At 45.0% G+C, this 69,168-nt stretch overlaps 3 protein-coding genes across 3 annotated transcripts; all 3 read left to right on the top strand.

Annotated features, from left to right (window-relative positions):
- The first annotated feature begins 18,737 nt into the window (after positions 1–18,737).
- Positions 18,738–35,821, top strand: DYRK4 (dual specificity tyrosine phosphorylation regulated kinase 4). Its single transcript, XM_009094123.4, has 14 exons — positions 18,738–18,761; positions 22,464–22,547; positions 23,897–24,046; positions 25,134–25,269; positions 26,419–26,582; positions 26,941–27,077; positions 27,913–28,053; positions 29,673–29,811; positions 31,963–32,044; positions 32,765–32,937; positions 33,528–33,588; positions 34,120–34,249; positions 34,961–35,106; positions 35,535–35,821. The coding sequence occupies exons 1-14, from the start codon at positions 18,738–18,740 to the stop codon at positions 35,759–35,761; spliced, it is 1,794 nt and encodes a 597-aa protein (XP_009092371.1). The 3' UTR covers positions 35,762–35,821.
- Positions 35,822–46,766: 10,945 nt separating this feature from the next.
- Positions 46,767–54,762, top strand: LOC103819694 (C-type lectin domain family 5 member A-like). Its single transcript, XM_009094234.4, has 7 exons — positions 46,767–46,977; positions 48,995–49,069; positions 49,614–49,700; positions 51,127–51,186; positions 51,737–51,879; positions 52,534–52,643; positions 53,193–54,762. Exons 1-7 carry the CDS (start codon positions 46,896–46,898, stop codon positions 53,341–53,343), a joined length of 708 nt encoding a protein of 235 aa, XP_009092482.2. The 5' UTR covers positions 46,767–46,895; the 3' UTR covers positions 53,344–54,762.
- On the top strand, positions 54,707–67,526 carry LOC108964029 (mucin-17-like). The gene is made up of 7 exons (XM_050969923.1): positions 54,707–54,788; positions 56,119–56,289; positions 58,997–59,380; positions 60,852–60,941; positions 63,059–63,151; positions 64,482–64,580; positions 65,473–67,526. The coding sequence occupies exons 1-7, from the start codon at positions 54,707–54,709 to the stop codon at positions 65,481–65,483; spliced, it is 930 nt and encodes a 309-aa protein (XP_050825880.1). The 3' UTR covers positions 65,484–67,526.
- Positions 67,527–69,168: the final 1,642 nt, after the last annotated feature.

Genomic DNA, 69,168 nt, shown 5'->3' with positions numbered 1-69,168 from the left:
AGAATCTCCCCCCTGCCCTGCTGCCCTGGGGCTCTGGGTCCCAGTGCACATGGCCAGGGCAGGGCCAGCTGTCACCCACAGCACCCCCAGAGGGCTGCTCCCTCTGCTCATCCCCAGCCTGAGTTGATCCCAGATACAGCACCAGCACTTGGTCCTGTTAAGCCCCATGAGATTCCCATGGGCCACTTCTGCAGTGTCCAGGTACCTCTGGACAATGTCTCATCCTTCAGGTGTAATCCATGCATTTGCAAAGCTTTCTGTTAATGGTTTCCCTGATTCCTTGCAGGTTATCATAAGTCAAAGATCACCGTTCCAGCTTTCATTATTTCTGAAGAAAACAGAGTTTAGTTTTGATTCAGAACCTCTTAAATGTGTGACTGTTACCTTCTGTAATTCAAAAGATCCAAAACATTAATTTCCCAGGTCTATATTGGTTATTCTCAGATGTTCTGTTAATATGAAAATCTATATCTTTAAAGTGGCTAAATAATAAAGATGCATCTTAGTTCTTATTTAGAGACATGGGATTTAATAAGGGAAACAAATCTTTTCCCATTATTTTCCTTATATTAAAAAAAAAAAGCCCAAATGCCATTTCTTGAGATTGAGATCAGTTGCATCAGGAATTCCATAAGCTGCTCCTTAATTTTTAGTAGAGGGGTTGGGTGTAATTTGCTCTAAGCAGATAAATTTATTCTGCCTTTTATGTCTCATCACTTTTGTTCCAACTTTCGTTAACCCAACAGACTCGAAGTGTATCAGTGCAAACCACAAAAATGAAAACAGGATGTTACCACTTCTGGTGACCCTCTGAACAAAACCCTGCTCTTTGCATTTGAAACACTTTGTCCTGCTGCTTACAAAGAATTTCTGTTCTGTCTCCACTCAGGTGTGACATTGTTCTCTTGAGAAGAAGCCAAAAAACTGTTATGAAAAAAAGAAAAAAACCCAACTTTTTTGGTTCGAGGCTGTTTCTGCTCTGCTGAATCTGTCCTCACACCCCCAATATTTATAACACTTGTTTACATTTAAATGAAGACTTGGACCATGAGTTTTTCCTGTACATTTGGGATATTAAAAAACTGAAATTTCTTTTTCTTGCATTTTGTATTTTCCCCCATTGTTTGGTTTTTTAAAGATTGTTTTTGAATGTAACTCAAAATTTAAAGGTTAACTTTTTCTAACCTCAGCTGAATAAGAGGATGGAAGGACTTAACTGGCCTCGAGTGTAAAAGATTCTACATGGTCTTTAGTGTACTATGTTGAGATAAGGCATGAAATGGTGACACAGACACTGCTGCTCTCGAGGGGAACAAAAAAAGAGGACCTTTATTTTCTGACTCCAACATTTATAGTTTTCCAAAGGTGACAGTGGATTGGAGGGTGACAGTGCCACCTCTCCAATGCCACTGGACAGACCAAGGGTCCATCAATTCTCTCCACCTCCATGAAAGAATGCAAAACATAGGTTATTTACAGAATTGTGTGTGAGAAAGTTTGTTGAAAGAATATAAACATCAGAAGGCTTTACAAAGTTTTACAAAATCAGGGCGACATCTCACCCTTTTCTGTCTAAAAAAGAAAAAACGAAAAAGAAAATGAACAATGTGAAAAACAAACATGAACAATGTTCAGTGTCCATTTGCGGAGGAGTCATCAGAGCGATCACTCGCGTCGTCTGCATCCGAGTCATCACTCGATGAGTCACCCGCTTGATGCCTTTCAGGTTGGTCACGGTCTCCATGTTGCCCGTCGGCCGGATTCTGTCTCTGCGGTCGCAGGTCAGGGCGAACACACTTCGAAGGTACCCAGCGTACCCCAGTATCTGTGGATACACAAGCATACCCGCGCCCCGAAGCGATAAGGTCATAGGGACCTTCCCACTGTTTGGTGACTAAATTCCGCACCTGAACCTTCGCTCGAGGCTGAAGTGCCTCATCCGCAGCCTGCAACGAGAGATGATGGTTCAAAATGACAGGATTATTTGAGTTCTGCGGCACAGTGAGATGATTGATTGTGTACAAAGCTTTTGCCAACCGACTGTGCGGGGTTTCACCCTGCATTCCCCGTTTTTGTTTTTGAAGAACCCGCTTCAGAGTACCATGAGCGCGTTCTACAATAGCTTGACCGGTTGGAGAATGAGGGATACCAAACTTGTGTGAGACACCCCACAACTGCAGGAACTGCCGCACCTTCTGTGATGCGTAAGCAGGACCATTGTCGGTCTTCACAGCAGAAGGTATGCCCAGAACGGCAAAGGCCTGCCTCCAGTGGGCAATGACATCACGGGCCTTTTCTCCAGTGTGAGCAGAAGCCCACATCGCAGAGGAGAACGTGTCCACCGTGACATGCACATACTTGAGCCGGCCAAACTCGGCAATCTGGGTGACATCGGTCTGCCAAAGCTCCAAGGCCCTAAGGCCTCTGGGGTTTACCCCTGCCGGCAAAGGCGGAGCAAGCGCGTGGCAGTCGTCACACGACTCAACAATGTCACGAGCCTCAGTTGGCGTCAGCTGAAACTGCTTCTGCAGGGTATGTGCGTTTTGGTGGAAAAACCCATGTGATGCCTTGGCCTGCGCGAGTGTATCAGGCTGAGGTGCCACCCACGCTGGGTTAGCCAACTTGTCAGCCCTCGCGTTACCTTCCACTATAAAGCCTGGCAAAGAGGTGTGACTCCTCACATGCAGAACATAGAAGGGATGAACCCGAGCCTGAATGGCACGCCACAAGGTCTTCAGCAAATGAAACAAGGCAGGATTACTGACCTCCTTCAAAACCGAATGACCCAATCGCTGCGCGATGTCGGCCACATAGGCGGAATCCGTGACCAAGTTGAAAGGCTCCTGGGAAAATTTCTCAAATGCCATGACAGCAGCCCTCAGTTCAACCAATTGGGCTGATCCATCCTCATGACCTTCCAAAACCTGCCACTCAGATCCATCCTTCCAGGTAACAATGGCCTTTCCGGTCCTCCCGGAACCGTCAGTGAAGACGGTGGGTCCTTGCACGGGTTCCTGACTATTTTTGGGCCGCAAAGACATTTGTGTGAATTTCGCCACATGCAACAGCTTATGGCTGGGCAGATGATAAGTGATCTGCCCTGAAAAGTTTTCCAGAGCACTCTGCAGGGACACACTGTTTGCAAAGCTCCAGTCAAAATCCTCCCGTTGCACCGGGAGTACAATCTTTGCGGGATCCGCACCCATCAATTGCAAACACCGTTGCCGGCATTTGATTATCAAGCGAGCGATTAGCTCAAACAATGCAGTTGCCGTCTTCTGCGGCTGATGGGGCAGGAAAACCCATTCCAAGATGTGCAAGGAATCGGACCATTTGTCACTCCACTGGCCAATGATACCTGTGGGATGCGAATCTGGAGTGGTGATGAACACAGTGACATCAACGGAGGGATCAATGCGATGAACTTGGCAAGCCGAAACAGCTTGCTGAACCACCTCCAGCGCCTTTTGCGCCTCAGGGGTCAACGTGCGAGGTGACTTTAGATCATTGTCTCCTTTCAACAAATCATACAGCGGAGACAGCTGTGCATTGGTCAGTCCCAAATATGGACGCAACCAAGTGATGACACCTACCAATTTCTGAGCATCATTCAGTGTCTTCACAGAATGCACAAATTGCACCTCTTGGTGACAAATTGTCTGTTCCAGAATTTTGACCCCCAAATACTTCCAAGGTGGTTGTTGTTGAACCTTTTCTGGAGCCACTTGCAGCCCATGAGCATGCAAAGCATCCAGCAACCGAGGCTGAATCCTCAGCAGCTCATCCTGGGTGGACGCAGCCACCAAAATGTCGTCCATATAATGATACAGACGTGCATCAGGAAACTGCTTGCGAACTCCAGACAAGGCCTGGGCCACATACCATTGGCATATGGCTGGGGAATTGCGCATGCCCTGGGGCAGCGTCCTCCATTGATATCTCTGTGCCGGCTCAGCGTTGTTAATTGCTGGCACCGTGAAGGCAAATTTCGGCCTGTCATTGGGATGCAAAGGAATTGTAAAGAAACAATCCTTCAGATCCACAATGAGGATCGGCCAGTCCGCGGGAAGCATGGTAGGCGATGGCATGCCCACCTGCAATGTTCCCATGCCTTCCATCACGGCATTGACCTTTCGGAGGTCTTGCAACAACCTCCATTTCCCAGATTTCTTTTTGATGCAGAAGACAGGAGTGTTCCAGGGACTGGTAGAAGGCTCCAGATGACCCTGGTCCAACTGCTCCTGCACCAGATTTCGAAGGGCGACCAATTTTTCATGAGGGAGGGGCCACTGGTTCTCCCAAACAGGTTTGTCTACCAGCCACCGTATAGGAGGCGTAGAACAGTCTGCGCCCTTCGTCGCAGTGGCCCCCATCAAAAACCCGTCCCGATGCGCACCCCCCAGGCGGACAGAACATCCCTCCCCCAGAGGTTAGCAGGGGTAGAGGTAACATGAGGCCTAACCCAGGCCGTCTGTCCCTCCGGGTTTGCGACCAGCACGGGCCGCTGGCTCACGAAACATTGCGCCGTCCCTCCCAGTCCTGTGACAGGCGTCTCCACCGGATCCAGGGGCCACTCCGGGGGCCAGGCAGCAAGGGAGAGAATCGTGACATCAGCCCCACTGTCAAGAAGTCCGCGGAGGCGGATGTCCGACGGCGTCGCACCAGGGTTGGACAGGGTGCACAGCATCTCGGGACGGTCCTTGGACAGGACGGTGGTCCAGTGAACTTGAGGCGACCCAGTGGATCCAAAGCCGCCCACACCACGTGACCGGTCAGCCGTCCTGCGAACAGAGGACTTAAAAGGCACAAGTTGAGCAATGCGCGTCCCTTTTGGGATTGTGACGGGGGGGTGGGTGTGGAAACCATGGCACAAATCTGCCCTGTGAAGTCTGCATCAATGAGCCCCAGGTGCACAATGATGCCCTGAATGGTGGCGCTAGACCTCCCCATCAGGAGAGCACTCATGCCTCCACCCAAGGGACCAAAAGCATCCAGGGGAATCTTGTGTATCCGACAAGATTCTAAGACAACAGTTGCTGCGGTGCAGACATCCACACCTGCTGATCCGCGGGTGCTGGCCGCAAGCCGGCAGAGCAGACCTCCATCGGCTCCGGGGTCTGGAGAGAGACTTGTGTCGGAGCGCATCTCTCCGGGGCGCTCCGCTTCCAGTTTCCCGAACCCGGCAAAGCCTGGCCATTAACATGAGCCGTCGCCTTGCAAGCATTGGACATGTGACCAGGCCGTCCACACCGACCACATAAAAACATGGGATATTTGGCCTTCTGCGCCTTCTTCCCCCGCTTCTTGCCATTCCGCGCATTCCCCTGCTGCGGCCACTGGCTCTGCGGCGCCGCCCAGACTGGCTGCACAGCAGTAGCCACGGCACCCAACTTTGGCCTCACAAGGTTGAAATTCGAACAGGCCTCTGCTATGTCTGCGATAGTAGCAGTCGCAGGCAGAGCCGCTATGACCCTCCTACAAGCCTCATTGCTGTTAAGTTTTAACATGTTCGAAAGGAGGCGATCCCTTGTCATAGCATCAGACACCTGCCTCTCCAGAGCTGCAGACAGCCGCGTTGCATAGTCCATGAACGGCTCATCAGCCCTTTGGCGAATGGTCTCATACGGCGCCTGCGGAGCAGCCACCTCCACAGCCTGAACCAGTGCCGCCACGCCCAGCTCGTGGGCCTGTTGAAGCACAAGAGGATCATAGCCAACCTGCCCCTGAACATCACTAAAATGCCCCGTGCCCAACAGCATGTCAGCGACAACCGCACGCCGAGGGTCCTGCGCCCCCAGCGCAGCATTCTGCTGCACCGCTTCAGCTGCCAGGCGAGTCCACTTGGCGTCAAAAACCACAAATTGCACAGGGTTAAAAAGAGCATGGCCCAGCTTGCGGATGTCGTGAGGTGTCAGCACGTCCGCGGTAATTCTCCGGAGAATGTGCATAACTTCCACAGACCCCAGACCATGCTTAGCAACCGCATCGCAAAGTTCCTGCTCTACCTTAAACAAAATAGGTTGATGGGTGTTATGAGTAACACCCCTGATCACAGGGAAGGCCTGGAGACTCTCTGACGAAGCTGCAGCACCTGCCACATCTTGTCCTGTGGGCATCACAGGGACAAAAGCAGATGCTGGGCTGGGAGCCAGCCCGACAGCGCCAGGCCCTGCATCTCCGGCAGCATCAGCAGAGCCAGAGGAGACTCCCCCTCAATCCTACAGCTGCCTTGGGGATGCAGGATCACATATCTCGTCAGTCTTAGCTTTAACTTTCCGCCAGAAACGGCTAGGTTCTTTCGGACGCACTGTCACCTGACATGAAGGCAGCGTCCACAAAGCCAACGAGGATTGACCACGGCCCCGAGGAGTCACTGGCCTCCCGCCGGCAGCGTCGGTAGACGCGCTAAATCGAAACACCTCAGCGCCCTGCCGCGCCGCAGCCCCAGCAGAGGGCTCCGCGGGGGGGGCAGGCGCGGGCGCCAGCATGGATCGGGAAACCGGCGCGGGGTCCCCCTCCCCCGACACGGGGGCGGGGCCGGGTGCCGAGAGGGGCACGGCCCATGGAGTCACGTCAGAGCGGGCCGGCACAAGGGGGGCGGGCAAAGCCCCGATGAGCGCCGGGCCCGTGCCGCGAGAGGCGGCAGCCGGTACCACCTCCGCCGGGTGGGGTGGGGCGGGCTGCCCGGCCGCGGGGGCTGGGCCCGCCGGAGGAGCGACGGACGGCCCGCCCCAGGCTGCGGCCACGGACTGCACTTGCCCATGGACGGGAGAAACCGCCTCCCCCTCCGAGAAGCCGGACCCAGGGGGAGGCGAGTGCGGACACAGAGCCGGCACGGAAGCAGAGTCAAACAGAGGCGGCAGCGGCCCCCGTGACTGCCCGCCGTCCCCAAGCGCCGGGAAGGCACACAGGGAGGGAGGGTCCCCCCCCGTCCCGCCGGCCGTGCGGGGCGGGGCGGGGCGAGGGCGGCCCCCCGGCTCCACCGAGCCCCCAGATGCCCACGGGGCACCCCCCGCCGGGCTCGGGACCAGCTGGCCAGGAGCCAAATCCACCCCGGGGGAACAGACATCGCCCTCCGAGGCGGAGCTGCCCCCCAGCTCTCCCTCTCGGGGTGGGGGAGAGGGTCCTGCGTCATACAGAAAATCAGACTCCCCCTCCTCCACATCCGAGACAGAAGGGGTCCCTAGGGAACCCCGAGAGCTATAACGAGGAGACCCCTGCCAAACGTCACTCAACTTTTGCCAGTGCACCATCAGCGATCTCACATCCACCGAACAATCGGCAAAGAGAGCAACCATGAGACGATTCCCCACGCGAGACCACGCCTCCCTAGAGAGCGCCTCCAAAGGGTCCGAAAAAAACCCTTGCTCTCTGGCCCACAGAAACAGACTCTCAAACTCACTCCAGGAAAGGGAAACTCCCCTCCGGTCGAGGATAACTTTCCAGAGGTCTAAAAGAACAGAATCATCCGAGGAACTCACAGAGGCTGCCATCTCTCACAAGAGCAGCAGGCAACGCCAAGCAAACAAGGGGGGGGAAGGAGACAACCTCACCCAGCAAGGCCGCACGACACTCGAGGTCTCAAATTCACACAAAGGGGTTCACCAGATGTTGAGATAAGGCACGAAATGATGACACAGACACTGCTGCTCTCGAGGGGAACAAAAAAAGAGAGCCTTTATTTTCTGACTCCAACATTTATAGTTTTCCAAAGGTGACAGTGGATTGGAGGGTGACAATGCCACCTCTCCAATGCCACTGGACAGACCAAGGGTCCATCGATTCTCTCCACCTCCATGAAAGAATGCAAAACATAGGTTATTTAGAGAATTGTGTGTGAGAAAGTTTGTTGAAAGAATATAAACATCAGAAGGCTTTACAAAGTTTTACAAAATCAGGGCGACAGTACTAAAGCTCTGTTTAATGCTCCGGCATCTCAATTCCTGCACCAAATTCTTTTTCATACTGACAACCCTTGGGGACATTTACAATACTCCAATGTACAAAGAAATAATGAGAAATAGAACTGATTGAAACCCAGATGATATTTATCTGCTTGGTGATAGACCATCTTGTAGAGCCAAAGATGACAGATTCTCTTTCTGTTTGCCTCCTTGAACAGATGAGAGATTTGTTACACATATTTTTTACTTCCAGTAAATCTGTGTAAGTCTTGCTTTCATTTTATTATCTTTGCAGGACTCATTAAGGTGAAGATCCTAAAGAGTTATAATCAGGCAGTTCTTATAATCAGAAATACCTTGTGAACCCCATCCCAGCATAAAGGTTAGTAGATAGGTGCATATTTTTAGAATGTTAAAAGTCTGTAACTATGTAGGAACTCAACATTAGAGGGCATAATAACATCAAGTTATCATTCCAGTGCAGAGGACCTATGTGGCTAACAATTGTATTTGCAGTCTTTGCATGTCAGAGGGTCAGATGACAAGTGTGAGCAAAAAAACAAGAACAGAAAAACAGATTTTGGAATTTAATAAGCCTTAACCATCTTAACTTTTGCCAAGTATTATCAATAACACAGCCTCACTCTAATACATTTTCACAGATCAGTGACTTATAATGTTAGTAGGTATTTCTTGCATTATTTAATTCAGTTATAAGCTTTAACATACAGTTCTTCTCCAGGTGTTTGCTATAATTTTTCTTGAGCATAAGTTAGCCCCTCCCTGGGTAAAAGTCGTGGTTATGCAATTTGTGAGTGGGGTTCACAGCTGTTTCTGAGTCTCTGTCACGATTTCATAAGGAACAGAGTTGCCTGTAAGTCAAAAATGTAAGAATGGGCAAATCTTACTCAGCCCTGGGAGGCACATCTGCAGTGCTGTGTCCAGTCCTGGGCTCCTCAGCACAGCAGGGACAGGGAATTCCTGGATTGGGGTCAGTGGAGGCTGCAGAGATGATTTAGGGCCTGGAGCATCTCTGGCAGGGAAAGGCTGAGGGAGCTGGGGCTGTCCAGCCTCGAGAGGAGCCCCAGCTGAGAGGGGCCCTCAGCCCTGGGTGTCCCTGTCTGCAGGGAGGGCTCTGAGCAGGGCCCAGGCTCTGCTCCAGGGGCCCAGCAATGGCACCAGAGGAACGGGCAGGGACTGAGACCAGGAGGTTCCACCTGGGCAGGAGGCAGAACTTCTGTCCTGTGTAGGACTGAGCTCTGAACAGATTGTCCAGAGTGGGTGTGGAGTCTTCTTCACTGAGAACATTCCAGAACCATCTGGACACAATCTGGTGCCCTGTGCTCTGGGATGGCCCTGCTGGAGCAGGGAGGTGGGACAAGATGACTCACTGGTCCCTTCCAGCCTTATGCTTTTTTCTGGGATTCCTTGATCTTCCCCAGCATATCTAAGTCAGGAAAAAGGACAACAAAGTTAGGAGAGCTGCACAGAACCCAGAAGACAGAGGCAGAAATGGAACCCCCAGGAACTTAGAATGCTATAGTGCTTTCCTGTATTGAAAATAGACAGCAATTGGCCAGTTTTCTAGAAGAATTTATTCACAAAAAGGATGATTGGACATTGGAATGGGCTGCACAGGAAGGTGGTGGAGTCACTATCCCTGTGAGGGTGGTGAGGCACAGGTTGTCACAGTTTCAAGAGAAGCTGTGGTTGACAATTCCTGGAAGTGTCCAAGGCCAGGCTGGACGAGGCTCTGAGCAAGCTGGGACAGTGAAAGGTGTCCCTGCCCATGGCTGGGGAGTGGAACTGGATGGGCTTTAAGGACCCTTCCAACCCCATCCATTCCATGATTCTGTGATTCTTTGAGTATTATGATGAGCCTGCTGTGTCCTCACACACATGGATACAGAGTTTTAATACACATCACCATCCTCAGGAGGAAGAAGTTCTTCACAATATGCAATCTAAACCTACTCTCTTTCAATTTTAAGCTTTTCCCCCATGTCCTGTCACTCCGTGCCCTTGTAAATAATCTCTGATAACATCTAGAAGTCCTGCAGTGATTTTAGGTAGAACTCAATTCTCTTGTAAAAAATGTTCCCTTTGGCTGTGTTCATGTGGCTGGGGAGATATAACCATGAAGCTTCTGCCAGGTTTTGGGAAGGCAGGCCAGCTGTTTTGCTTGAGAGAAAGGTCATTAACTGAAACTCTTTTAAGCTCATTTTCCTGCCACGTGGATGGGTTCTGGTGCTCCCACCCATTCCACCTGCATTTCCACCTGCACAAAGCCTGTTCTAGGAAGGCTGAATCTTGCCCATAAATCAAAGGCTGATGATATATTTAACCAGAGTTGGCTGCAGTTAGGCTACCTGCAGAGGAACTGCAAATGTGGAGAGCTGCCAAAGATCCTGGGAACACTCAAACCAGCAAGAGAGATATGTAGCACTGAATAGTTTGGAAGTGATCGTTTTAAGAAGAATCATGGCCAGTAGGAGATTTATTTTCCACCTCTGATTTAGGTGGGGGGTTGTGTATGGAATAAAGCCTGATTCTCCTCATCCATCACCTTTGTGCTCTGTACCTTCACTAGCCCCGATGAGGTTGCAATAATAAGTGGTAATGGAGAACACATTCCCTACTGAGCTATATCCCCTTTGGAGCTTGTCTGAGATCAGCTCCTCTTTCCCCTTTCCTCATTTGCTTTGATTCATCTTTCTTGCCAAAGAAATTTGGAGGCAGATTTTTCCAGCTGCTCCCAAAAGAGTGGGAAAGCGTGTTATTGAAGTTGATGGGAAGCATTCTGTCCTCCACACATTACAGCCTGTTCCTAAGTGGGAACACTGCCTAACTCCCAAATTTTCATCCATATATTCCTGAAACATGTTACCCAGCACATACTGCCAGTAGCTCCCCTGTAGACTCTTCATTTCTTCTGTGCAAAGGAAAAAATGGATTTATGAGCAAATTCTGCAGTTGTTAAGATGTGATATCATTTATTACTGTCCTGATGAAGACATTAGTTTGCACTCTGTAGTTGAACAAGCAGGGAGGTCTTACAAAGGGTGTAAAGTGAGTGTTGTTGTGCAAAGAGTGAGACAAGGCTGGGGTAACACTCCTGAAAACACAGGGCTGGTGTGGTGAGAGTGACACTGCAATATCACTGTCAAAGACTTGTTTAGATTTGAAGGCACTGCTTGAGATCCTTTACTTTAATTCTAATTATTCTTTGTACAGTAATGTGTATGAAACAGTCCTCCTTTGAAATCTCCCTAATATTCTGAGAATTTATAATGCACATTAGCAGAGTACTATTAAAATGTTTTCAACAAATAATAGGAAAGCTCTTTTAATAAATACATATTTCTCCTGAAACACCACTCGTGGATGATTTCTGACAAATTCCTCCTCCCCAGAGAGAAACTGAGGCAAAATACATACTTGAAATCTACTGTTTAATTAAGGACAGCAATACACATGTGCCAGGCATGGACTTTTTGGCCCATTTATTGTCAATGTATTGAGATTACTGTATTAAAATTCAGTGTATGTAGATACTGAGATAGATACCTAAAGAGTGAGTCCTGTCAGGAGTGTCTGGGGGTTCAGCCTGGAGAAAAGGAAGCCGTAGTGCAAGACATATCTGACTACACAGCATGTGAAATGCAGTCAGCAGCCTGAATCCCAGGGGTTTCCAGTGCTCTCCACTGCCTGAGGTTTGGGAAGAAGTGGACAGCAGTAAGCCACTGCACCAGGCATGCACCTGCATTCCTGATATGCCCAAGTGCCTGCAGCACTCCTGAAAACTGGCTTTTGGCCTGTGCAGTTAAATGTAGACATCCTGCAAGAGCTAAAAATGGATTACAGCAGAAGGCTGTCCAGCCTCCCTGAACAAGATCCCTGGGCTTCACATAGAGCCCTTGCAAGAAGACAGAGCCATCCAAAACATTCAGAGCTGGTCTAGAGGAAAATGTAGGCACAGGGATGTCCTGGGAAGTTGCATCCTGCCTTTGCATATTTCCATGTAATCAATAGATCTGTTTTTATTTCTGTTCAAAAACCTATGGATAGTACTTACATTTTTTTTTTAGTAGGAGCCATGTAATTGCAGTTGTTATGACTGAGGTTATAACTTAAGTGAGGTTTGGAGAGAGAAGTGATTTCTTTTATGAGCCCAATTCAAAATGTTGGGAAGCCACAGACTTAGTTCTTTTTTTTTTTAGTTGTTGCTATTGTTTGTGTTTGGTTGATTTTTTTCCTTTTTCTGGTAACAATTAGGCAGTTCACTTACAGAGCTGAAGTTCATTCCTGTATTTATCCCCTTGTTCTGATTACATTTGTCATATGCCTTTTCTTTTAAATGGTTCGCTGGCACTTGCATGTCAATAGAAAGTTTTCCTCTGGTTTTCCATCTGTGAGGAAAGGCTGAGGGAATTGGGATTGTTCAGCCTGGAGAAGAGAAGGCTTTGGGGTGACCTCATTGTGGCCTTCCAGTGCCTGCAGGGAGCCCACAGGAAAGATGGAGAGAGACTCTTGACAAGGGCCTGGAGTGACAGGACAAGGGAGAATGGATTCCCACTGACAGAAAGCAGGTTTAGATTGGATATTGGGAAAAATTGTTCCCTCTGAGGGTGGTGAGACCCTGGCACAGGTTGCCCAGAGAAGCTGTGGCTGCCCCATCCCTGGAAGTGTCCAAGGCCAGGCTGGATGGATGGGGCTCTGAGGAACCTGGGATAGTGGAAGGTGCCCCTGCCCATGGCAGTGGTGTGGAACAAGATGATCTTTTAGGTGCCTTCCAACCCAGGTCAATCTATGATGCCATGATTAAAAAAGAAAAGCTGATTTAAAGATCTCTTTTATCTTTTTTAAATTCCAAACCCACTGTGGCTTTATTGTTTTATGGCTGGCATTGCTCCTCTGTTTTCAAAACATTTTTCTTTCACTTTAATAAAATTTGTGTCTGCGTTTTTTCTGCGTTTTTTAAAAAATATGAATTGCTTTATTGTTCTCACAAGAAAGTAAAGAAAATATGGAATTGAGACTAAGCATTAGATATTTCCCCATGGAGTCTGCCAGGAATACTTGACTAAAAGACCACTGAGGTCCATTCTTTTAATGTTCCAAGCTGAGGCTGCTCCAGCTGCAGGCATTTTGCTGATGGAATATCTAAGGAGTCCATAGAGGATTGGCGTGTAAACAGAGACAGGACTACCTAGAAACTCTCATTCCAAAATTGTCAAGAGTTCTGAGTGCTAAGGGGGAGCTGTGAGTGTGGTGCTCAGGGGCACTGCTGGGATTCTCAGTAACACTGGGAATTGCCTTGGATTTACCCTCGTTAGACAGTTCCTGTTCAGAGCAGGTGAGCTAAAGCTGCAGCTCTGTCTTTGAAAAAGAATTAAAAAAACAGAAGGAAGGAAAGCAAAGCAAATGAGGCAACCCAAGGGATAGGTTTGCAGTGCTGTTGAGCCTAATTGACAAACATGTTGTGCTGGTGTAAAGTCCTCAAAGATTTCATAGAACATCAGCTTCCCAGTTCAGCTCAGTTTGGTTTGTGCCATTGCTGGGGAACATGATAAAACAACCTGGGACTTGATTCCAGCCAGCTCACCCTAAAAATCATCAGTCAGGCCAAGCTTTTGGCACAGGGGCACAGGTTGGCCCTTTCAGATTATCTTCAGTGTCAGGTTTAAATCACAAAGAGAACAATTTAATGGAGACTAATTTAAAACATGGAGCTTTGTCATTATGGGAAAAGCAAGAAAGGAGCAGTGAGAGCTGCTGTGATTTCAGCTTCTTCAGTAACTCTTGTTTACAAGTAAGAAGAAATAAAAGAGTCCAGCCTAAGGTAATCATGGTTGGCAATTTTTTTTTTGTTTGATGTACAAATGTTTGTATTAGGTTGTGACATACCTGTTGTGAAGAACTGAAAATAAAAAGAAAGAAGATAGTTCATTCCGTTGTACCATCTGCCATCAGTTTTGTATGATATTTTTATTGCATTAACTGTTATTTAAATTTCGTAGGAGAAGTAGAATTAAGATGTGTGATTCTTGAGACTGTTCTGTGCAGAGCTTCAGTGATCCTTGTGTGTCCCTTCCAGCTCAGGATACTCTATGAATCTATGATTTTATGATGGCAATTTTTAATGAAAGCAGTATCATTAGTATTGCTGCAAAGATAAGAAATTAACATTTTTAAATAACAGGAGTGTCTTACATGTTTCTGCACAAATGTAAGCAAATAATTAATTTATAGAATCTCAGAGTACCTAGGGTTCTGCAAAAGATTTCAGATTGACCTTTAGGTTTAAGTAAAAGGCTTTGTGGTATCTTAAAATTATTTGTATATTGTAGACAGCTGGTCTATTTTTTATTTTAGAGGGAAAAAATTGCTCTATAGAAATACTTACAGTAAGTTGCATTGCTCTGAAATCAAAAGTCCTACATTGTGTATTTCTAACTTTAAAACTGACACTTGATGCTTTTGTTTAAAGTGACTTTCTGGAGAAAAATTACTGTGAGAGGTCACTTGTTGCTGAGGTACTGATTTCATACCCCCTCTGAAGTGATGAGGCTGGAAAATGATCTCCCTAGTTTTCCTCCTTAGAGGGCATTATTTAGGAAACATATCTGAATCCACAGGTGAATGTGTGATGTCAGTAGGGTTTGGGAAGGTATTTAGTAACTGTAATTATGAAGTACACAGGTTCTGAGAGGCCTTCGTTCTCCTGGATTGGCCTCCAGCTTCCACTTGAGGCAGCACAGGGATAACATAGACACTCCCCACACTTCACTTGCAAATGGGTAGAAACAGATGGAGCTCTTTCTTGAAGGAAAGTTCTTGCAAAGCTTTAAGAGCTTGACAAGTAAGCCAAAAATCCTTTTCCATCATGATCTTACCAGGCCCAGCATTGCTGGCAGAGCCAGTGAGGGGATTGTCCCACTCTGCTCTAGGCTGGGTTGGCCTCACGTTGAATATTGTGTGTGGTTTTGGGTGCCACAATATAAGAAAGATCTAAAGCTATTAGAGAGCATCCAAAGAAGGGACATGAAGATGGTGAAGGGCCTGAAGAGAAAGCCACACAAGGAGCATCTGAGGGCACTTGATCTGTTCAGCTGGAGAAGAGCAGACTGAGGTCAGAGCTCACAGCAGTTCTGCAGCTTCCTCACGAGGGGAAGAGGAGGGGCAGGCCCTGAGCGCTGCTCTGTGTGACAGGGACAGGATCCAAGGGAATGGCTGGAGCTGTGTCAGGGGAGAGTCAGGGTGGATATCAGGGACAGGTTCTTCCCCCAGAGGGTGCTGGGGCACTGAACAGGCTCCCCAGGGAATGGTCACAGCCCCAAGGCTGCCAGAGCTCCAGGAGCGTTTGGACAGCGCTCTCAGGGATGCACAGGGTGGGATTGTTGGGGTGTCTGTGCAGGGCCAGGGGTTGGACTGGATGTTCTATGATTCTATGATATTTTTGCCTATCAAATTTTGGGGGTTTTTTTTCCTTTTCAACATATCTAGACCTACATTTTTTCTGTGCACCCCACTTGATTTAAATCAGTTTATCTGGTTCATGTCCAATTCCTGCTTCTCATGTGATTCTTCTTCAGTTTGTGAGTCCAGGAATAACCATATTTTCTGTTCTTGGAATAGTCCTGAGAACAGATTGATGCATTAGAAAAATCAGTTGGAGCACTGATTTCTGGGCTGTCATTTCTTTGCCCAGTCTGTTTTCTAGAAATGATGATGTCACTGAGGTCCTTTTGGCTTTATACAGTCACAGAGCTGTTTGGAAAATCCCAATGTCCCCAGATTCTATTTGAATTCAGTCATGGACACTTACTCAGATGTTAGGAATTATCTCAAAAGGTTCTGGCAATTATATCCTTAGCAACACAGCTCCTTAATTCCCTCCTATGTAAAACTGCATTCATGATTCTCACCCAGCTTTTGAGCACATTTGGAACAAACAGCATTGCTTTTTTTTTTTTTTTTTTTGTTTGCTGGGAGAAAGAGCAGATCTTAAGTGTGATAGGAATTGTTAATAAACTTTAAAGAGCCAATTTACTAGCAACTAACTTAACTGTTAGAATCTTGACATTATCATATCCCAAGCTTTTGCCCTCTTCTGTGGAAGAAGCATTCTAAAGGAGCCAGAGCCCATGGCTGGCTTTTCTATTTGCCTTGGACTGATTGGTTCATCTGGTGGGTTCTTTGCCCAAGTAAATGTATGCAAAACCTTATATCACCCATTCCTTTTGCACTGATTTTGCAAAAGGCAAAAAGCATGCTTCTTATGTTTTATTAGAACAAATAGAACAGGAATGGTTTAAGAAGTTTTCTGTCAACACCACTCACTTTGGGAATTTGGTATTTATCTTCCCAGGTTCAGCCTGCAGTGGCAGCATTGGATGTTCCCTGTGGCACTGCTCAAGCATGGATTGGTGCCACAGCGCAGCACTGAGACAGCTCAGTTCATTGTTCCTCTGTGCTTTTTTGCCCTCACTCAGATCAGGAAGACTGGAGTGCAGGAGTAGCAGAGTAAATGCTATAAAGAGTAGAATTAATCTAATCTAATTCTAGGGATTTAAAAGTTTGGGATATCTAGTCTACATTATTGGAACAGCCTCCTTCTCAAGACAAGCCAATAAAAAGACAGGGTTGCTTCCACAGGGAAATTTATTTACTTTGAATGTTTAGCTAAGATGGAATGAATCCTCTTCCTACTCCATGATGCCGGGGGTTTTCTTTGCAGGGAAAGCTCTTTAATTTCCTTTACTACTAATACTATTCTACTTCACAGAGATGTTGCCAAACGTAGAAATTTAGTAAAGATATTTTCTGTGTGATGATCACAAGCAGTGATCACATCCATAAGGAATTTATGTACTATTGCACTTAGCTCCTTTAATTAAAAGCCTTTGTGAAATGGGTAATTAAAAAAAAATTAGTTACAAAGATAAATCTTTCCTTCAGATTTAAAAAAAAAACCAAAAAACTGCTTTAAATGTATAGCTGAAACATTTTATGTACTGCTTTTTACTTCATTGTTGCATGACTGAAACTTAATAAGAATCCTGGTAAGTTTCTCTTGCTTTGAGAATATTGTTGAGAAATAAAGGGATTATGTAATCAAAAATTAGTTGGTCCTCTTCAGGTAATATAAAAGAATGTCCCTGAAGGTTGTTTTTATTCCTGCATGACTTATCACAGCAAATTTGAGTATGGTTACAAGAATGTAATAAAATGAAGAGGAGAGAAAACATTGCAAAGAAAAGAAATAAAGAAAATAAAATAGAGGATGTTCTTCTAAATGAGGGATGGCTAAAACATGGGCAGATCTGTATTTCAGTCCTTTCTATGGAGGCTATCCTGGGACTGCTAATGGGGAGAGACTATTGACAAGGGCCTGGAGTGACAGGACAGGGGGAAATGGATTCCCACTGAGGATTTAGAAGGGATTTTGGGAAGAAATTCTTTGCTGTGAGGGTGGTGAGGCCCTGGCACAGATTGTCCAGGGAAGCTGTGGCTGCCCCATCCCTGGCAGTGTCCAAGGCCAGGCTGGATGGGGCTCTGAGCAACCTGGGATAGTGGCAGGTGTCCCTGCCTGTGGCAGGAGGGTGGAACAGGGTGATCTTTTAGGTATCTTCCAACCTCAGCCATTCCAGGAGATCTGCATGCCTCCCCTCCTGGCATGACAGCATGAGTGGTTATTTGGTGGGAAAATAAGAAGATTCTCTTGCACGTGAGGTTTATAATCCCAGGGAGGATTTGTTGCTTAGAGGGTTGCCTAGCTTGGATGAATGGAAAAGTGGGAGTGATGGAAGTGGGAGCAATATGCCTTTTAGGAAGGTGCAGCCCAGCAATTACATTAGGAGAGGCTTTGCAGAGACCACGATGGGTGCAAAGGAATAACTGTTTGTCCTTTGTCTATTCCAGCAGCATCTGTAAAAGCAGCAGCCTTCAGTGGGTGAGCATGTATTTCCTCCTTGAAAACCTTGGTTTCTGAGTGAAAGTAGAACTATTCTGGGCTGTTGACAGATTTCAGACCATCAGGGAACATGTCATTCTTTGGCTGTATCAAGGAGGAGACCACGCTGTATTTTTGCTTTAGATATTCCCCTAAGACAGCTGGGGAATAAGGACGCCTCCATCAGTGCCCCATCATACATGCACAGCATCCAAAGGAGGAAAAGACAGGAGGGCAGCTAAGTTCTGTCTCATTATCCACACCAAAATAATCCACACAATCATTATCCCACAGGGCAGAGCAGCTCTGCACTAATGCCCTCAAGAACCACAGACCAAGGTGCCACAGTTTGACACATAATGCCCAACGAGAAACCAACCCTTAAGGAATTAATTAATTTTAATTTTCCAGTCTGTCAGTCTTGTTGAAGAGATTTTGCTCACTGTATAGCAAGGTCGCTGTGACAGATTTTGACAAAATCCAAGTTCAAGTGTTTTTTGGTTTCGCAAGCACATGAGCTCAGTGAGAAAGAACAGACTGAGATGACAAGGAGAACAGCCAATCCTGTTATATTTGTCTTTCTTATTACTGACTTGCCATGATAAATATGGAAAATTATATTTGGCTAGAAGGAGGCTGAGAAAGGGAACAGATGGCCACCAAAAGAATACTAGAGCAGCTAATAGTCACTGGCATATTTCCGGGAGAAAAATTTAAATCTGAAGCCAAGCAGAAGCATTATCCACTTTTTTCTGCTCAGGGCACTGTGCATGGAACTGCTCCTGCTATGCTCTGACTAGATGAAGGTGGGCTTCCTGAAATGCCTTCGCTGAATGGAATAAACAGTTCCTGTCCTGCACTTAACACCTCTCGCAGTAATGCTGACAGAAATAGTTGACAAGGTGGGGAAAATGTTTGTTCCTATTGTGTTTTGAGTGAGAGTGTGTATTTGCTATGGCTTTTTAATGTATTGCATGATTTAGCACCTGTGTTGTATTCTCTCCATGTATTCTACAGGCTTCATTCAGTTTTGAGAACAGGGGGAAGAGTGAATGAGGGGGTCTTTATGAGCCTGTGTGAATGAGGGGGTCTTTATTTCATGTAGTTGTGTATTTAAAAATTTCCAAAATTTTAATACATTTTTGATTTCTATGGTTAACATGGTACTGAAAAAATACTCAGATATTTTGAGAATTATGGAAGTGTGTCATGATGCCTGATTTTACAGAATGCTGTAAACCTAAAACTTTGTGACTGTGGGCTAGGTGGTGGATGAGGACGTTGTTCTGTTTCTTTGGTGGTAACTGGAATGAGCAAGGTGGTCCAGGATTTGAAGGGCTGGAATAGCAGGAGATGATAGTCTGGGATTGCAGCATTGGAGCTGTAGGACACGGCTGAGTGCCACAGGAGCAGGGAAACCAGGAGTGAAATGGAGTAGAATAGTAACAGTTGCTGCAGTTTTTCTTTGGAGTGCATCTGCCAGAATGAACCCAGCTACAACAGCTCAGCTGCAGAGCCCATAGGGCAACTCCAGGGTTTTGCTAGAGCAGTTCTGCTGGGTCACCTGGATCAAGACTATCAAATAAAACCACTGTGTCCAATAAATCCACCTGCTCCCCATTCAGCCACCAGCAGGACTGGTGTAGGTACAGATCAGTTTTTCTACAAATAGAAGTTTATGTTATTTACGCATTTGGGGGAATTTTATGAAGGTCAGTCACTTACTGATTTTATTGAATAAATTGCCTAAAGAGCAATAAAGCCTTAGTAAGTAGATTTTGAGAAAAAGGGACAAAGAGGATCACAGATTTCCATGGTTAAAAAAGGCATGGACTGATTTTGTTTTTACGCTGTGAAAGGAGAAATGTCTAACTCAAAATCTTAGTAATCTTCCCCCACTGAATCGAAATTAAATGGATTCCAAATTCTGGCAGCACATCTTGGAGCCCATTCACATTCTTCCTTAGCTCTTGCTTAATTTTAGATATGTTTTTTAAATTTTTCAAGCTCTGTTGTTAGTAAATCTACTTAAAAAAATTTTAGGAACATAGACATATCTGCCTAGCTTTTTAAAAGAATTGCTAAGAAATAAAATGCCATTTTGGAGTGAAGATTCTGCAGTCTGCACAGGTATGTGAAGTCATTGTTTCTTTGGTTTTCAATGATAGCTTTTTCTCCATAAAATCCTGGCTTTGTATTGACTTGTAGCTAGAAGCAGTTAAGAAACTACCTTGAAATGAAATGTACCATTTTCATCAGCTCCAGAAACTGAAAATCATTGCTTGCTAGGAATGAAGTATGGATGAAAAAGTACATGCGAGAAAAAAGTATAGCATACACTAAAACTAATAGTCTTACTAAGAGCTGGGCTGATATAATTAGTTGAGTTTTGAGTGTGTATCCCAGACTCACCTTCATAACTAATGTGATTGTCCCTTGGAATGCAAGATATGTAGATTACATGAGAAGATTGTCTGTAGTTTGTCTTGAAAAATACTGGGGCACTGAGTTTTCCATGGAATCATCATCTAAAGAAATTCATACAAGGATATTTGGTGCTCTGGGCAAACTGTGTCATGCTCTGGGACACTCCTGTTTAGGATGCAGTAGTCTAGTGACCCTCTTCTGTGGCATTTGCTGTGTTGGCACTGGTAATATTTTGGATCCACAGCATAATATCCTTTATCTCTGGCTGGGTGATCTCCAGTTCCCAAGATGGAAATTACTGTGTCCAGGTTTTAGTATTTACCCCTTTCCTGCCATTCTCCTGTGCTTCACAGCCACCCTTTGTCTCATGCCAGAGCTGTTCTCAGTTTGTTCTAGATCTGAAGTTTGCCCTTGCAGAAGGGCTTGTTTATTCATTTGTGAACAGGGAGAGCACACACAGAGCACAGTTATCTCAGGGGCAATTTCCAGCTGGTCTGCCCAGCTTGAGTGGTGTCTTCCTGGCTGATGGTGAGACAGCTGAACCTGTCAAAAGGCAGCATTTCCTCCATGTGGTCAGGTAGATCTGTACACAGAGTTTTAACTCCATATTTAGTTTGGAAAAGTCTTTTAGAGTCTCTAATTTAAGTGCATATGTAAGGGTGGATATGCCACAGGCTCTGGAGTCAGTTGAGAGGAGGCCATCAAGATCATCAGAAGGATGGAGCAGCTCTGCTGGGAGGAAAGACTGAGGGAAATGGGATTGGTCATCCTGGAGAAGAGAAGGTTTTGGGGTGACCTCATTGTGGCCTTGCAGTGCTTGAAGGGAGCCTACAGGAAAGATGGAAAGAGACTCTTGACAAGGGCCTGGAGTGACAGGACAAGGGGGAATGGCTTCACACTGACAGAGAGCAGGTTTAGATGGGATATTTTCCCATGGGAAAGGAGAAAGAAATGGGAGGTGGGAGATGGGAAGAAGAAATTGTTCCCTGTGAGGGTGGTGAGACCCTGGCACAGGTTGTCCAAGAGATGCTGTGGATGCCTGGAGCCTGGGGCTCTGAGCAGCCAAGTCTGGTGGAAGGTGTCCCTGCCCATTGCAGGGGTTGGAACTGCTTGGTTTTTAAAGTCCCTTCCAACCCAAACCAGTCTGTGATTCTGTTCAGGGCAGGATGTGCCAGAGCCATTGCTGGGGTGTGTTCAGTTTGATCTCCCTGTTTGCAGCAATGCTAATGTGCCCTGCATATATCAAGGTCACAGTGTATGTGTGTGTGGATCAGTTTGCATGCAAGCATCCTTCATCCACTACAGCTTTTATATATATATATATATACTTATGTTTATCTATGTCTATATCTATGTCTATATATGGATATCTGCAGTGTATTGGCACTGGTGCAGCATCTAATCTGAGTTGTCCCTGCCTCTTCCAGGCTCAGACAGATTCTTTCAGGAGCCCTTTTGACCAAACCCAGTGGGGTTCACTCTAGCCTATAGAGCAGAGCTCCAATCTGCTTTAGCCATGGAGTTTTCTTGGTCTAAATTATCTTGAAGATTTCTTTATTTCATTGCAGTTTGTTATTGGGCAGAAGTGTACAATGCTATTTAGCATGTTTATTGAAAAACTGCTGAAAGCACCAGCAAACTGTAAAATGGTGAGCGGCTTAGCACTTTTCCCATGGGGTTTTTTTGTACTTATTGCTAATACTGTCTGCCCATTGGAGCCAATGGGGTTTTTCTACATTTCAGTAAACTTAAACCCTGATTTTATTTTTACAAAAGCTGAATCAGTTTAATGCTGTGTTTAGCAATCTGTGGGCTCACAATCTACCTCGTGAGGCAGTTTAAAGTTGTTCTTCCAGGCAGACTCACTACCAGCTTCCAAGTACATATTTAGGGATGGCACAGGGCCCCTTTCCCCTTGGCTGAGCACAGGGGCACACCAAGCATCTGAGAGGCATAATAACAAAATAAACTGTCTCTGCCCCAGCCCACAAAACAGCTGCTCAATTGAGAGAGGCCTTGCCAGAATGTAACTTTTTCAGCGGTTTTTGTGGCCCTCTCTCACACCTTGTGTAGGCACAGGCATTGCCACAAAGGAGGGAAATGCAGAAATCAGGCAGGGGTTCCATAACTTTTTCCTCCAGAATAATTTTTATTAAAGCCTTGCTTTATGTTTGCAGTCTTCCCATGTGGATGCTTTTTCTCAGTCTCAGCTGACTGTTCAAGAGAGAGATCATCTGGGCTCTAACAGAGTCTTCCATCAGGTATGTAACTCTTCAGCTGACTTCAAAAATACCTGAATGCTTGTTTTTTAAGTGATCTCTTACAATAAATGAATATGGGCAGAGGCAAGTCTTCTATTCCCTGTCCTCTTCCATTTTTTCTGTGGCTGTATGACTGTCCCAAATGCCTACAAGTATTTTGGTTTTGCTGTGTTGAATAGCATTTGAGGCATTTCTTCTGCCAAATCACTTTTGTTTCTTGAAGCTTTTGGGAAAAGTCCACTGGAGTTCTAAGCTTTTAAAGGCTATTCCACAGTAGTGGAATAAAAAATTTACTCATTAAAGTTAATTGGCTTGAGATCATTGCTTCTTTGCTTTTTAAGAAAATATCAAACCTCACCTTTTCTGTCAAAAGCTTGCCAAATATGTTTCTATGCTTCCCCGAGGAGAAAAATTTCACAGGTTTATGTGGGCTGTAGCTTTAGCTCTCTAGACCTTATTCTGCATTTCACAGTGCATAGTTGATCTATTTCAGATTTATTTTAAATAATTGTTTTATTATTTACCAAAGAAATAGTCTACCTGAAAGAGTTTTCTTTGATGCTAAGAGTTTGACTTCTCTGACTTGAGATATTCAAGACATTGATAAGACATACAAGACATTCATAAAACGGTGCCCTTTAGTGACTGACTGTAATTAACAAATTATATAGAAGTGTTTTGCAAATAATAAATATGAGAAGTCAGGAAGGACTAGTAATCCTGGATTATTTAAATAAGCATTAGCATTTATTTTTGAGCAAAGTTTGCTGAGAGCTTGGCTTTTCCTCACTAATAAGGACTGCAGCAAATGGGCCCAGTCAAATTGAGCTCCATAGGAAATGAGGGGGAAGGAAATATGGAGAAACCAGTGCAGGGAAGACTTCCCACTGTGTCCACCCCTGGTGTTTGGCAGCAGTTCAGTCCCAGTTTCTCTTCTGCCACTGGGAACAGTTAATGCTATTTTCTGCCATTGACACTTCATGCCTACTTATTACCTTGTGTGGGCTTTATTTTCCCCACTCACAGGAGTCCTGCTGCCTGGAATGGCTGCTGGGCTTCCAAACCCAGCCACCCTTTGCAGCTGAAGCAGTCACTGCTCTGATGCTGGATGGAAGTGTTCTTGTGAGGAGTCTCAATCCCTAAATTGTGCTGCATTGTCTGGACAACCTTGTGCTGCCTGTTGTACAGCTGGAGCTGCCTTAGCATCTGCTCATTTCCCCTTTGCCTTTAGGTGTCAGAAATGAACCACACACATTTTCCAAGGAGTTATGTCCCTCTGCTGTTTACAGGTGTGGCACAGAACTGCTTGCTAGCTCGTTATGTGACATTTCCTTGTGCTTTCTATTTAGAGAGTCAGTCGCGGTGTCCTTTCCCTCCCACATCTGGAAGGTCAAGTGAAGCATGGTCTGGCTGCAGATGCTGCAAACCCTCCCCCCTTGGAGAGCAGCCTGCCTCAAATAGCAAATAAGAGCTTGCAGAGTGTCCTCCCCTCTTTTCAGGTGAGTTATAAAGCTCCTGGACATCTCGTTTGCCTGGTGAACCAGCCTCTCTCTAAGTACTGAGAGAGTGTCAGTGGCAAAGTGTCACAAGTGTGTAAGTGTGGGGGAAGAGAGAAAAAGGGTCAGAATTAGAGACAAGTATGGAAAAATGCTTCATTTTGAAAAGAACCCATTTTTATTTGCACACATCCTTAACTCAAACCCCACTAGCACCAAGATGCTTTTATTGAAGTGGTACCAGTCAGGACTTATCGCAAGGATGTGGTGGACCAAGCTTGCCCACTTGTTAGTCCATATCCCATCACCTGGGTTCTCCTTGTCTTGGCAACTATGTGCTGGTTTTTAAATATGGCTTTGGTACCCTTCTAACACGGACAGACACTGAACTGGAATTTGTCTCCATCCAGCCCCACTTCTATGAGGACTTTCTCAAAGGACGAGAAGTAAATAAAGGAATCGTTTAGCTTGGAAGAAACCTCTGAAGGACATCTGGCCCAACCTCTCACTACAAGCAGAACAGACTTGGAGCAGGCTGCTCACATTATGATCCATTATCCAGTTCATCTCCCACTCACTGGGCTCCAGTGTCACAGGCCCTGCTCAAGGCAAAGTTCGTGATGTTCACTGCTTTTCTCCCACTGGCCAAGCCAATCACTTCATCAGAGAAGACAACAAAGTCATTCAGACACCATTTATTGCCATATCCATACTGGTTATTCCAAATCAACTTCCTGTCTTTCGGTTGGTTTGGCATGGTTTCCAAGAGGGATTGTTCCACAGCCCTCCAAGGCTGACCAGCATTGGTATAGGTAGCATTTCTAGAGAGTCCATATACTGCATGAATCTGGAAGATGAACTTCCTTCTCTCATTGATAGATTTATCTTTCCATGGTCCAACAGCCTTTAGTACTTTTGGCAGACTTTGGAGTCTGAATAAGCAGGGTGTTCTAGTGCCCAAGCTTGCTTGTTCTGTCTCAGCACAAAATTGACATAGAGATTACTCAACTAATCCAAAATAAATATATTGCAGCTTTGTCTCTATGAGTATAGCAGGTTTTAATTTTTAAATTTTTTTTCTGCTTGGCAGGAAAATGGAACTCAAGGCAATTTTCCTCAATTTAACCTTCCAGACAGTCTTCCTGAGGGTGATACCAGAGTCCATACAAAACCATCCGAACTGGAGAGCACCAGCATCGGGGTCAAACTGCCTATGACAGCTTCAGGTAGAATATCACTGGATAAAGTGAAAGGACTGGAGTGACAGGCTGCCTGCACAGATGAGGAGTGTGTACAGTCAGGACACTCAGGGACCAGGGGTGCCACGTTAAATGGCTGCTGAAATATTTAACAATCTAGAGCACAGCAATTTGAATGGAACTAAGTGATTTCTAATTATCTAGCTTGGGGAAGTACCCAGTAGGGGAATGATTTGACTAACACAAATACAGAGGAAAAACATGCAGTATCAAAAGAATGTATATTTATCTAAGACTTAGGTGGGGTAGGTGAGAGCAATATTCCATTACAGGGATAAAACCCTTTCCCACTTCCTTGTGGCTGTGTCCCATTTTATTGATGTGGGCTAAATTGCATTTTGGGAGTTCTCGGAGCTAGAAAGTTTCTGACTGAGTTAATCTATTTCTAGAAGGACTCTAGGAAAAAAAATAGTGGCCTTTTGCTTTGAAATGATTTAGCATCCCTGCATTGCTGGATGAAGATCTGCCACTGCTTAACAAAACACCCACACATGCATGCAACACATAGATTTATAATGCTCCTGTCTGAATATATAGCCACATTTAAATGATGGAAGTGGAGGTGTTAGGGCAGCTGAAATTCTATGCAGGAAGAATCAGAACTAGGAGAAAAGCAGATTTGGGCTCCATTTAATTCCTAACCTTAAGCATCTGACTGATGATTTTTATCAGAAAAACAAGTACTTGAAAGCTTTGGTTAACTAGACATTACTGACATTTTATAAATACAATAAAAATGTAACTTTTCGTGTAAGTTATGGAGCCTGAGGGAGCAGATAGACAACAGACGGGATTTTTGATAAAATCTATATACATAACTTCCCTCAAAATGAAATAATTTTTACCTAAACTCTCTTAAAAGTCTTGCTGACAGATGATGAGTGCTTTATTGAACTTAATACTGCAAGCCAGAAAAAATAAAAAAATTTAAAAAAATTGGTATGAAATTGTATAAAAAGAGATATCTTAGTTGGAAGGGAACTCTATCAGCTTTTCTCAGCATCCTGCTCAAAGTGGTGGGTTCTACTGTGAAATGTTCCATTGTAAAAGCACTTTGCCAACAGGTTTCTGACATTTTATTGATTTTTGGTTTTACGTTCTTGTTTTTTGATTTAGAAGCCTTGAAAAATTTTAGGAACCAGTTAACAGTCTATGAGCAAAAAGAAATTTTCAATTATACAGAGCTCTGGTTTCTTGGCCTGGAAGCTAAAAAGATTGAAGGTTTGCCTGAAACCCAGAATAATAATTGTTATGATGATGAGCATGGTTCCTACTTAAAGGTAAGTGGAAAAATTATGGTATTCGTTTTGAGCTCAGTAAGTTTGTAGTGATTTTATGCAAACTCTTAAATGATGTCTGTGAGATAAATGTTGTTTCTAGAAGATAAATATTCACAGTCAAAACATGCCTTTTAAAGTTCAGGGGAGAATTCACTTTGCATGTCATGCAGGGTTGAAGCAAGGTAGCTGGGCTATGGAAGCATCACTTGGGATTTTTCTTGTTACTTTTTTGATGTAGACTTCACCTGCAGCTAGCCCACCATTGGTCATGGAGAGCAGATTCAAACACACATGAGCTACTGGGAAGCCTGGTCTTTGTTGTACTCCTTGAATCTGAACCCTTTGTGTTCTCTTGAAGGTTTTACATGATCACATTGCCTACCGATACGAAGTCTTGGAGGTCATTGGGAAAGGGTCATTTGGGCAGGTGGCCAAATGCCTGGATCACAAAACCAATGAGTTAGTGGCATTGAAAATAATAAGAAATAAGAAAAGGTGAGATATCTGCTGACTTTAAACAAGTAAAATCACCCCTCTTATATACAGGTAAACTGTGACAACATGAACAAATCAAAATCAAACCTCCTGTACATTCATGAAGTACAGTGAGGGCAGAGTGAGGAAAGAGAATGTCAGGAACTGGCCTGGACCTGGAGGAGAGAGAGCCTAGGAAAGCAAGCACAGTTTCTCCAGGCTCACAAGGTTTCTCTATCTGTTGCACAGTGAATACACAACGCAGGTAACCAGCTGTGCAGGACTGAGAGCAGGGAGCATCCCCAAAAGCTTCCAAAACTACAGGAATATGCTGGAAGGCACCCATCACTTGCTTGAACATAAAAAATTATACACTGTGGTCCTAAGCAACCTGTTCCTGTTAAGTGGCTGGTTACAGTTTGTGAGCTTGAAGCAGAATCAGTGAAACAGAAGTTCAGCTGTTCCATTTTCCCCCTCAGTGAACACTAAGTATAAAGATGCTTTTCAAAATCCACTGTCTGACTGTGGTAGGTGTGAAACATGGCCCTGTTCAAGGGAAGTGAAGCATTCCTTTAGACTTGAGAGCGCCAGGATTTTAGTCTGGATGCTCACTGGAAACATTTTCATTTAAAGGTTTTTGAGACAAGTCAAATTAGGTACCCTGAAGTGTTATGTAAGGCCAGTGTATTTAGACTAGGAATCAACAGTAAGAAATCCAAATTACGGTGGTTAACGGGGTTGAATGAAACATTTTAATAATTGTCCTACCTGCTGAGCTCATGGTGTTTGTAGCATTTGCAGAAATACAAATGCTACCCTGAGTTGATGTCACCATTCCCGTGTCGTGATATTTCAGATTTCACAGCCAGGCTTTGGTAGAAGTGAAGATCCTTGATGCACTGCTGAAGAAAGACAAAGATGATACTCACAATATCATCCATATGAAGGAATACTTCTACTTTCGCAATCACTTCTGTATCTCCTTTGAACTGCTAGGGTAAAGTACATTTTCCTTTACACACACCTTGAGGAGAATTGTAGCTTTTGTGCCTTACAAGATTTAATTTTTATGTCTTCTTCAGAAGAATTGGCAGCTAGAAAGCAACACTGTCTAAATACAGACTGCATAACTGAGCCTTTGATCACCCAAGGTGAACTGAAAAAGGCCACGTTCAGACTTCACACGGGCAATGACATGATTCATCCCTTATTTTCTGTGCTGGGTATTGAAGGCTTCTTCCCCGAAAGACCTGTGAGGAAAAGAGTTATTTCAGGACTGGTAAACTTCAGGGTATATAAATATGAATAATATCAAATAATTTAAAAATAAAACTGCATCTTACTTTTTATGAATCTTTGCTGCAGGGCATCTTAGGAGGAGTTCTGGAGGAATTTTGGAGAAGTCAGATCATTTTATTCATCAGCCTACTTGTAATCAGTGAATCGAACTGGAGTTATCCAGGCTACCCACACTTCTCCAGCCCTTAGAGTAAAGCCCCCATTGGTGCATGTGCTGCAGTACCTGCTGAAGGTTCAGCATGACATGGACAGCTTGATCCCAAAGAAACCTAAATCCCTTGTGTTGCTGCATGTGAGTCTGTCACAGGCACACGGGGTGAGAGGTAACTCCTCTCCAGGGAAGACACAGACCAGTCTTTTCTGAAAGCTGCTATGGAAACACACAGGGAAATCAGAGAGCCACTATCTTTAGCTCTCCACAGAGGAGTTGACGAATTGTTGTCATAGAAAAATGCTTGTCTGGTAAAATTTTCGTTGCCTTTAAAATACCGTGAAAAGCCTTTGATTTGTGATCTTTTCCATTAAGTCTGGGCAACTTTAATTCCAAAGGAATGGGCCGTGCCTGCTACCAGTGGACACTCCAGTGGGGAAGGCAGAAAGTTCCAGTTGGTCTTGTCCTTGCAGACACGTGCTAGTGCTGAGGACACCTCTCAAAGGGAAGAATTTATTCCTAATATCCAATCTAAACCTACTCCTTTTTTAGTTTGAAATCATTACCCCTTGTCCTGTTACTATCACTATAAAAAAATATCTCTCCCTTTTTTTCATAAGCCCCTTAAGGCACTGGAAAGCTGCAATGAGATCTTCCAGAGCCTTCTCTTCTCCAGGCTACTGGGCAGGGCTACTGGAAGTTGCTAAGATGTGTGGTCACCAGAGGGATATAAAAACCTACTGAGACCTGAATTGATGGGATGGTTATCTAGAAATATTTACTGCTGCTTAAAAACCTTTAGACAGAAATTATTTACTCAAGATGCCAAAGCAAAGAGAAATGATAGCAAAAGGAGACAAAAGAATTTTTTTTTTTGGTTCCTGAATGATTATTGTTCTTGGTAAAAATCAGCACAGCTGCTTAACAGCAGAGAGTTTAGCAAGGAGGTTCACTGATTTTACATCTGCTTTAGATCTGGGAGGTGTTTGTGCATATCATATGCAGAGCAGCATTTGCAGGAAGGAAAATAGCTGTCATTTTCCTCTGCATGAGTCCTCCATGTGGGAAGACAAGCTCTTAATGCACTGGAAACTAATCATGCCTTTAAAAATAAATTATCCAATCTCTTATCTGCTCTCTGTCTGCTGCTTCTTCCTCCCCCACAGAATAAATTTGTATGAGCTGATCAAAAAGAACAATTTCCAAGGCTTCAGCCTGTCATTGATTCGCCACTTCACTCGCTGTGTGCTGAGGTGCTTGCAAGTGCTCTACCAGGAAAGAATCATTCACTGTGATCTGAAGCCTGTAAGTACAATCATTTCATCCGCTGGTATTCTGTACAGAATAAATGAGTTTATCCTATTCTTTGATTGAGAGGAACTGTCAAGAGAAACCCTAAAAACCCAGTATGAAGTTTGTACAGAACCTGTAATTTATTTATTATGTTCATGCTACAGTCAACTGATAATTACCATTGATTCAGTTCATTCACCAAAGCATTAAATGAGATTATTTATTTGCCAAAACGTATGCAAATATGAATCAAATTCAGGTAATGACTTTTTGCTTAGAGAAAAAGAAAAGTACTTGTAAAATTAAGTATTTCAAGATGAGGGACATTGTAACACAAGGAGTATTCACAAGGTAGCCTGTTTCAGGTTATCCTGTTTAAGTCTATTTAATTTTTCAGGCATAACTATAAAATTAAATAACCTAGTCAATGGCAAAGGAATTCTGAGGAACAATATTTAGGGTGTTCACCTGGTTTTGGAGGAACATCTGTCCTCCAATTCCCTCTGCTATATCTGCTAAGCATTCATGCTAGATAAAACATTTCCATTATCCTTAAGCCCCAAATTTAATATTTTGCAATTTTCTGAGATTTCTGAAGGATTTTAATTATATTTTCACTTCAGATGAAAGTTTCTTCTGATTTCCTTTTCAAAAAGGCATATTAACCAATAAATAAATAAATAAGTTATCAGGTAAAAAAGCTAAGGATAAAATTCTGTTCTCACTTTGCTAAATGTATCTTGATTTAGAATTCTGAGAAGTCACATATTGTCTACACCCATTTTCTTGCCAGTATTTTTGCCAGACCAATTTGCAGTGAAAAGAGAAGCTTGAAAGATAACCCAAATATCTGAATCAAAAACAATTAGCCCAATGGGAAATCTGTTTCCAGGCAGCCACTGACAAGGAATGATGTTAGCAGCATCAATTAGTGTAGTCTGTATTTAAATAGAGCAACATATTAGTGAAAATGTAGTGAGTTGACTAAAAGACAATTTTGTTCTCATTCAAAAATTTTACAGTTTCATGAATTTTTGTTGCCTGAAACTCTCATCTGTTATCCAATATGCCTCCTATGATATTTCTCAGCATAAGGTAGAATATGGAGTTTCTCTGGCCTTTATACTAGGTAATCACTGCCTCCAAAGCCTGGTTTTTCAGTCAATCCTGGTTTTCCAGCTTTGACCAGCTCCCTTGCATTGTGAGGGATTCAGTATAAGAGACAGAGTCCTACCATGAGCACGGAGGGATATGGAGCTGCAGAGAGGGGATGCTGCTTCCCTTACCAGAGGCAAGAGCACCTGGATTTTGGAAGTCAGTCCTTCCTTGACTTTCACCAGTAGCAGCTTCTCCTTCCTGGCACATGAAGCATTACCTTATGAGCTAATTACCCAGGAAACTACTTCATCATTTTTTGGCATCCACCTGGGAAGAGTTGAGTCTTTCAAAGCCCTGACATATAATTACTGTAAAACTGGTTGATAAAGGTAACCATCTGTCTGCTGAGTGGAGAAGGAAATCCTTCATTTAGAGAGACTTTTAATGAGGATAAAACTCAGCTCTGCAGAAGAGAGCTGAAGGCTGTGTTTGCTCATCAGTGCACATATATATCCATAAGCTGGCTGTTTAAGGATCACTTCTCCAGCTGGAATTGCAGGAACCCAGTGCTGTACTCTCCTGCACCCAGCTAAGAATCCACAGGACCCTACCTTGTCTATTTATCCCTCCCTTGAGACTTGTGCATGACACAGGTGGGGAGGGGTGAGTCTGGGGCAAGCGGTGCAGGGAAGAACTGTGGAGTGTGGCTCCTTCATGGGCCAGGGGCTTTTGTACTTACAAAAGGATGATTATGGTTAATTCAGCACAGCACAAAGCCAGGTGCAGTTTGGCTTTTACTAGATAAGCAGCCCTGAGTTTTGGGGAGCTCCCCTGTGCACTTTCTGGCTCACCTGCAGCCTGGGTACCTTTCCAAATCTCCCCTCCGCTTTGCACAATTGCACATTATTGGCTGCCTCCTCCTGTTAGCAAATGCATTCTAAAGGAGGTTGGATTTTGAAGCTCTCATTATGCAGAGAAGTGTAAATGTGATTTGCATTTTGATTTTCACTAACTTAATATGGTGCTAAAACCCTCTTTTCCCTGTGATTCTTTTTTTCTTTTTAGGAGAACATACTATTATACCACAATGGGCAAGGTTCAGTCAAAGTTATTGATTTTGGATCAAGCTGCTATGAAGACCAAAGAGGTTTGCAGAAAAGTCAAGTTGATGTAATTTTCTTAATAAGCTTTCTTAATTTTAAATAATGTGGAGAAACTATTTCTTGGATTGGGCTAATATATTGACCTATGCCCCTAATTAGAACCTGGTGAACTGTTCAGCCACTGGTGGTGGAGCAAATACTGGTAGAGACAAGATATTACCATTCTTTTTCTTTGTCACAAGCCTGATCAGCTCCTTTACTCCTGTTGAAATCAGAATTGTACTTTCAGGAGTGGTTAGCTGGAACAAACTTAAGAGGATAATCCAAATATTTCACCTATCAAGATGTTTGTCAGGTCCAGAGAGCCTTTCTCTGTGAGATGGTTAAATTATAACTGGTACTTTTTGTATGAATACCATAGGGAGGGAAATGGGAACTGTGCTTTTAATTTAGGAACTGTTGATTGATGCAAATGGAACCCCTTCAAATAGGAAAATGAGCATGGATAAACTGAATCACAGCATTGGTAGAACAATTTCCTTCAGTGAAACTTATTGAAAAACAATTTCTAAATAGAACAGGGGAAAGTGTATCACCCATTACTTTTAGGATGAGATTAGAAAATGTTTCCAGAGCCTATGTGAGCAATCCATGGATAGACAGATTTATGATTCCTGAACATACGCCTCTTTTCTGTGAAATCTGCAAATTGACATTTCAGTCCCAATTGTGATATTTTGCTTCTTGTCTAATTTTTGATGCAGTGTACACCTATGTTCAGAGCCGCTTCTATCGCTCCCCTGAGGTGATTCTTGGGCATCCTTATGCTATGGCTGTTGATATGTGGAGCTTAGGCTGTATCATAGCAGAGCTTTACACAGGCTACCCACTGTTCCCAGGGGAAAATGAAGCTGACCAACTTGCCTGCATCATGGAGGTAACTTTGGGGATTGGTTTGCACACCCATTTGATAAACTGCACCACCAGAAACAAAGAGAAACCTCAAGCAATAATGATATATGATTTGCTATGGCCTGGCCTTCCAGAAGGAGCTTTATTGCAGCCAAATGGCTCTTTGAGACAGAAGGGCCCCTCTGAGCCTCTTCTCCTCCCGGCTGAGCCCCTTTCCCAGCTACCTCAGCTTCCCCTCATCAGACTTGTGCTCCAGCCCCTTCCCCAGCTCTGTTCCCTTCTCTGAACACACTCCAGCCCCTCAATGTCCTTCCTGAAGTGACAGGTCCAGAACTAGACACAGGTTTGAGGTGTGGCCTCACCAGTGCCACAGAGAGAGGGACAATCACTGCCCTGGTTCTGCTATTTTTGATGCAAAGACATGTACAGGCAGCACTAAGGAATCCCTTAATTCTCTCCAATGGAAATAAGAGGAAATATTTTGCAGACATTTCACAGTAAATTGCAACATTCAACTTCTTTTCATAACGAGGGCAAAATGCCACACCTCACCTAATGGTTGTTGTGTATCTTTATGAAATGAGGAGTAACTCTATGAATTCATTTTCTATGAAGGTATTGGGTCTTCCACCAGCTGATTTTATCCAGGCTGCGTCAAGGAGGAGAACATTCTTTGGTAATTTCTTCTGGTTATTTGTCCTTTCTGGATCCCTCCCTGGTAGTTAATCACTAATTAATAGCACTGGTAGAGAGTAGGGTCAGAGATCTTAAGCTAATTCCTAGCTGATAAAAATACTTCCAGGATGAGTTATGGAAAAAAAGCAGAAGGATAAAATGAGGCCTATAAACCTGGAGCTCTGCTCTTCATATCTTATGGGCCTCTAATTGCCAAAGTAATAGAGAAGTTACTCTTTAAAAATATTGTTGCTGAAAGGAATGCAGTGGGCTCTGGGAACTAATTTACATTTTTCATTTCTCTGTGTATAAATTGAGTTTGGAAATTGCTCAAAGCAAACAAACCAAACAAAGTGTAGGATGTGGTCTCTTTGATGTAATCAATCCTGTTTGCTACAATCTGGTAGATTATCAATCCGACAGGGCAAAACTGGAATTAGTGGGATGGACATGGATACTGTTTATCCAATTTTTTAAAGTATTTAGTGAAGGTTTTTAATGTAATTTTTTGAGGATGTCTTTTTTTTTTAAGATTCCAAAGGTTTTCCTAAATCCGTAACTAACAGCAAGGGGAAAAAGAGATGCCCAGACTCCAAGGATCTAAGCACAGTGCTGAACACCCATGATGCTGGCTTCTTGGATTTCTTGAAAGGATGCTTAATGTGAGTTCATACTGTATACAACAAGCTACTTTTGACTTTGCTTTCATTCTTTTGTACCTTTAAAATTCTGGTATCTGTTGTGTTTGCTTGTTTTATTTTTGGTGGGGTGTTTTTGTTATGTTTTGTTTTGTTTTCCAAGTGGCATAATTTGTATAACTATTACTATTGACACTTTACTATGCCTTCTTTAGCAGTTATTTCAAATTTCTTTCTAGCAGTTCAGTAGCGCTTTCCTAAAGAAATTCTAAAGAAACTGCTAACTTGTGACAACATGGGGAGGGAAGAAAAAAATCATCCCACCATGTTTCACAGGAAGGTTGCTTTCAATGTTCTCTGTTTGCCAAGTCTGTGTGAATCATTGATTCATTTTGGTTTGAATCAGAATTTTCAGAAAATAATTTCAGTGGAGCAAAAAACCAAACCTTAAACAAGAATGTTGGGTCCCTACTCTAATAGAAGCAGGAACTGCATATTAAAGATTGTGTGATGCTGCAGAGGATTTAATCAGCACAGTGCTGACGTAAATAGGTTTTGAAGGCTGGAGAAGATCACAGAAGATTTTTCCATGATTTTGGGATAAAAATAAAATTATTTTGTTTCAAAAAAATGTCCTCATGACCTGAATTTCAAAAGACAGGGATGAATCTCTTGCCTCTTACTGATTTTCAGATAGAAATACTTGAATAATGATTTGTGTCCCGTGAATTTAAGGTGGGAGCCCTCCCTGCGCATGACTCCCGATGAAGCGATGAAACACGCGTGGATCCAGGAACCCAAAATCTTCCGGAAACCACAGGCCCCAAGGAAGATGAGTGATGGCTCCTTCTCTGTGCTGGAAAATAGAAGAGAGGCTATTCGTAAGCATGTTCCACCTCAGGACTAAGGGCATTTATACCAGTGTTTGGTGTTTCTTTGTGTTTAGTGTCATCTGCCTGGAGTAAGGGGAGGTGAAAGTGTGGAGACAATGGATGGCCCCTGAAATGGGGTGGGTACACACACCATTCCTCACTTGTGTAGAACTGCATGCCTCATGTTTTAGTTCAGCTGCCTGCAAGAAGACTGGAAGTGCTGAAGATTCACATGGAAAGCCCTTTCCTGCTGAGAGTAAAACAGTATCTCATACCACACATGTCACTTTCAGAGCAAAAGAATGCAGCAGTGGGGGTTGTAAGATCTCAGAGAAAACTTTCACCTGATTTGCTGGTAGTTTGTGTCAATCCTGTGTTTTACCTGCTGTTAAGAGTCTGCAGACTTATCCTCTCATTTTAATGATTTATTGTTGCAGAGAATCTCTGGAAAAATGCAGCTGACAAAGTGAGAAGTGAACTGGCTGACAGACTGACTCCTTTCACAGGCACAGCAGAAAGTGATGTGCAGAACACAAGGAAGCATGCTATAACAGAGAAATATTTGGAAAACCACATGGAAAAGCCTATTAAATACGATCAAGCAGAAGACAGTGGCGAAAGAGCTCTTCCAAAAACTTCTCTTTTTTTCCCACCAATTAAGTAACACAAGCTAAGATTGGCTCGGTTGCATACCTAGTGTATTTTGTAGGTATTATTTGTACTCAGGAATATAAGCTATATATGTCTGTTCATGGGCTGTGCACATTGTAAGTATATTTAATGTTCTTTTTACCCTGAAATCATCTAGTCAACCAAAACAGAATTTGAGAACCATTCCTTTTCCTCATCTCCATCTTTGTGATCAGAGATTCTTCACAACCAGCAGCAATAAAATGGAGACTGTAGAGGTGGAGAGTGGCTTATTCTTGGTGTTATAACAGACTTTTGAATTTTACATTTTTTCCTGGATCTAAAAGAACAGATGTGTTGACTGAAGAATCTGAATCCTTTTTCTTACAGCAGCATAAGTCAGGAATAATTAATGGATAAGATTACTGAATTTACTTATGTATTAAAAAAATAAGATAAATCAAACCCAGCATCCTCATTTTCGTCCTGCTACATCTTCCTCTTTTTATAGTGAAGCTGCTAGATGAAAACCATTGTCACACCTTCCTAGCAGATTTAGAAATGCAAATTATGCTCTTTAGCTCTCTAGCAACAACAAAGCAGAGTGGTATTCTGGGCCTATTTCTGCAGGGACTCAACAGGAAGAATGGATTAAAGCAAGCTGGTTTGATTTAGGAAAATTGTCCTTCACAGCAAGTTTAACTTAATACGCTGAAAAAAACCCAACAAAAAACAAACTAATTTTTATGATCCCTGTGGCTTATGTGCTTAATGTGTTTAATTTAGGTATTTCACTCTTCCAACAGCAGACTATCTTTTCACTGCATTTGTAAAGCACCCACCTCATTACACCTCTTACATTTACTGGAGCTTATAGCTAGAAATTCTGTTGAAAAGGAATAATGAGAAAATTGTCCTACCGAAAGCAGCTGCTACTTTAGCAGTGACACTGCAGCAGCCCCAAGGGAAAGAGGTGTTTAGAGGTGTTTAGAGTCACCATAGCAGCAAACTCCCACAGGCTCTTTTGCAAAAGGAAAATCCACAGGATATGGAAATGGTCCTCAACAGTTCCAGTGTTACAGGAGTAAACAAGCCATCTGACAGGTACAGCTGAATCACTTACTGGTAGAAGTCACCTCAGGGAAAATGGTCTGCTGTGATCGTCCCCTCAGCTTCAGGCAAATCCTGGACTCCTGAAGAAATACCTGGAAAATGAGTGACCCAAGAAGGGCAATAGCCCATTATTGAGGGCAATTGAGTGGAAAATTACAAGGGTATTTTGGCAGACAGTTACCATACTGCTGTGATGCAGACGTTCCTGACAAGCAGGCCAGCTTGCAGTGCCAGAATCATTTGTACCTCTGGTGTCAGAGAGACTCCTTTGCAGCTGAACCCTCATGGAGACCATAAAATGCTCCCATTCCCATTGTTCAGCAGAATGATTTACTGGGAAAAGTAAGTTCTGTTCTGTACCATGTTATGGCACAGCACAGCCAGGGTGGGTGCACTGCAGAGTCTGGATAGAGCCCTCATCACATTTCTCAGACCCTTGGAACAAGAATTTACTAGTTTGGTGCAGTTGCTGCTCATTCTTCATCTGCTGTGTCACATTCCCTTCCCTGCTTAGGCTGCCCCAAGTTATAATATCTGATTCTCACAACTGTGCACTTGGGTTTTTGTCTGTTCTACCTCAGGGGCAAAGTTTGGGATCAATTATATTGAGGTGCCCTTGACCCCTGGAATGGATGTCACCCTAATGAAGGTGTAAACCTCATTTGATAAATGGGCTTCTGTGCTGGAGCCGTGTTTTCTTCACAATGAGTATATTTCAGTAGCTCTTTGTAGTAAGCATCATCATATTATTTCTCATGGCATATGCTGGTGGGTTTTCCAAGGCATTCAATGTTGAGGGAAAAGTGGCAAAGTCATCTGAGCCTATAATTCATCCTTCCATATAGAAGGCAGATAGATGGCATTTCACTGTAGCTGCCATGAATTTGCTGTCTTCCCTTCCTTGCTGACCTGCTGTTCTGTTTTAATTCCTGCAGCCTTCACAGTGATCTCCATCTTCAAAATCTTTCCTAATAAGGGCTCTTGTGGATAACTGTTGGATTTTTTTCAGAGATGACAGAAATAAATACAAATTTCTTGGCAGAAATATCTAGCCCTGAGATATCATCACTGCTTTTGCATTCCTCTGCAGAAACAAGTAGATCCATCAGACACAGGTAGCATCCTCGTTCCTGTGCCATTTGAAAGGAGGTAATGAGAAAATTCTGTGTGTAAGAGGGCAACCTACAAAATGCTGAGAAGAATCCTCTGACTCATGCTCAGCTGGAGCCACCCTCAGACTTTCCATGATGCAGTCTCACAGAGAAAAGAAGCACTGATAATTTGCTTTCTTGAAAAGCCCAATCCATGCATCATGTTTAGTTTCTCTATGCAGTGCCATTTTTTAATCACACTTGCCAAGAAAATGAGGTGGCTGCTTTTTTGTCCATCTCTGCACATTGGCCTGTCTGTCTGGTCTAGTGGAAGGTCAATGAGATGATCTTTAAGGTCCCCTCCAACCCAAACTATTCTATGATTTTATGATTCTGTCTTCCAGTTGTTGGGCATTTTTACAGCACAGATAAGTGATTTGGGGTGTGAGGCTGGGAGGGGTATCACAGTATGGAGAAGTTCTAGGAATCCATGTCACTGAGTTGCAGAGAACATGCAGGGACCAGCACTGCTGCAGCAGTGGCTATTTACAGGATGTTAGATACAGATCTTCAGATAACCAAGGTGTGAGGACACAGAGGCTCAGTGACCAAGCTGTTAGAACACTTCTGTCTCTGAAACCTCATTACAAAACTGTTGTCTGTAAATAACAACCTTTCTGGAATTGAATGCTTTCTGCATAATTGCACTTCAGCCACTGTTCCTTGGAGGGTCTAACTGCAATACATCAAATGCACAGCCATTGCAGAGCCCACATCGGTGGCCTTCAAAAGCAGAGACTCTCCTGATTGCTCCTGATCTACCGTGCAAGGATTTACCAGCAGGCATCAATTTCTGCAGCTCTGGGTGTGCCTGTGCCCTCCTGTTTGCTATGTGAGACATGTAAAGCCAATTTACCAGCCTAGGAATTGCTCATCTTTGACCCTCTCTGTGCTTCCAGTGCTCTGAGCTTTCAGGTGACAAGTCTGTCCAGAAAATGGCTGTGTAGACACTGCTTTTATTTGTTCCAAAATGCCTTTAGCCGTCACCTGGGATGCCCCTGTCTTTAGCAGTATTTTTGGCACCCCTTTAAAGCTTGAAAAGGGAAAGGAGGAAAAAGAACTGCAGTTCTACAATGCCCCATTCTGTAAATATCCCTCACATGCTGATGTATCTGTAGCTGGTAACCCACTTTGCAAATTACTTATTATAAAGAGAATATCCACCTCTCTATCCTCAGGTTTTTGGGCATCCAGGATTTTCAGCTTGTGAAGAAGGAAAAGGCTTTTCACAGCTGCAGTGGGACAACTCCTAGAACAGGAGGATTTGTGCAACACAGCTATGGATAAACAAGCCCAGAGCAGTGAAAGAGCTGAGAAAGTACACTAAGTAAAGGTGAAGTCCTTTCACAAGGCAGCTTGTGAAAAAATCTCCCTTATTCCACCCCCTTTCCTTCAGGATTGCATGTGTTATTCAACAAGGAGCTTTACAGCTCCTCTGATGCTTCCATATGATCCATAGGATTTGGAAGAAGTAGCCCTGCAGATGTGTGACAGAAGGTGAGTCAGCTTGGCACCATCTTCCACAAGGGCTATAGCTGTGTGAAATAGAGAGAATCTGGGATGGATTCATGGTGAATAGCTGAATGTAAAGATATTTTTTAACCTAGTTACAATAGGTTCAAGTTATCACTCTCCTAAATACCTATTTGGGTATCAGCCTTCAGATGTTTTTAAACCAAATTTCTTTTGAAGTTGAATTTTTTTGTTAAAATTTGTCCTAAAAGAACAGAGGTGTTAAATAACCTCACCAGAATGTAAATACTGTGAAATGATACTCACATTGCTTCAACTGACTCTATATAACAGTAGTCTGCTGCTTCCTGCACTGCAACAGGGAGTTGCTGAGCTGGGGAGGTGTGGGGTGGAAGTTGGCTGTAAGTCAGGGATGTGTTTGCTGCCAACAAAGGATTTCAGCAGTGGAACAATCAGGGCTGTTCTGAGAGAACTGGGCACAGCATTTCCCTTCTTCTTCACCTTCCGAGTTTGTTGTACGTCATCATAATCCCCAGAGAGAAAACTCAGTAGAACTTCACTGCTTTCCTCTCCTGTCTGTCTTTGTCTTTTGCCTGAGGCAGATACTCAGAGGTGCCGTTCCATCCTGTGGCTCTGACTCCACTCTTTCTTTTCACACTTGGCTCCTGTAGGAGCATTTAGTTTTCTACAGGAAGCAGATTTTATCTTCCTCCCTCTTCTCAGGTCATCTATAATTTTAAAATCTTCCTTGGCATTCTGCTCACTGCCAATCTGTGGTATCTTCCTGCACATCTCGCCCACGCCCCTCAGCAGTGCCATGCAAACACCACCACATCCTGTTCCATCCAAGAGACCATGCAACTCCAATCCTTGTCACACAGCCAAACCACTTCTCCTTGTAATTCCAGGAGAGTTGCACATTCCAGCAGTGTCTCAGTTGCATCCTCCAATCTCACACTCTTCTCCATGTGAGGAAGGGATTTTCTGCCTAAAAGTGGAGAACAAGCCACTGTGAAAATTTCTCCCATGGGCAGCTCTGCAAGATGCAGATTCTCTTTTTCCCTCCCCACTTCATGATTAGTTCTGTCTTTGGTTCATCTCCCAGAGGAGCCAAAGTCTCTCAGTTTTGATATCCTTGTGCTGTCCTAACCTCCAAATACTCAATTTGCATTACTGTATATCTCAGCCCTGGTTCGCCCAAAAAACAGAGTCTTGGGCCTCTCTGGAGCCGACAGTATAAAAAGTGTCAGCATTTGATTAGAGAACTGAAATGAGAAGACATAAATAGACTTCATGACTATACAGTCCTGTCTAAAGCAGGACTGTCAACAACATGACCTGGGATTCAATCAATCTGTATGCAGTTTGATCTCTTTAAACCCTATGCCTGAGAATCAGATCAGGTAACTCTCCTTCTCTGTTGTTCATTTGTTCTTCCAACCCTTGCCCCAGAAAAATAATACAAATGGCTTTTCTACATTTTCCCTGCAAGTTAATAGGAATAAACTACCATGTCCTCCAGAATCCACAGATCTGGGATAAGTTCTGTAGTGGATTATGCAGTTGGGCAAATTGGAGATGATGGACAAGGCACTTCCTGGCAGAACTGGTCAGAAACCTGCTGAGGGTTATTGTTTTTATGTCATTATACTGAAAGGTCTCAGGCAGGACAAGAGACGATGCACTCACTCCCACCAAGGTATAGCACATGGAGAAGAGGCATTTTTCTTATTCTACTCTTCCAGATTGCTGTCACAGGAGCCCTTTCCATGTGCCACAACAGCTTCCTCTGATAAGCCATTAAGACTTAGCTTCTTTCCTACAAATTTGTCCATAATCATCCCACCACAGTGGCACAGTTGGGGTTCATTTTAGAATATGCAATGGCAAGACAAGTTCATCAGAAGAGCCCCTTTTCCTTGGTGAGAAGTGCCCACATTCCCCCACCCTGAGGAGTACTGGGTAGGAGGTAAACACTTGGCTGCCTTGTTTTGGTTCTGTAGGACAAAACAGCTGTTAAAAATGTTTAAAGATGTATATGAGATGGCTTAGTACAGTTTCACTCAGGCAGGGTGCCAGGGCATGTTATGTAAAGTGTTGCTCTTTCCTACATTTTAAATTGAATATAGAACAGTTGGGTTCCAGCCCTCCTTCCTTGCAACAGGCCCAGCCTCGGGCACTTCCATATAAACTGGGCTTCTCCTAGCTGCCCAAGGTATCAGCAAGACTCAGAGACTGCAGAGATGATGGTGATGTTCTTCTCAGGAATCAAGAGACTGCTCTTCCTCTTTTTCCTTCCATGCTTTTGTTCTGGCCAGCTTGCATTTCCACTGCTGCGTTTCCCCACCTTCCTGGATCCTTCCAGCATGTTCTACCTCTGCTGGGACCATGAAGAACAGGACCTGATGGGGTTGAGCTGCACATCCACACGGGCTGGGTGGCACGTGGATTCAGCCCTCACAGAAAGCTGCCTGGATCTGACATTGTGACAGGAGGTGTCTCCTGAAATGGCGGCATCTGCTTCTCTATAAGTGGAACATAGTTCCTCTTCATCTCCCTTTGCCAAGGGTCATGCTCCAAGTGTGTTGGACAAAAGGTATATTGAAAGGCTAAGAGGACTGGGAATCTTCAGCCTGGAAAGGCTGAGGGAATTTGGATTGTTCAGCCTGGAGAAGAGAAGGCTTTGGGGTGACTTCATTGTGACCTTGCAGAGCCTGAAGGGAGCCCACAGGAAAGATGGAGAGAGACTCTTGACAAGGACCTGGAGTGACAGGACAAGGGGGAATGGATTTAAACTGACAGAGAGCAGATTTAGATTGGATATGAGGAAGAAATTGTTCCCTTTGATGGTGCTAAGGCCTCGTCACAATGAGAGATGTCTGGCATAGGATAGGACATCCTTGGGAATTCTTGTTTTTTCCACTGTCAGGCAACCACTAAGTATAGATGTCTGATGTTAAAGCAGCTGGGGTTTAGAGGGGAAAAAATGCCACCAAGGCTGCTAAATAAAAACCAGGCTGTTTTGTTTTGCTTTAAGTATAAAAGAGAAACAGACAGCTTAATTTTATCCAGATACAAAGAGTTTATACCAGTTTCAGTAGTTTTACTTTCTTCAGCTGTTTTCAGTTCCTCTTTCACACAACAGTAAAATATACGTTGCACAAAAGATGTCACAATGTTTGTCTAAAAATGGGTAAACTTTGGAGGCAGAGAGGTAGCCAGCCTTCCTTATGGTCATCAGCTGGTTGCAAAATGATTCTTGTTAAAACCACTTTTTAAATCTTTCTTGGACTTTGACCCAGACAGGGACCTTTTGGCTGTGAATTACTGCGGGAAAAAAAGACAAGAAACACTTGTTCTTATTTGTATAGTAAGGATTTTTAAAAAGTTAATTGGGGTAAACCCAAAGCAATTAATTTCTCCTAAAAGAACATCCTGAAAGGAAAAATTGAAATGTTTGATTTCAAAAGTATTAGACATTCCATTATTTTTAAAAATATATTTAACATTAACAATTTTTTTTTTCCTCCTTGGTAGCAGAAACTCTTTGTTTATATTAGAAATATTTTGGTCCCAAAAAAGTTACAGGTTTTTTCAAATCTTTTACAACTCAGAAAATATCTCCCAGTTATTATAGGTCTGGATACAGTAAGCGAGCACATTAAATCCAGAAAAATCCACATTTGCTCAGCTGTCAAGCACATCCACTGAACCCAAGAAAAAGATAATTTGAGGGAAAAACATCCTAGTTACTGTAAGTGGAATTTTAGTGAGGTTTTCTATTTGAAATCTTCCTTCTAAGCCTCTCTCTCTCACATCCTTGCTTTCTTTTAATTTTCTTTTTTACTACAACCAAATAAAAGTCATTATCTGGAATTGTCAAGTGGTGAAAATCCAGCCCAAAAGGTTTGCTTTCACAAAGGAGGGTTGTTTTTCAAGTGTTTACTGCACTCTTCATTCATAATGCATATTTCATTTTAAATATTTTATTTATTTCAGAATAGCTGATTTGCAGACTACTTATCTTTGAATTTAGATCTTGTAATGAAATCTTTACCAAATCAGTTTTCTTGATGAGGTACAGAGAGACATAGGACTCAACTGACACCAGAAGATTCTTCACTTCTGACCTGAGGCTGCACAATGTAAGTATTGGACAAGAGCCTCGTATGTTAAAAATCTCTCCTTCTTTGCTCTTTCTTGGTCATGGGCACACTGAGTTTGGGATTGCAGAGGCCAAAAGATGGACATGACTCATCTTGGAAAAATGGAAATAGAGCTGGCAAGAGTAGGAGTGAAGTGTGAGAGGTTCTCTGTTAGGAAAATGCTGTCAGATATTACCCATGCCCTTAGCTAGATTTTAGGAAGCCAAATTCATTAGGTGCTAAGGAATTGCAGCAGAATTATTAACACAGACATCTCATTACTAACACAGACATGCAGGGCCATTGTCCCACCCACACAGACCCACATGAAAATATCTTTAAATTACTGAAGATATTTAGCCATCATAGTTTTGTGGGAAATAAAAAATACCACAGAGAAATAATAAGTATACATTTAAATGCTGAAAAGTGTGGCTAAGTGCTCAGAAATACAATACAAATTACCCTATCTTCTATCTCCAGTATTAAGTTATGCAGCATCTCAGTACCACATAAAAGGATTTACAAGGGGAGCTGGATCCCTGTTTTAACTTCTCCCCCATGGTATTTGCAACATCCTTGTCAAATGGAGTTCAAAAGCATCAACTCAGTGGGGTATTGCACCTTTCTTCTTCAAACAGCACCAGCCCACACAGTCAGCACTCCCTCAAGATGCAGCAGAACCTGTTGATGAGTGTAGGCAATATTCCACAGGAAAGAGGGGCACTATTTTTATGGCAAAATTTGTGGGATTGGTGCTATCATGTGCTTCTCACTCCAGAAAACCAGCAATAAAAACCAAAAAAGTTGATTGAACTCAATGGATGTTTCCTACACTCAGTCCATGTAACAACTGTCAAATTAGCAATGCAATTCCCTAATAGAAAGGAAAAATCTGAATGAAAAAAGGAATTAAGACTTAGTGGAGCTGAAAAATCACAGAATACTTTGGGTTGCCATAAGAAGCTGTGGCTGCCCCGTGCCTGGAAGCGTCCAAGGCCAGGTTGCATGGGGCTCTGAGCAAGCTGGGACAGTGGAAGGTGTCCCTGCCCATGGCAGGGGTTTGGAACAAGATGATCTTTAAGATTCTTTCCAACTCATTCCACCTTTGTGGAGATTTGGAATGGCTTCCCAACTTTGTTGTGACAGTAGCCCAGCTTTTATACTCTTAAGCAAACAAGCTGACATGAATAATTTCTAGTTTCATTCCCCTATTAGATTTCCCCCAAAGGCTTGACAAGGGCTCAAGGGGGAACCAAGGGAATTGTCTTTGATTGTGAACCCCCTAAGTAGGCCAGATGTGCCCTTATCCTGTTTCTGGATATGGAAAGGTAAACACATGTTTTGCCAATAAACAAACACATATAACAATAGTTCATTAATGACTGAATATATATATATATGTAAAACTTTTGGTTGGAAGGTTCATCTAGAGGCAACTTTGGCCAGGGTCTGTTGTTTAGGCCTCAGTATTTCAGCCTGCCACAGAATTTCTGGACACGTCTCCCTGTCAGGTCTGAGGGCACTGCAAACCTTCATTTGACTGCAGTACAAACTTCTGAGTCATCAACCACCACAGAAACTGCTTCACTTCCTCTTCTTTCTCTCACACATTTGGTGTTTGGGACATGAGGCACAGAATAGCAGAACACATCCCTGGCCCTTTGAAGAAGCCTCTGCCATGACTACTGGCACCAGAGGGTGTTCCAGATCTGATGGCCCTGAGAGAATATATGCATAATAGAAAATTGTCTTTCTGTGGGAAAAATAGGATCAATCAGAACTGGTATTTATTTTATTAAAAACCACTCAACTTTTTCTTATAATTTGTTTTAAATCAGAAAAGTAATGTGTTATATTTCTATAAAGACAGGAATACTGTAATCAGAGAATCATAGAATGATTTGTGTTGGAAGAGACATAAGATCTTCTCATTTCACCTTCTCTTTTATGGGCAGGGACACCTTCCACTATCCCAGGTTGCTCAGAGCCCCATCCAACCTGACCTTGGACACTGCCAGGGTTGGAGCAGCCACAGCTTCTCTGGGCAACCTGTGCCAGGGCTTCACCACCCTCACAGGGAACAATTTCTTCCTAAAATCCAATTTAAACCCACTCTCTGTCAGTGTGAAGCCATTGCCCCTGTCCTGTGACTCCAGGCCCTTGTCAAGAGTCTCTCTCCATCTTTCCTGTGGGCTCCCTTCAGGCTCTGCAAGGTCACAATGAGGTCACCCCAAAGCCTTCTCTTCTCCAGGCTGAACAATCCCAATTCCCTCAGACTTTGCTCATGACAGAGGTTCTCCAGCTTCTCAACACTTTGTTGGTCTCATCTGGACTCTCTCCAACAGTTCATGTCCTTCCTGTGCTGGGACTCCAGGGAGAAGAGAGGTCACCCCTCAGCTTCCTTTTCTCCAAATAGGACAAACAAAGGAATCCTCAGCTGCTCCTCACAGGACATTCATTCCAACACTTCCACCACCTTTGTTCCCTTCCTCTGAGCCTCCATTCAAGGACCTTCACATCCTTAAATTCTAGAACCCTGGGCTGGTTTTGGATGGGATAGAGTTAATTTCCTTCATAGCAACTGGTATGGACTACATTTTGGACTTGTGCTGGAACAGTGTTGAGACCACAGAGATGTTTTAGTTCTTGCTGAGCAGAGATTAAACAGAGTGAGAGTCCTCTGTTTGTCATCCCACCCCACCACTGAGGGAGCTGGGGGTGCACAAGGAATTGAGGGGGGACACAGCTGACCCCAGCTGCCCAGAGGGATATTACAAAGTTGGAAAGACAAGGAATAGTTTTGTTTAGGCCGCATAATTCCGATTGCTGCCTTAAACACCTTTTGTGCTTCCCAAAACAGACTGGACCAATCCCCTTTTCTGATCCCCATTTTGCCCCTAGAATTCCCCTATAGAGAACCAGACAATGTCTGTGAGTTGCACTGAGCCCACAGTGCTCAGGACACAGCACAGCAAAGTGTTTTGTGTGTGTGTGTGGGTGAAGCTTTGGGAAATCCAGACACTTCCAATCCGGAACCACTTCCCAACACAGGTGACCTCAGGGAGGCCATGAACTTGTATTTCCTCATGTTCCTGACATAAAACCCTGTGCCATCAAAAGATGAAGTAGAAACAGACTTCTAATTAGAAGTTTCTGCATGACCAGAAGAGCTATGAACTTCCTCCTGAAGGTTTGAGAGGGGAGGGAGCTCTGAGTCGTACCCAGCCCAGAGTGTCACTGTCACAACAGCTGAGGGAGGGAAGAAGGAGAAGCGGGAACCAGAATGGCAGAAAATGTCCTTTATGCTGACCTGAACTTGCCTGAACCAACCAGACCCAGAATCCTGACAGTCCCTGATGTCCAAGGTAGGTCCAGTGCTGAGCACTGAGCTTTCTTTGCATTCTCCAGTCTCTCTTTCCCACATCTGTTGAGAGAGTTCCTTGGAGCCCCAAAGTGCCAAAAGCACAAGGGAAACGTGAGGGCCAGGGCTGGAAAACTGAAGGTGGAGTGTCCAGAGAGGGTTGTTGATATTTACAAAGGCAAGTTGTGGGAAGAACTACTTTCCTCTTGCTAAGGTGCAAGTGTGAGACAGTGTCTCTGGGGTGAGATTAAGAGTCCTTTTTATCCACTTTGGAGACCATTCCAGAGCTGAGCATCCATTGCTGCTGGCCCTGGCCTGGTGTCCCTCAGTGCAGACAGAGATTCCTGCAGCAAACTGCTCAGGATGGAGTGGCTGCTGTTTCTGGTGCTCCCAGCAGTCTCCTGCACAGCTGTTCCTGCTCCCTGAGCACAGCAGGCACTGCCTGGGGGCTTCTCCTCCTGCTCTGGCTGTACCAACTGCTTGTTGAATGCACAAGAGTGAAATGTTTCATGGACAGGTTTAGTCTGATTTAGGATCAAAGGCTTTGCAATATTCTAACCTCTGATTTCTCTTTCTTCAATGAGTTTTAAATAATTGCATATGTGTTTTTGGTTTTGCAATATCTGCATTAAAGTACATCCTATAAATTTACTGACTTCATAGAGTGTGTGTCTGTGTTTAATTTTCATTTTTCTTTCCTTTCCTTCTAACCCTGCTTTCACTCTGGCAGAAATTATTTCTTGCCATCCAGTGTTGGTCTTTTGCATACACTGTGAACACTCTGTGTCTCTTTTCAGATGGGTGGAGTTATTAACAGCCCAGGAAACAGGGTTTTTCCACCCCTTTAGCCAGATGAATGCACGGCTCAATTGACCACAATAGGTGGCACCTGATTACAAGTTCCATTTTCCTTAGAATTTAACCCATGTATTCCTATTCAGAATTTTGATTGATTTCTAGTAACATTTGGCTGTTTCTCTGCTCGTGCCTTTCAGGGAAACCCCTACCAACTCTTATAGGTGTTCACTGAAATTATGCACAAGATTTCGAGATATTTCTCCCTCTTCTGAAAAGACCTCAAAACCCTGGCTTCTGTCTTGCTCTGTACAGTGATAGAACCCAGGGGGCTCAGTCTTGGATATCACGATGACTTGGAGAGTTTTATAACATTGCAACGTCCTATTTTTGACTTTCTACCCACTTTTTATCTCCCTCTGACCTTTCTTTCCTCTCCATATGTTTTCTTTCCTGCTGGTTTGTATTTATTAGCTGCAGATGATTGATAGAATAGATTTCACTACTCTCCATGTCATCTTTTTAATTTAGATAAAATCTCAAACTCCTCCAAATTTAGCACAATCTGCAGTTTTCAGGCTTTGTTGTTTTAGTCATTCTCACCATTTCTGTCTGGATAAACAACCTTAGGACACCTTTGGCAATTTCCTCCCTTTTTGTCAAGATTGACAATGTGGGTGTGTGCCCCTGTCCCCTCTGGAATTGTCTGCCTTGAAGAGAAACCAGATCTGTTCCTGCATCTAGCAAGTGCTCCAAGGGTGAAAGTGTCATCATGGAACATGGAATCAGAATATCCTGAGCTGGAAGGAACCCACAAGGATCACCCAGTCCAACTCCTGGCCCTGCACAGATACCCCAATAATCCCAGCCTATGCATCTCTGAGAGGGTTTTCCAAAAGCTGCTTGAGCTCTGGCAGCCTTGGGGCTGTAACCATTCCCTAGGGAGCCTGTTCAGTGCCCCAGCACCCTCTAGGGGAAGAACCTTTCCCTGATATCCTACTTGACCCAGTCCTGACACAGCTCCAGCTGTTCCCTTGGGTTCTGTCCCTGGTCACCAGAGAACACAAATCACTGCCTATAATGGAGAAAAATATAATTTGTGCATAGTTATCAACAGTCACATCAACCAGTTGCTGTTCTGTGTTCAGCATTTCTCACAATTTCAGTCATTTTTATTTCATTTAAGTTGATTCTCAGCTGTCTCTGTGCTCTGTTCTTGTTCCCAGGCTCAGGTTGTACCTATGCAGAAGTGAAAGTGAAAGCCCAAGACACAAATGCTGCAGAAAACTGCAAATCATCAGGTGAGTTTTGCTGTCTGATAAAGTGATGAGAATTTAAACAAGGGCAGAGGGCCTGGTCCTGATGCCCCTAAACATGCAGTGACACAAAACCACGAGGAGGCAGGAGGGTACAATTGTCTGCTTTCCAAGGTCAGAGCGGGGGCAGCTGAGGTGTTGCATTCTGTGCCCTAAACACTTGTTGGCTTTCCTGGCAAAGACATAGAAGGATGTGATGGGCCACACCCAGACCCCCCTGAGCCCAGGCTCCAGTCCCCAGCAGCAGGAAAAGTGAACAAAGGAGATGAGGAAGCAAAGGGAGGGCATTGATTGAAGGACTCTCTTCACCTCTCCTCAAACCCATGGCAGGTTGGGATCTGTTCACTTCCCTGAGCACAGGGCTCCAGAGCCAGTGAGGAAGCACCAGGACCTTGAGCCTGGCTCCAGCCTGCAGATCTGGAAGGCCCCAGATTCCCAGTGGAAGCCTGAAAAGGGCACCTTGGAATGCAGGGGAAAGGGGCTTTTGTCCAGCTGTTCCCCTAATGTTTATGTTTCTGTCCCTCTGTAGGTAAAAGCCGTTGTTCCAGAAAACATGTTGCTACATTGGTGGTGGTAATCCTGATATTGGTCCTGGCAGTATATTTAATAATCACCTGTAAGTTTTTTTGTTATGTCATAACAGCAATTAATTTGTGTCTATGTCCCACTGACTGATGTTCAGCCCATGGCATATAAAGCCAGTAGAAACAGAAGTCTGGTTGAAGGCAAAGGACAGCAGTTTTTAGCCAAACAAGGCTGTAAGAGGAAATCTGTAAGAGAGTCGAGTGGTTTGAAAGTTTAAAATTCTAAGAGATAAAAAAGCCAAAATCGCAATGGAGAACTGACAACATTCAAATGACAAATAATTTATTATACAAATGTTTTGAAGAAACTAGTTAAGATTTGGTAATGCCTACCAGTAGTACAATTGCTAACTGTGAGAATCCCACAAGCTGATGAGGTTGTATCATGACACCAAGAAGTCCATAACACCAAAAATCTTAAAATAATTCTGAATGAAAGTTCATTTGAAGGAGACAACTAAACCACATCTTAAAGGAGCTTCCTTAAGATCATAACATATTTTGAGCTACATAAAATGATAAATTATATTTTCTGGGAAAAAATCTGACTTCCATTCGAAAAAAAAAATTTAATAGACCAAATTGGTATTTCCTTTAAATGTTTTCAAAGAACCATTTTAAAATTTCCGATGGTGTTGCTTGTTTCTTTCCATCCAAGCTGAGAAAGTTTGAGAAGTTTCCACAACCAAGTTTCACTCTCAAGTCCCAGAGTTTGCCACCTGCTCAGAGATGCTCATGGGGAAGACATGGCAAAGCCTTTGACCCTTGGAACTTAAAAAATAGGGCTGGGGGAGGCAAGTCATTCTTCTTTTTTAGAGCAAGGAGTTCTGGATTGATATCTGAAAGTACCCTGACATTTATAAATGTCAAACAGAAAAGCGTGTTGCGAATTAAAAACAAATAATGAACCAGCAGAAAATGAAAAGGTATAATTTACATTTAATGCAGCTTCAAGTCTAACATTGAAAGAGGAGTCTTTAGACTTGGACCCAGGACTGGCTTTAGTTAAAGTTTTTTGTGGGGCTCAGTACTGGCTCAGAACATCTACAGACCTGAAAAAATACACTTAAGTAACTTGAGATCTAGATCAAACTTGAGAAAGTGAAATCAAGGTAGTTTTTCTGTTCCAGAGCACACAGGTTTCACTTGGCTCGAAATCAAAAGTGTTGCATGTTGAGTTTATTCAAAGTTTTGATTTTGTGTGAATTTCCCTAGCACATTGTTATGCCAAATACACTATTATTTAGATACAACTTGTGTAAATGAACTTAAGTGTTGCCTTTTCCTCGGTGGAACCTAACCTGACAATTCTATGGTTTTTGTAGTAGACCCATGAGAAAAGAGGCAGAGTTTGCATTCTGTGTTGGGTGATGAGGGATCAGAGAGGTCCAGCAGAGCTCTGACAGTGCATGGCACTCTGCCACACATTGCAAGCAGAAACTGTGTTCTTATTTCCAGATGGTCCAACTGCAGGCAGCCAGCAGGTCTCCACAACAAACATTCCTGAAGAGGCATTAGGTAGGTAATCCACTGTCTTTCCAAAGGGAGTTTCCAGAAGCCTGTGGGATTGACTGTGCAGGGGGAAGAGAAGGGTCTGTGACTGCTCTTGTTGAGAATGGAAAGAAAAAAAGAAAAACTCTCCCATCTCAGGAATACAAACCTGATCCAGTCCACTCCAGGATGAGCTCTGGAAAGGACAATCCCTCCAGAACCACAGCACTGCAGGGAGCAGGATGGATAATGTGCCTCCTCTGCTTTTCTGTGGCCCTCCATATCCAGCCTTTGAACTCAGCGCAGTTCCCTGTGCCTGTTAAGGAGCTGATGAGCAAAGCTGGAAAAGGCTGGCTCATGTTTGCTGTGCTGCTCCCTGGCTGGCTCCTACCTGCTGATTCTGGGCTGCCATCAGCTCCAGAGGCTGTGGGGGATCCCTGGAGCTCTGCTGACAATTCTCAGCAGGAGCACACAGGCATTTCTGGGGCTGGAATTTCCTCTCTGACCTCTCTTTTCTTGTGGCATCCTTTGGTCAGTGTAAACATGGATTTTACACACCTCTTATTCCCTTCTGCAGGCTGCCCACCAGCATGGAAAAAACATGGGAGAAAATGCTACTTCTTTTTTCCACAGAGGAAACCAAAGCACTGGGATGCCTCCCGTGCAGAATGCACAGCCATGGAGTCAGACCTGGTGGTCATTGACAGCAGGGAAGAGCTGGTGAGATCCAACTGCTGGGGCAGCTGCGTGGGGGGCTGGAGCTGCCTGGCCAAGGGCTGGGCAGTGACACTTGTGCCAGCTCCTGTCCCATGTCCTTGGGCTCTGGGACCTGCTGCCAGCCATGGAGAGCCCAGGCCTGGCAGTGGGAGCAAAGCCCTGCACAGGGAGAGGCCTCCTGGGGCTTGGAGTTCTGTCCCTGGAAGCTTCAGTGCCCAGGCCTGATCCCATGGCAAGGAGCAAACTACCTGCCCAGCTGGCTGGGCTTTTACAGGGATTTAGCACACAGGCCATGGAGGTTGGACAGACACTTCTTTGTGAGAGCCATGGCTGTGACAAAACATGAAAAAGCTTTGCCACCCCATCCACAGGGAAAAGTGTCCCCAGCTATCAAGTCACCCATGTATGACTGCAATGTACAGCGGTGGTGTCCCCACAGGTGTAACATTACATTTATTATCTTCAGAAGGGGGGGTCCCAAAAGGGAGATGATCTTCACTAGAAATGGAGAGATGCCATCTCTGGAGCTGTGGGCAGAGGTGCTGTGGCTGGATGCACACGGCAGTCTCTGTGCTGGCTGTTCAGCCCTGAGCCTTCTGGGCCTCTGCTGAAGAAAATGCCATTTTCATGTGTTCCCATTGTTGGCTTCCTTTCCAGACTTACCTGCTCTCACAAACAAGATATAACTACTACTTACTTGGGCTCAGATACTCTCCAGAGGAGCAGAAGTGGAAGTGGATCAACGACGTGGAACATGACCCAGCCATGTGAGCTCCTTCCAGCAAGTCCCTGCCAGGCAGTGTCTGGGAAGAGGAAAATGCCAAAGGCAGAGCAAAGAGCAGAGAGCCCAAGGGAGATCAGGGACTGTGCTTTGGGGGAAGCTGATTGCTGGAGATGCAGGGGCTTCAGCACATGCCTGTGCCAAGGAAAGGGAGCCTTCCAGGGCCAGGGAACACAGGACTGTCCTGTAAGGGTGGCAGGAAAGGCCACAGCTGGACTTTTGCTGGGGAAGGAAGGATCTGCCTGGATGCAGATCCCTGGGGAAAGGAAGGAGACAGGAGGCAGGGACAAGAGAGAGGGTGATGTCAGCACCATTGGCTGGAGGGGACCAAAGCAGGGGAATGTTTCTGCATGGGAAAGCATTGCCCAGAAACTTTTTGTGGAGATGTGGGGTACAGCAGTGAGGAATGGGAGGGAGATTCCAGCAAGGCAGATCCTTCCTGATCCCACTGGCAGTAAAAGAGCTTAGGAAGTGCCACTCTGCCTTTCATTGCATGTCAGAAATGTAACCAAAGTTGACTTTTTCTCCTGGTCAGGTTTGATATAAATGGACATCACCGTGATTATCTCTGCACAGTGATTGGATTTCGTGAAGTACATACTGCACCTTGTGATGGATCCTCAACAACACAAAATATGTGTGAAAAAGCTGCAAGAATTTCAAAAGGGCTGCAGAAGCAGAGCTAAAATCAAGAGGTGCAGGCTGATATGTTGTGCCCAGCTTTCTGTAGGAACCATGGATGGGATGTGTCTCATTTCTCTTTAGCTGCCCAGTCTCTGCTCCCAGACTCTCCTGCAGCCTCTCTCCAGCCTCGGGGCTGAGCTCAGCCCACACTTTCCCTGATGCTGTCTGAGCCTGGATGGATCCCCTCTGGAAGAGCTGGCACTGGCACACAGGAGGACTCTGGCACTGTCTCATGCCAGAGGTGACACTTCCAGGCAGGCACTGCCAGGGGAGAGGAGTCCAGCCTGGGCACAGGGAGGTGATCCCAAACTGATCCTGACTCTGCAAGGCACATCCATCCACAGCCCTGTGTTCCCAGCCCTGCCTGGGCACAAGGAGACCCTTCCCCAGCTGGCCACAGCCTGGCCTTGCCTGCAGCCACAAGGCAAGGGCAGCACAGATTTCTGGCTGGGATCCTGTGGGGAACTGCAACCCCACTCCTTGCCAGTCTCATGGTCAAGATAGCACAAAATCAGGTGTGGTTGTGGATAAATCTTCCCCTGTCCCCAACTGCTCCAAGAGCACTCAGGATCCCAGAGCCTGGGAGGGGAGGGAGAATCAGCCCAAGGGAAAGGGATCCTACAGCAGCACAGCTCTGGGCATAAAATCAGCCCCAGTCCTGTGTGGGGAAGGGAAGGAATGTCAGATTTATGATCTGCTGGGGAAGGGCACAGAACGGAGACCAGCAGAGAGCAGCAAGACCTGAAGAACAGAGTCCCAAGAGAAGCTGAGCTGGACAGAAAACAGAACAATGAAACCCTCAGTGACCTGTGAAGGAGCTGGTGAGAGGCACAAGAGTGACCGACAGGGAATGGAAACACGATGCCCTTCCCTCTTTTCCTTGGAGGTTGGTCACAGGACAGGGCAGCTGTATGGATGTGCTCTGGGTGTCCCCAGAGATGTGCTCTGGGTGTCCCCAGAGAGCTCCACTCAGTGGCTTGGGCTGACTGCTGGGCCCCTGTAGAGTTCCTCTCCTTTCCCTTACATGGATTAAAGCTTTTCTTTTCAAAACACAAAGCGGTGTTTGTGTTTGGGTGGGTGAATCTTTGGGAACTCCAGACACTTCCAATCCAGAACCACTTCCCAACACAGGTGACCTCAGGGAGGCCATGAACTTGTTTTTCCTCATGTTCCTGACATAAAACCCTGTGCCATCAAAAAAATAAGTAGAAATGGACTTCTTGTCTCATTAGAAGTTGATGCATGACCGGAAGAGCTAGGAACTTCCTGCTGAAGGTTTGAGAGGAGAGGGAGCTCTGAGTTGTGCCCAGCCCAGAGTGTCACTGTCACAACAGCCGAAGGAGGAGAGAACAGAGTGGAACAAGAATGGCAGAAAATGTCATTAACTCTGACCTGAACTTGCCTGAACCAATCAGACCCAGAATTCTGACAGTCCCTGATGTCCAAGGTAGGTCCAGTGCTGGGCACTGAGCTTTCTTTGCATTCTCCAGTCTCTCTTTCCCACATCTGTTGAGAGAGTTCCTTGGAGCCCCAAAGTGCCAAAAGCACAAGGGAAACGTGAGGGCCAGGGCTGGAAAACTGCAGGTGTAGTGTCCAGAGAGGGTTGTTGATATTTACAAAGGCAAGTTGTTGGAAGATCTACTTTTCTCTTGCTAAGGTGCCAGTGTGAGGCAGTGTCTCTGGGGTGAGATTAAGAGTCCTTTTTATCCACTTTGGAGACCACTCCAGAGCTGAGCATCCATTGCTGCTGGCCCTGGCCTGGTGTCCCTCAGTGCAGACAGAGATTCCTGCAGCAAACTGCTCAGGATGGAGTGGCTGCTCTTGCTGGTGCTCCCAGCAGTCTCCTGCACAGCTGTTCCTGCTCCCTGAGCACAGCAGGCACTGCCTGGGGGCTTCTCCTCCTGCTCTGGCTGTACCAACTGCTTGTTGAATGCACAAGTGTGAAATGTTTCATGGACAGGTTTGGTCTGATTTAGGATCAAAGGCTTTGCAAAATTCTAACCTCTGATTTTTCTTTCCTTAATGAGTTTAAAATTGTTGCAGAAATGTTGGCACTGTTTTTGCAATATCTGCCATAAAAGTACATCTTAAAAATTTACAGAATTCAAGTGATGTATATCTGTATTTAATTTTCCTTTCCTTTCTTTCCAACCTGGTTTTCACTGTGGCAGAAATTATTTCTTGCCATCCAATATTTGTCTTTTGCAGAAAGTGTGAAACCTCTGCATGTCTTTTCAGAGGGATGGAGTTATTCATACCCCAGGAAATGAGGTTTTACCGCCTCTTTTGACAGATGCATTCACCTCTAACTTGACAGGAAACCACAATTGATCTCTCCCGATTAAAAGGTTCACTTTCATCATAATTTCAAGTCTTTATACAGTTTCAATAACATTTTAATATTTCTCTTCTTGTAGGAAAACTCCTACCAACTCTTCTTGTTTTGTGCAAAAAATTCCCAGATATTGATCATTAGCTTTGAGAAAAGAGCTGGTTTCCTGCCTGCATCCAATTCTTTCTGAGTAGCTATTTTTGGTTCCTCGTCACTGAGCCCCATCTCCTCCAGGCAGCTCCCTCTGTCACCCACCCACCCTCTGTCTGACGTTCTGCAACCCAGGGCTTGGAGGACTCTCCTGCTTTTCCCCTCTCCTCAAACCCATGGCAGGTTGGGATCTGTTCACTTCCCTGAGCCAGTGGGGAAGCACCAGGACATTGATTCTGCCTCCAGCCTGCCAACCTGGAATGCTCCAGAGTCCCAGTGGGAGCCTGAAAAGCAGCTTGGAATGCAGAGGAAAGGGGCTCTGTCCAGCTGCTCCCCACACCTTTATGTCTCTGCCCCTCTATAGGTAAAAGCCATTGTTCCAGAACACGAGCTGCTGCTCTGGTTGCTGTCCTGGCTGTGATCACCCTCCTGGTGGTCATAGCCCTGTATCTGACACTCAGCACGGGTAAGTCCTGCTAGAAATGTAACACTGGCAAGTCAGTGGTGTCTCTCTGCCACTGACTGATGTCCAGGCCATGATATCTGTTGTGATTTGAGAGGAAGTGAGTTTTTTAGGATGCTGTGATCAAACCAATAGGTGCTCAGATTTGAATACTGGCATCTGGTGTGGCTACTGAGGACAAGGATACGCCCCTGAGAACACAGTGGGGTTAAAAGCTGAGAACGCCCGGGGGAAAGCTCTCTTGGTTTCCATCTATGAAAGGATTCAGACCTTCCCCTGCCCACTCTGAGCTGGGTGGGGGAGGCACAGCCACGAGGCCAGAGTGAGGTAGGCCGGGCCTTGGACAGAGAAGGGAGGTGAAGGCCCCTGAAGGATGGAAGGGTGGAAGAACCCTGAGAGACATTGGGCAGCTCGCCACCCCCCCGAGAGAGAGAGAGAGAGAGAGAGAGAGAGACAGAGACAGAGAGAGAGAGAGAGAGAGAGAGCGAGCTAGTGTCTATGCCTGTGCCACCTTGAAATTTGATAGCACGGCCGAGAAGGAGACGGTGAGGGGGTGGGGGGGGGGGGGGGATGGTGCAGCGAGAAGGTGCCCGGCAGGACAGCGTGGGAGTTCTGGACAGGCAGAGCCTGAGACTTTTAACCCTTTTCTTGGATGCTGGAAACCTTGCAAATGCTGATTCCTCCTGGAGTTGAATGAAAAGAGAGATAGAGATGAAATAAGAGGAAATGGGCCACGAGAGGAGTTGAGAAGAATCCTAGGTGGGAGGAGATGATAGAGTGGCCTTTGGCTGAACTTTTCTTGTATAGCCATAGACAGAACCATTTTTCCTGTGACACAGAGACTGCATTTAGTGGGGAGGCAATGGCTTGGAGCCAAGACAGTGCAGTGATGTTATGTGAAGGAGTGCATGGACGGAGATGACATGTGAGGAGGGCGGTGGTGGTGGCCTCCTTCATCAGAGAAAAGAAGAAGAAGATGATCTCTGTTCTCGAGACCCCTCGGCCCCAGGGGGTGAAATCTGGGGGGAGGACAGGTGTCCCAAAAGTGAGAGACTGTGCTTTTTTTGGAACTGGGCAAAGCATCCTTAAAAGGGGGACCCTAAAAGCAGCTCTGGTCCATGGGCAGTGGTGAGAGCACTGGGCATGGAAGGAAGATGTCACTATGGCAAATGATCTCCGGGCGGTGCCATGTGTGACACGGAAACACAAGAGGTTTCAACTGTGTTTCCAGGGGAAGCCTATGGTACAAGAGGGACTCCTCCCTCCTTGATGAACTGAGAATTGATAATTTAAACAGTAGTGATGGACTGAGAGTTGATAATCTGAAGGGTGGATGTATTGGAAATTTTGTGGGGGGGAGGACGAATGTTTTTGGAAGGTTTTCATTCTGAGTTCCGTGTGTTTCTCTTTATATATAGTTGTAGGGTAATAAAGTTCTTCCCCTTTTATTCCTATGCTGGAGCCTGCTTTGCTGTATTTCTGATCACATCTCACAGCAGACACCAGGGTCAAACCATGACAACATCCAAAGCCAGGAGGAATGGAAGTCTGGTGGGAAGGCAAAGGACAGCAGTTTCAGCCAACCATGGCTGTGAGAGGAAATGCCAGGTGGTTTGGAAGTTTTAAAATCCAAGAGATAAAAAGCCAAAACCCAAGAACTGACAAGGTTCAAACACTGCAGAATTCATGACTGAAATATTTGGAAGAACCAAGTCAAGATCAGATCATGCCTATGCTTGATCTGATTGTAATCCTTGAGAATATTTGGAGATGATGATATTGCATCATGGCACCCCAGTGTGACACCAAAAGTCTTAAATTGATAAGGAATAAAATTTCCCATGAAAGAGACAGCAAAGTTACACCTTCAAGGAATTTTTGTCTCCTACTGAAATAAAAGCCTTGTGCTCAGTGTTTGCATAGATATCATTTTGCCCATAACAGTCTCTGAGCTACCTAGAAAGACACATTAATTCCATAGAAAGAAAACGTTCTCATCTCCATGAAAAATTAATCCATATTAGAGCCATAGGGAAATTCCTTTAGAAGTTTTCAGTGAATGAGTTTTAAGTGTCAAATATTTTTCCTTGTCTCTTTTCATATTTTGAGAATTGAGTAAGTCTGAAAGGTTTCCACAACCAATCACACTCAAGTCCTAGAGTCTCCCAGCAACTCAAAGCTACCCATGGTGAAAAAAATGCCAAAATCTTTAACGTGTTTGGTGTAAAGCATAGGCTTGGGTGGGGTAATTCCTTTTTGTTTTCAAGACAAAGAGTAGAGGGCACATACCTGATGGTGCTCTGATGTGCATAAAATGTGCAATACCAGAGCAAGGACAAATTAAAAAAGTAATAAACCAAAACTACATAAGGAGGTGAAATTAGCTGCATTTAACAGAGCATAAAATCTGGACTTGATGTTATTTGTCTCTCATTGCTGGGGTTCCATGGGTGCTGTGCCTCCACCTCTGCTCTGGGAAGGGCTGGAGCAGTTCTGGGGCAGTTCTGGAGTTTGGCCCTTTGGATGGAACACCTTGGTTTGTGCTGCAGCTTTGAGGGAGGTTTGCCATGAATGAGCAAAGAGGTAGAGTTGGCATTTTGTGTTGGCTGACGGGGGAGCCAAAGAGTCCAGCAGGGCTCTGACAGTGCCTGGCACAGTGGTCATTCCTTGCAAGTAACAATTGTATTCTCATTTCTGGATGGTCCAACAGCAGGCAGCCAGCAGGACTCAACAGCACTGACCTCCAGCAGCCAAAAGGTTTCAACACCATTGTCCCCCACCAGCCAGGAGGACTCAACACCATTGTTCCCCACCAGCCAAGAGGACTCAACAGCATTGACCTCCAGCAGCCAAGAGGACTCAACAGAATTGACCTCCAGCAGCTGGAATGTCTCAACACCATTGTCCCTCAGCAGCCAAGGCAACTCAACAGCACTGACCTCCAGCAGCCAAGAGAACTCAACACCATTGTCCCCCACCAGCCGAAAGAACTCAACAGCACTGACCTCCAGCAGCGAAAATGTCTCAACACCATTGTCCTCCACTAGCCAAGAGGACTCAACAAAGTTCCCTCCCAGCCATGAGGAGGCACCAGGTAAGCAATCCTCTGTCTTTCCAAAGGGAGTTGCCGAAAGCCTGTTGGATTGATGGTGAAGGGGAATACAAAGGAACTCTGACAGGATTTTGTTCAGAATGAAAACAAAAAACAAAGTACAATGAAGCACTGACATCAATTCCATAAGCCAGCAGAATGTGCTAAAATGATAGAAAATCTTCTCTCTGTGTGGAGACAGAAAAAAGGGGCTGAATGCTGGATAGCAGGATGGTTTTGAGTATTGCAGAAATATGGAACATCCTATGTCTCATTTTGTACCCACATCATTAAACTATACACTTGTCCATGTGCATCCTTTCCTGCTAGCTTGTATTTATCACATAACTCTGTCACACCACCACATTTAGCATGATCTGCAGTTTTCAGGCTTCCACATTTTTGAACCATTCTCCCCATTTGTGTATGGATGTGAACTGAATGAGACACTCAGAGACCAGCAGTGAAAAGTGAACAAGAGGAGATGAGGAAGAAGAAAAAGGGCATTGAAGATACTTTGCTGTCACAGTTTCACAAGCAAAACTCTCACATTTCCCTCAGGGACCTCCTGGGCCTTCACTCAGGGAATTCCTAATGCCAGAAGCTGTAGAGTCACCATCCCAGAGGTATTCAAACCTACCTGTGCTTGGTCCTGGAAATCCTGCTCTGGCCAACACCTGAGCAGGGGAGCTGGGCTCAGGGATGTGAAAAGGTCAATTCAATCCTAAATCACTGTGCTGGTGTGTGCTCAGGACAGCAGAGCTGATGTTCCCAGAGATCCTCTAGAACATTCTTTTTTATTTCCTATTGTGAATTCACATCATATCTGTTACCTCTCAGATCTGTTACCTCTAAGGTGGAAAGAGAGCTCTAAGAGTGTGGTTAAAACACAGCATTAGCACTATCTTACAGCAGGTATCCCTTGGGATTTGGTAGTACATCCATGTTGTATTTAGGCCATACATTTTACAGTCCTTGTGGCTCCTCACAAAGAACTGCCTTGAACTGAAAGATCTGCCCAGTTCTTACTCAGTCCTGACACAAGGGATTAATTCATCTTCTCTGCCATGATCATCTGTGCTGAATGTTTCCTGCAGAGCCAACCATCCTGCCTGGATCCCATTGTCTCTGAGCAGCTCTTTTTAGCTCCTCTTTACTGAGCCCCTTCTCCTCCAGGCAGCTCCCTCTGTCACCCACCCACCCTCTGTGTGTCCTTCTGCAATCCAGGCCTTGGAGGACTCTCCTGCTTTTCCCCTCTCCTCAAACCCATGGCAGGTTGGGATCTGTTCAGTTCCCTGAGCACAGGGCTCCAGAGCCAGTGGGGAAACACCAGGACTTTGAGCCTGGCTCCAGCCTGCCAACCAGGAATGCTCCAGAGTCCCAGTGGAAGCCTGAAAAGGCATCTTGGAATGCAGGGGAAAGGGGTTTTTTCCAGCTGTTCCCATAGTTTTTACTTTTTTCTGTCTCTCTCTAGGAAGAAGTTGTTGTTCCACAACACGAGTTGCTGTTCTGGTCACTGAGATAATCGTGCTCCTGCTCATTGTTGCGTGTCAGATACTCCCATGTAAGTGCTATAAATGGAATAACAGCAATTAATTTGTGTCTCTCTGCCACTGACTGAGGTCCAGGCCATGACATCCAAGGCCAGGAGGAACAGAAGTTTGGTTTGGAGGTAAAGGACACCAGTTTTTGGCCAAGCATGGTTGTAGGAGGAAATGTGCAAGAGAATTGAGTGGTCTGAGAGTTTGAAATTGCAGCAGAAAAAAGAGAGAGAACCCAATTGAAAACTGACAATGTTCAGACATTGAAGAATTATACAAATGCTTTGAGGAAACAAAAGCGATAAAGCCTGTTCATCATTTAATTATGATATGTGAGAATATTTCAAGGTGAAGATAACTTTGAAGATGTGACACCAAAAATATTAAATGAATTAATAATAATAAGCTCACTTGAGGAAGACAGCAAAGTACAAAGTAAAATCTTAAAGGCAGTTGTTTTCACCCTATTGAAATAAAATTATTTTTCTCATTTTCTATATGCATACCCAATTTATAAATACACATTTTATTTTAGAGAAAGAAAACATCATCATCTCCATCCAGAAATAAAAAATCAGGGCCATGAGGTTCTTCCATTGAAAGGTTTCAAGGAATAATGGTTTTGCTCATTACTTTCCATCTTTGATAGTTGAGCAAACTTGAGACACTTCCTCAATCAATCACAGATTCTTACTAAATCATGCAAATTAAGATTAAGAACTCATTTACACCAAGGGCCTGACACAAAAAACTCTGCATAAAGCACTTCTGATACCAAATTACACAAAGAATCTTGAGAGACCAAGAAAATGTTCCCAGTGCAGCTTCACTGGGAGAGAATAGCAGCCAATTCCCTTGGATCTGGGAGACAGGTTTGGAGCATGGGAAAGCATATTTGTTATTGAATTAATATTTGTAAGCCTGAAATGTTTCATTTCTGCAAAGCTCAGTATAATTACTGCCATTAAATTTCATCAGACAGCATGAAAATGCAAAGTGTTGGCATCAGGGATCCCAGATCCCCTCTAGGTCACAGGGCAGTGCTCTTTAAATACAATCCACCACTGATGGATGGAGCCTCTTACATCCAGACAAAATTCTGACTGCCAGAGTCTCCTCACTAACACAGTTTGGCATTTCTCCAGGAAATTCAGTCTTCCCAAGTCATTGTTCCTTGGGATGGTGCCTGCTCTCCTGGGCCTGGCTGAAACCCTGCCTGCCCATGGCAAGTGGGGAATGAATTCCCTGCTTTGCTTTGCTTGAAGCCATGGCTGATCTTCTTCTATAAAACCACCTTTTATCCCAGCCCAGGAGTTTTGCCCCTTTCACCCTGGCCCATCTCCCCTCTCCTCTCTGCCATGGAGGGGGTAGGGAGCCAGTGGCTCCTTGGGGAATTTTGCCAGCTGGTGTCCAATGGCAACAGGCCCAGAGCTGCCCCTGGGGCTCCAGGACATGCCCCCCAAGGCTGAGCACAGTAGGATGATCCCCTCTGCCAGGGGCTGCTGAGGCTGTGTTGGATGTCCCCAGGACAGGCTTTGCCCTCAGGGCTGCCAGGGCACTGCTGGCTCCCCTGGGTCTGGTGCAGAGCAGCACATCAGCCTGGGCACAGGAATGCTCCTGGCAGCTTCCATCTGCCCTGGGCACCAAAGCCAAACCAATCTGGCATCTGCAATGGGGAATTGCTGCTGAAAGAGAGGATGTGTCCTCCCACAGGTACTGCCAGCACCATGGCCACACAGCTGCCCCCTCCTGCTCTAGGAAAGCGTTCATTCTGCAGGAATGACAAACTGGGAAGCCAAGGGCTTGTCTTATTTACGCTGAACTATTCCGGCTGAAATTTTTGCATATTAAGCACCTTCTGCACTTCCTGAAACAGGCTGGACCAATCTCCCTTTCTGAATGTTGACTCTCCTGCTTTTCCCCTCTCCTCAAACCCATGGCAGGTTGGGATCTGTTCAGGTCCCTGAACACAGGGCTCCAGAGCCAGTGGGGAAGCACCAGGACATTGAGCCTGGCTCCAGCCTGCAGATCTGGAAGGCTCCAGAGTCCCAGTGGGGGCCTAAAAAGCATCTTGGAATGCAGAGGAAAGGGGCTTTTATCCAGCTGTTTCCCTGACCTTTATGTTTCTGTCCCTCTGCAGGCAAAAGCCATTGCTCCAGAACACAAGTTGCTGTCCTGGTTGTTGTCCTGGTTCCCATTGCACTGGCCCTAACCCTGTCTTGGACACTCCCATGTAAGTCTTGCTCAAAATGTAACACTGGCAATTAATTTGTGTCTCTCTTCCACTGACTGATGTCCAGGCCTTGCCATCCAAAGCCAGGAGGAATGGAAGTGTGGCATGAAGACCAAGGATAGCAGTTTTTAGCCACCCATGGCTGTAGGAGGAAATCTGCCATAAAGCCAAGGGGCTCGAATGTTCAAAATTCCAAAAGAAAAAAGCTGTGAAAAAAGGGAAAACAACAATGTTCCAACACTGAGGAATTTATGATAAATATGTTTTGAAGAAACCAGGGAAGATCAAATAATGCCTATTGGTCCTATGATTGCAATCCTTGAGAATATTTCAAAGTGATGATGTTGCTTTACTACACAGGGATGTGACACCAAAAATCTTACAATACTTATGAATTAAATCCCATTTCAAAGAACCATCTAAGTCAGAACCTAAAGGAATTTATTTGCAGCTTATTTCAATGAAAACCTTGTGCTCTGTCTCTGCATTGAGTTCAGAACCATTTTTAACTTACATCAACTGATAAATTATATCTGTTAGAAAAAAGTATTCTTATCACCACAAAAAAAAAAAAAATAGATGCATTTGATACTTCCTCTGAATGTTTTCAAGGTATCATTTTAAATTTCAGATGTCATTTCTTCTTTCCATCCCTTGGTAGCTGAGAAAGCTTGAGAAGTTTCCACAACCAATAACTCTCAAGTCCCAGAGTTTGCCACTTGCTCAGAGATGCACATGGGGAAGACATGGCAAAGCCTTTGATCCTTGGAACTTAAAAAAACAGGGCTGGCAGAGAAAAGTCTTTCTTCTTTTTCAGGGCAAAGAGCTCAGGATTGATATCTGAGAATGCTCTGAAATTAATAAATGTTAAACATCAGAGGATGGCAAACATTGAAACAAATTCTAAATTAGCACAAAATAACAAATCAATTAGCATTTAATGCAGCTTTAACACTGAAAGAGGAGTCATTAGACTTGGATCCAGGTCTCTCTTTAGTTATAGGTCCTTTGTGGGTTCAGTACTCCCTTGGTGAGCTGAAATATCTATACACTAAGAAACCTGACATCTAGATGGAACTCAAGAACCTAAATTGTTATTAAGATACAATTTAAGATACACATTTACATTGTGTAAATGAACTAAGTGTTACCTTTTACTCAGTGGAACCTGACCTGGCCATGTTATGATTTCTGTAGCTGGCCCATGAGCAAAGAGGCAGAGTTTGCATTCTGTGTTGGGTGATGGAGGTCAGAGAGGTCCAGCAGAGCTCTGACAGTGCATGGCACAGTGGTCACTCCTTGCAAGCAGAAACTGTGTTCCTATTTCCAGATGGTCCAACAGCAGGCAGCCAAAATGGCTCAGCAACATTGTCCTCCACCAAGCAAGAGGAACCAACAACAGCCTCCCACATACCTGAAGAGGCATTAGGTAGGTAATCCTCTGTTTTTCCAAAGGGAGTTGCCAGAAGTCTGTTGGATGGATGGTTAAGGGAGACAGAAAAGGAACTGTGTCAGAGTTTTGTTCAGAAGGAAAACCATCAAGCCCTCTGCCATGTCAGGAGTACAAACCTCACCCTGGGACACTCCCAGGATGAGCTCTGGAGCCCATGGAGGGTTTGCATTTGCACCTCCTTTGGATGCAGTGCAGGCTCAGCTCTGCATTCCTGTTCCCCAGGGAAGAGCTGATGCCTCTGTGCTGCCAGGGCAGAGCAGTCTGAGGCAGGGAAGGCTCAGGAGGAAGAATCCCTCTGGTACCCAGCCCTGCAGGGAGCAGGATAGACAATGTGCCTGTGCTGCTTTCCCAAGGCCCCTCCTGGGAAGGGGGAAATGTCAAAGGCAGAGCAAAGAGCAGAGAGCCCAAGGGAGATCAGGGACTGTGCTTTGGGGGAAGCTGATTGCTGGAGATGCAGGGGCTTCAGCACATGCCTGTGCCAAGGAAAGGGAGCCTTCCAGGGCCAGGGAACACAGGACTGTCCTGTAAGGATGGCAGGAGAGGCCACAGCTGGAGTTGTGCTGGGGAAGGAAGGATCTGGCTGGATGCACCTCCCTGGGGAATGGAAGGAGACAGGAGGCAGGGACAAGAGAGAGGGTGATGTCAGCACCATTGGCTAGGGGGACCGAAGCAGGGGAATGTTTCTGCATGGGAAAGCAATAGCCCAGAAACTTTTTTGGAGATGTGGGGAACAGCAGTGAGGAATGGGAGGGAGATTCCAGCAAGGCAGTTCCTGGTCCCAGTGACAGTAACACAGCTTAGCAGCCAGGCCAGGTGCCACTCTGCCTTTCAATGCATGTCAGAAATTTGACTTTTTTTCTCTATTCAGGTTCATTATAATGGGACCGTACCAAGACTATCTCTGCACAGTGATTGGATTTCGTGAAGTACATACTGCACCTTGTGGTGGAACCACAGCAACACAAAATATGTGTGAAAAAGCTGCAATAATTTCAAAAAGGCATCAGAAGCAGAGCTAAAACCAAGAAGTGCAGGCTGATATGTTGTGCCCAGCTTCCTGTAGGAACCATGGATGGGATGTGTCTCATTTCTCTTTAGCTGCCCAGTCTCTGCTCCCAGACTCTCCTGCAGCCTCTCTCCAGCCTCGGGGCTGAGCTCAGCCCACCCTTTCCCTGATGCTGTCTGAGCCTGGATGGATCCCCTCTGGAAGAGCTGGCACTGGCACACAGGAGGACTCTGGCACTGTCTCATGCCAGAGGTGACACTTCCAGGCAGGCACTGCCAGGGGAGAGGAGTCCAGCCTGGGCACAGGGGTGATCCCAAACCGATCCTGACTCTGCAAGGCACATCCATCCACAGCCCTGTGTTCCCAGCCCTGCCTGGGCACAAGGAGACCCTTCCCCAGCTGGCCACAGCCTGGCCTTGCCTGCAGCCACAAGGGAAGGGCAGCACAGATTTCTGGCTGGGATCCTGTAGGGAAGGGCAATGCCACTCCTTGCCAGTCTCATGGTCAAGATAGCACAAAATCAGGTGTGGGTGTGGATAAAGCTTCCCCTGTCCCAGACTGTTCCAAAAGCACACAGGATCCCAGAGCTTGTGACGGAAATTGGAATCAGGCCAAGGGAAAGGGATCCTACAGCAGCACAGCTCTGGGCATAAAATCATCCCCAGTCCTGTGTGGGGAAGGGAAGGAATGTCAGATTTAGGATCTGCTGGGGAAGGGCACAGAACGGAGACCAGCAGAGAGCAACAAGGCCTGAAGAACAGAGTTTCACTTGAACCTGAACTGAACAGAAAATGGAACAATGAAATGCACAGTGGCCTGTGAAGGGCTGGTGAGAAGCCACAGGGAATGGCATTACCATGCTCTGTCCTCTTTTCCTTTGAGATTGGTCACAGGAGGAAATGATGCCTGAAGGCTTTTCCTGCTCAGAAATGTTCAAGCCAACATCAGAAACAGGTGGTAGAAGGAAAACAGCTGTGATCAGGAAAGAGGCAATCTCACCAAAGCTCTGCCCATGTTCTTCTGTGGCTCTTGGGACCCTGGGCCTTGTGTGACTCCAGGAATATTTCTTCCTGCTGTGTCCTTTAGGCAGAATCATTCCTCCTTTATTGGTGCCTTTCATGGCTCTCTCTTTAAGCTGCATGGTGGAGAAAGCTCTGTGAAGTCTGTGAAGAAGTGAGACTCATAGCCTGGTTTACCACTGGAAAAAAATTGTTCAATCAAAAAATCTACACACCGCATGCTGTGGCCATTGGAAGGAAAAATGGAATCCTACAGCAAAAACTGTCTCTTTCTAAAGTGAAAGCACATTTTCACGCCCCTCACACCAGCCATCCTCCTCACTGTCTGCTTGCATCAAGATCCTTTGGAAATGTACTTGCAGTTCTTTCCCTGACTTTCCACCCGCAAAGGACAGAGTATGAACATGGAGCTGTAGCAGAACAATCCCAGTGTCAGACCCCCAGGATCTGTACTGTTACTCCAGAAGGAAACTGAGCTGGAGGGGCTCTTTCCTTTGCACTCATTTCACTGGAGAGGGTGGGAGAGCAATCTATGTTGTGTTACAGATTTCTGTCTTCTATTTTCATATTCCAGCTGCTGTGGTCCCTTGGATCAAGGGGGCTCTCCTGAAGGCAGGGCCAGGGAAAAGCCTCTTCCCTGGGAGCCACTGGCCCTCAGCTGGAGCCTTCAGCAGGCAGCACAGCCAGCAGCTTATGCACCAGAGGGATGGGAAGGGGAAGCCACCCTGGGGCCACTGTGGAACTGCACAAACCCCATCAAACCCAGAAAGCCACAGGAAGTCTCAGGACTCGGGAGCAGCTACAGCTTGCAAGGAAATTCATACCAAGGGCAGAAGTTTGACTGAAAGTGCTTTGTTTCCTTTGCCTCTGTCTTGTTCTTGTTCACAATTCTCTGATCTTGTGAGCTAACTTTTACAATAAACTTCCACTTTACAGCTTGTAATTCTTGGATTACCTCTGACATCCCTACTGCAAGGGAAGTGTGAAACATTTCCTCCTCACTCTGGTGTGGTCAGGGTCTAATCCTGATGCCAATGCCAAGAAGTCCCTAAGCAATTCCAGTGTGACCTCTCGCTCCTTCCATGCTCAGTGCCTCAGGGAATGCCAGGCTGGTTTAATTCTTGCTGCAGCTGGGAAATGGGTGACACTCCCTGGGACAGGCCAGGCTGGCAGCACAGCCCCAGAGGGGCACATCCTGGACACAGGACTGGCTACTTTAGTGACCTTTATCAAGGAGAACCTGTGACAGGGACACCTCCAAGAGCTGATCCTTGGGGCTCACCCTACTTCTATGGACCTATATCCCAACTGCGTCTCAAGCCAGCTGTGGTATTTAGGATACACTTGGTGGAAAAATGCTCTGAGTATCTTGGCAAAAATCACAACCAAGGGATATTGATTTTGCTGTGGGAGAAGACAGTGAATGAAGGCAAGGTTCTTAAAAGAAACCACCCCAAACCATTAGAAAGGCCAGAAACTGTTGCATAGAAGTAAGTAAGCAGAGACAGACATGAACAGACATCTCAGAGATGAGTGATACTTTATGTAAACAAAAGAAGTTAATGCAGTATTGCACATGCAAACAATTTTATCTGGTTCTAAATGACAAATGCACCAACACAAGAAATGGACCTCACTGCCAAACTGGCAGTTCAGGGAGGATGCCAATGCAGATTTGCTGTCAGAACAGCAAGCAGGGTTCAGGACACACAAAGAACAACTTAAAGGTAGCACTGACAGTGTTACAGAGCTTGCAGCAGTCACTGGCAGAGTGGGTTCCTTTTTAGCATACACTGGACTTTCTGGAACCATTTTGGATTTGTGGCTGCAAAGGCTTCAAATGGGGAGTGATTTTTCAAGGTGTTAAGTGTGATGTTTGCTCTATGGTGAGTCACAAATTATCTATAAAGGAATTCTGTTCTTTCTTGGGAAGTGGTCCATGGGAATTTCATGGGGTTTTAACAGGACCAAGTGCTGGCACTGCACCTGGGTCAGAACAGCCCCTGGGATCAATCCAGGCTGGGGATGAGCAGAGGGAGCAGCCCTGGCAGAAGGACTTGGGGGTGCTGTGGGTGAGACCTCGCCCTGCCCCAACCCAGAGCCCCCCTGTGCTGGGCTGCACCCAGAGCCCCAGGGCAGCAGGGCAGGGGGGATTCTGCCCCTCTGCCCCACCCTGCTGAGCCCCCCCTGCAGGGCTGCATCCAGCCCTAGGCCCAGCACAGGAAGGACAGCGAGCTGCTGGAGCCAGGCCAGAGCAGGGACACCAAGGGGATCAGAGGGATGGAGCAGCCCTGCTGGGAGGAAAGGCTGAGGGAATTGGGATTGTTCAGCCTGCAGAGGAGAAGGCTTTGGAGTGGCCTCACTGTGGCCTTGCAGTGCCTGAAGGGAGCTTGTAAAAATGGAAGGAGAGAGACTTTTTACATAAGCAGATAGTGACTGGACAAGAGTGAACAGTTTTGAACTAAAATAGAAAAGATTTAAAGCAGATATTAGGAAAAATACTCAGGGGGTTGCTGAGGCCCTGGCACAGGTTGCCCAG

This window comes from Serinus canaria, chromosome 1A, assembly GCF_022539315.1.
Source record: "Serinus canaria isolate serCan28SL12 chromosome 1A, serCan2020, whole genome shotgun sequence".
Lineage (NCBI taxonomy): Eukaryota > Metazoa > Chordata > Aves > Passeriformes > Fringillidae > Serinus > Serinus canaria.
Note: the sequence above shows the minus strand (reverse complement) of the source record. Positions and strands in the feature narration are given on the sequence as shown.

Coding starts and splice junctions, on each gene's coding strand:
- DYRK4 (XM_009094123.4), top strand. CDS start 18,738: ATGCTGACAGAAATAGTTGACAAG. Junction 29,812..31,962: donor TTCACTGTGATCTGAAGCCT/GTAAGTACAATC, acceptor TTTTCTTTTTAG/GAGAACATACTATTATACCA. Junction 34,250..34,960: donor TTCTTGAAAGGATGCTTAAT/GTGAGTTCATAC, acceptor CGTGAATTTAAG/GTGGGAGCCCTCCCTGCGCA.
- LOC103819694 (XM_009094234.4), top strand. CDS start 46,896: ATGGCAGAAAATGTCCTTTATGCTGACCTGAACTTGCCTGAACCAACC. Junction 46,978..48,994: donor GACAGTCCCTGATGTCCAAG/GTAGGTCCAGTG, acceptor TCTTGTTCCCAG/GCTCAGGTTGTACCTATGCA. Junction 51,880..52,533: donor TTGACAGCAGGGAAGAGCTG/GTGAGATCCAAC, acceptor CTTCCTTTCCAG/ACTTACCTGCTCTCACAAAC.
- LOC108964029 (XM_050969923.1), top strand. CDS start 54,707: ATGGCAGAAAATGTCATTAACTCTGACCTGAACTTGCCTGAACCAATC. Junction 59,381..60,851: donor CAGCCATGAGGAGGCACCAG/GTAAGCAATCCT, acceptor GTCTCTCTCTAG/GAAGAAGTTGTTGTTCCACA. Junction 63,152..64,481: donor CCTGTCTTGGACACTCCCAT/GTAAGTCTTGCT, acceptor TCCTATTTCCAG/ATGGTCCAACAGCAGGCAGC.